General features: G+C 44.4%; 1 long non-coding RNA gene and 1 pseudogene across 2 annotated transcripts; one reads left to right on the forward strand and one right to left on the reverse strand.

The window, feature by feature from the left end:
* Nucleotides 1-8,685: 8,685 nt before the first annotated feature.
* LOC113914833 lies at nucleotides 8,686-24,400 on the reverse strand. 2 transcript variants are annotated; one of them, XR_003517541.2, is made up of 6 exons: nucleotides 24,199-24,400; nucleotides 22,334-22,472; nucleotides 21,888-22,111; nucleotides 15,572-15,693; nucleotides 11,542-11,788; nucleotides 8,686-8,992 (listed from the first exon to the last, which is right to left on the reverse strand). It is a non-coding gene; the product is annotated as an uncharacterized LOC113914833 (long non-coding RNA). The 2 variants fall into 2 exon arrangements; XR_003517542.2 differs by lacking the exon at nucleotides 21,888-22,111.
* A 14,423-nt stretch (nucleotides 24,401-38,823) lies between these two features.
* Nucleotides 38,824-39,565, forward strand: LOC113914658 (annotated as a pseudogene).
* The last annotated feature ends 32,524 nt before the right edge of the window (nucleotides 39,566-72,089 follow it).

Below are 72,089 nucleotides of genomic sequence, written 5' to 3' on the forward strand. Positions count from 1 at the left end.
CCAGGCTGGGCAGTAAAGACCTGCCTTGGAGGACAAGACCCTTCTCACCCATGTAAAGTAGGGCACGTCCTGACTTCCCACTGCCTGTTACTTTTTTAAAAATTTAACTTTTACTTTTAAAAAGGCTAACAAATATGTAGTTTAAATGCCCATCTTCTCCCTCCCCGCTTTAGCCCCTTCTCAGTCTTACAAGGACTCAGGAAATTTAGCCATATGCACCCTTTCTGAAAAAGATACTGGAGGATATAGTCCACCCAAACTAGAGAGTAAATCAAGAGAAGGGAAGATATTGAGTTCTAGAAGCAAAGACCCAATACGGGAGTGAGGAAAAGGGTGTTCTGTGAAGGTTCGCCTGGCCTCGAGGCCTACAGAACAACCAGCAAAAACCAGAGCAGGCGGACCAAGGATCTGCTTCTACAAATAAAGAGTACTGTAGGGTATAAAAAGCAATAGTTTTATGCCCCGCCCCTATGCCTGACTTCTTCTCCCCAGAGACATTTAACTCTAGCTATTTCCATTGGTATTTATCTCCAGATTTCTGAAAAACATGCTTACGAACCGCTGTTTCTTAAACTTTCGATTTGAGACTTTCCGTATTCACTTTCCATTGTGGAAGATAAAGATAAGTCTTTAGTTCTCTTATTCCTCTTTTGCCTTCTCCCTCAAACTTTTCTCCTTTATCATCCTCCCAGGATAGTTATATCAACATTCAATACTTACCTTCTCTGTGACCATTTAATTATATTACGGCTGGCCAAGAAGTAACCTATGAATACATTTCTTTCCTCATATGGCATTCTCTTATGCCTGGAGTTAATGATTATCTTATTTTCTCAGTTGCTAGGATTTTTTGGTGAACGTGTCCCCAGTTTTTCCCCCAATTCTTCCACACGGCTGTAAAACCCCTCTCGGTAAGGTCAAGCAAATAGGGATCTAGGCATTTCATTTCTTTCCCTGGACACGTCCCCTCCCACCGGCCTTGGTCCGCCTGCTCTGGTTTTTGCTGGTTGTTCTGCAGGCCTCGAGGCCAGCCGAACCTTCACAGAACACCCTTTTCTTCACTCCCGTATTGGGTCTTTGCTTCTAGAACTCAATATCTTCCCTTCTCTTGATTTACTCTCTAGTTTGGGTGGACTATATCCTCCAGTATCTTTTTCAGAAAGGGTGCATATGGCTAAATTTCTTGAGTCTTTGTAAGACTGAGAAGGGGCTAAAGCGGGGAGGGAGAAGATGGGCAGGGACCAAGGCACCAGGGGGCTGGGGAGCTGGAGGCCTGGTACCATCCCAAGGAAGCAGAGAGGCAGTAGGAGATAGGATAGAAAATCCCCCTGCTCAGTGCCCCATTGGAATTCACTTATAAAACACAAGCTGGAAGATCACATTGTTAAGAATTTCAAGATGGCGAGAGCAGAGCATTAAACCAGGCATGCAGGGCCCTTCTGAGTGTGAGGTCCTGGGCGACTGCACATGCAACACACCTAGGAAGCTAGTCCAGGTGTGAAAAAGAATGGCTCCGTGTATTATATCACGCTCGCTAACTGACCCTATCCATGCAGAAGGAAATGAAGAGAGCTTTAACTCCCTCTACATACCAAAATAAATTCCAGATGGATTAAAGATTTAAATGTAAGAAATGGACAAAATAGTATAAGAGCAAAATCTAGGAGAACATACAAATCTCCTAGTGGTATGGGAGATCTTTGAACTGAGACGGTAGACTTGTAGAAGCTATCATGGAAAAGATAGCCATATTTACTTGTCGAAACCTTAGAAAATTGTAAGGAAAAGTGGTCCATAAATGAAGCCAAAAGGCAAGTGATAAACTAAGAAGAAGTTGCAGTGTATAAAGAGATAAAAGATTAACATTTAAAATCTTTAAATACCTCTACAAACTGAAAGAAAGACATCCCAGTTGGAAAATAGGCGAAGGATATGAATAGACAATTCATCCAAAAGGGAGTCCAAACACCATGTGGAAGACGCTAGTGCAGTGCAAATCAAAGGGGTCATGAGATCCATCCAGCTTCTCGCACGTCATGCTGGGAAAAATTAAACAGAGGTGATACTTAGTAGAGGTTTTTGCTGGGGAAAGGGCACTTATAATACTGGTAGAAATGCGAATAGAGAGAGCAGTTACAGAAAGAAAAAAATGCTCACGATGGAACAATTATATTTTTGAGGATTTATCCTGTAGAAATTCAAGAATTAAAAAAAAATAAGGTTATGTCTACAAATGTGTTTACTGCAGCATTTTTGTTGTGTCAGCAAACAAAGACAATAAAACGAAGCTACACATAAGGATAACAAATGGTCACTTAAATATCCATCAGGACAGGGACCCTTGAACAGATTGCAATATATGGGTAATTTGAATCATTATGCAGCCTAGAAAAAGTGAGCTGTATCTATATCAACCTAGAGATAACCTAGAGGGACTGCCAGTTAGGTGCGCTAACTAAAAGCATGATATAGAGAAGTGGATTTAGTAGAGTCACATTTTCTTTGTGTGTGCAAAATAATGCCTAAATGCCCAAATTGTGCACGCCCACCTGCGTCATTCAATTGCACGAATGTGTGATAGAAAAAATGTTAATGGCAACCAGCAGTTTTCTAACCTTGGTTTTGCCTGGAATTGGGGAGGAGGAGGCTAAGTGGAAAGGTACAATGGAGGCTGCTTTGTGGGAAGAGCTGGGTCTGCTCTCGGCGTGGAATGTGGAGGGCTGGCCAGTGAAGAGAAGGGTTTGGTCTCTAAAACCTTTTATGGAAGCTTACCCTGTGAGCTGGGCTTTGGCTGTTGCCTTGCCTCCTGATGCTTGTGTTTTAGGATCAATAACAATTTTACGATGATTTACTTTTAAGGATGTAGGAGTCCTACAGGCAAATAAGCTGACAAACTAAGGATACTTTTGAGGAATCTGACTAGTATTAGGTTTCTTCTCTGAAACAATACATTCTAGAAGTTAGCAATAGGATATCTACAGAAATAGAAAACTTTTACCCAGTGCTATGGACTGAATGTTTGGGTGCTCACCCCTACCCCAGTCATGTATTGAAACGTAATCCCCAATGAGATGCTATTTGGAGGTGGGGCCTTTGGAAGGTGATTCGTTCACGAGAGTGGAGTTCTCATGAATGGGATTAGTGCCCTTAAAGAGAGACCGCAGAGAGTTCCCTCCCCTTTCCACCATGTGAGGTTATATGGGCCAGGAAGTGGGCCCTCACCAGACATGGAATCTATCAGCACCTTGCTCTTGGACTTCCCAGCGTCTAAAACTGTTGAGAAATAATTTTTTAAAAAGACTTATTTATTTGAGAGAGAGAGAGAGAGCATGAGCAGGAAGGGCAGAAGGAGAGGGAAAGAGAATCTCAAGCAGACTCTGCCCTGCTTGGAGCCCGAAGTGGGGCTCGATCTCACGACCCTGAGATCACCCAAATGAACTAAGACACCCAGCCACATTGTCACCAATGTAAGACAGCATTCTCTGATCTCCAGAAGCCAAGAAAAGGTACCATCCAAGTACCTTTTCTATAAGAATGACTCAAAAAATGTCTCCAAATTACATGAAAATGAATCACAGCAAGAAAGTAAAATAGGGAATTTGGGATTTGAAAGAAGCAAGCACTAAAACCAGTTAGAGATATAAAAAGTTAATAAAAACTTCTAACCACTAACGAGAGAAGGTTTGATACAGATAAGTGTAAATAATTACTACAACAGGGGCGCCTGGGTGGCTCAGTCGTTAATCGTCTGCCTTCGGCTCAGGTCATGATCCCAGGGTCCTGGGTTCAAGCCCCACATCGGGCTCCCTGCTCCACGGGAAGCCTGCTTCTCCCTCTCCCATTCCCCCTGCTTGTGTTCCCTCTCTGGCTGTCTCTCTCTCTGTGTCAAATAAATAAATAAATCTTTAAAAAAAAAAGTACTACCAGAGCAACAAAACGGAATGCAAAAACATACGACTTTATTTATTTGCCTATTTATTTGTAATAGCATTTTCAGTTGTAAAAGAACACAAGCTCATTGTAATTAATTTTAAAATGCAAAAAAAAGACCATAAAGAGAAAAATGAAACCCATAAGCCCATCACCCAGAGGCAACACTGTTAATGTTTTTATGTTTTTTTCTTTCTTTCTCTGTGTCTCTCTCTGTATTTTAAAAGATAGGTGTTTATTATATATACAGTTTAATATTCTATTTGTTTTACTTTATATTATATTATGACTATTTGCTCAGCTCATTAAATATTCTTTGAAGAGTTGACTTGTAGGGGCTTCAGGATATTCTATTGTAAGGAGTACCACAGTTATGTAACAATTTCTCATTTGGTGACAAGTTGTTTCCAGTTTTTAGGTATATTTAAGAAAGAAATTTTTTAAATGAGGTTTCTTTTTTTTTTAAATATTTTAATTATTTGAGAGAGAGAGGGAAAGAGAGAGAGCACAAGCAGGGAGAGCAGCAGGGAGAGGGAGAAGCAGGCTTCCCGCGGAGCAGGGATCCCAATGTGGGGCTCGATCCCAGGACCCCGGGATCATGACCTGAGCTGCAGGCAGACACTCAACTGACTGAGCCACCCAGGTGCCCCTAAGAAAGAAATTCTGCCACAGACTGCCCTCATGATTATTTTTTTACTGTATAGTTGGTAATTTTCTTTACATAGATTCTGAAAAGTGGAATTATTGGGTCAAGAGATAGAAACTCTCTCTCTCTTTTTAAAAGATTTTATTTTTAAGTAATCTGTACCCCCAATGTGGGGCTAGAACTCACAACCCCAAAATCAATCGTCACACGCTCCACTGGCTGAGCCAGGCAGGCACCCCAAGAGATATAAACTTTAAAAGCCTCTTGATGCCTGTTGCCAAATAATTTTCCAGAAAGTTAATTCCAATTTATTTTCCCACTAGCAGAGCATGAGAATGCTCATCTCACTGTACCCTTCAACATTAGAGTAAGAATCGACAGTTTTGCCAATTTCAGAAGTAAAAGGTACTGTTTCTTTAAAACAATTTTTCATATTTTTCATTTTTAAAGTTATGTATAGTCCTTTCTTTCTTTTAAAATCAGCATAGAAAATTCGGGAAATCCTGAAAAGCGCAGGGAGGAAAAGAAAAATCACATTATGACTTTTGAATACGCAGAACATTTTTACACATTTTTCACTGAGTCCTCCAAACAACTTCGTCAGTGTTATTTCCACCCTACAGTTATTCCCACCGTAGATCAGAGAGGGTAGGTGAGTTGCCTCCATCCCACAGGTAGTGAGAGGTGGTGCTGGTGACTAAATTCAGTCTTTTGACAGTTAATCTCAAGTTTTCCCCACCATGCTGGTTGCCCCCGGAGGGGCTGGAGTTGAGGGGAGACGTGCCCCACTATACCCCTGGGCACTCAGAGCAGGGCATTCATGGTCAGGTCCCAGGAGCCTCAGTGTGGAGTCTGGGAGCAATGGAAAGAGAACCTGAGACCAGGAGTCAGGAGCTTGCCCATGGATGTGGTGTGTGACATGGGTCAGACCCTCTCTGTGAATCTCAGTTTCACGATCTTATAAGTAGGAGTTTTCACTGGATGGTGGCATGGGCTGTGACTCTAGGGGACAAAACCTGGGTTCTAAAGAGGTGGGTGGGGATAGAGGAGCATGGGAAGCCTGGGTGTGCTTGGCTGCTGTTCTTTGACATTCAGCTCAGATGCACCTGCCTGGGCCGTGGGACTCCCCCAGCAGGAATAGGTGGCTTCCCAGATCAAGTTCAAGGGCACCAGGCACTGGGCAGGACAGAGCTAATTTCCCCTCTGTGGAATGACCCTTCACAGAGGTCAGGGAGGGTCACCCCCAGGTGGTACATGCCCCAGGCAGCACTGCTAATTAATATTGGGGTCCTCTCGACTTTGCTCCCAAAGTGAAAATTTGGAAGGACATGGGCTAGATCACAAGAAGTTGGCCTTGGTATGAGGCAGAAGCTCCCTCTGTATTCATAAAGCTCTTCTTATTTATAACAGAAGACCCAGGTTTGGGAGATAGAATCTGGGCCTTCCAAAGATGCCTATTCGGGAACATCCTTGTAATCTGTAGGGGTAGCCCTTCCCACTTTCCCGATCGCTTTGGCAATGAATGCATTGTTACCTCTACTTGTGGCTTTTTCCTCTGTTTGCTCCAAATACACAGCTTTGATTCTCTGGCCTCCTTTAAAATTCTGGTTTCTTGACCCCAGGTGCAGGCAGGCTCTGGCTCTGGCCCTGGATCTGCGCCCTCTTCACACCCCGGACAAGCTCTCTCCTTTTGGTTTGGACATTCCTTCCCCCTCTCCCCCTTAGAAGGATCCCTGCTTAGAACAGATCTACTGGGTTGGAGAGAGAAAAAAACCCCTAAGAATGGCACAGTGAGAGCACCTCCTTCCACTTCTGCCTCCTAGCTCACACCACGTCTTGAGGATTCGGATGTCATTTTAGTTTTCCTGTTGCGGCTGTAACTTCAATTGTAAAGAAATAAGTTCAGGAGATTTATCATAGGACAGTTTTGGCAATGAAATGACCACTTAGGATGGGCTTAGATGTCACACTTGAGATTTTGCTTAGACCTGGACTTCTACAAAGACAAGGCTTAGCAGCTGTTAGGGGTTGGTGAGCTATTAAGATGTGTAAGGCTAGGGACGCAGGAATTCCCATATCTCAGCACACAAAGTTCCTAAGGGAGGCGGTATGCACAAGACAACTCTGCAAACCTTCATTTATCAAACAAATGTTCATTGAACACCTGTTACAAGCCAAGCGCTGTTCTAGGTGCTGGGATACAGTAGTGAACGAAATGGATAAAAACTCTTGCCCCCATGGAGCTTACATGTGGTGGGAGTGGGGATAGGACCCAGGGTGGGAGGCAGCCAGGGGAACAGGGAGGGAGAGGAGGGGCACAGTTTGTAGAATTCCCGAGGTAGACTGCGCGTTTCAGTCACGTGACTCTGCCGTAGGGTCATTTGCCAAGTCGGCTGTTGTTTTCCCATCTGAGATTACTCATAATCATAGCAGCCAGCGCTGAACGTGTATTATATGCCAAGTACTGTGCATTATCTAGGGGGGTAATATCACCCCCATTTTACAGATGAAGAATCTGAGGCACAGCAGGGTTAAATACTATTCCCAGTGTCCCACAGCTAGAACATCCAGCCGACTCTAAAGATGTGCTCTGAAACACTGTGGTTTCTAAATCGAAGTGCGGAAGGAATACCACACTACCTACCCAGGAAAATGGAGGCAAAGCTGAGCAGCGGGGTGCATAAAACTGGTTTATATATCGTTCAGAGTCCTGTTTAACTTACTCTTTTCTGTACCAAGGCGACCAAAAAAAAGACTTTATAACACAGCCAGAAGAACTCTCTTACAGAAGCACCTGGTGACAGTGGCCAGTGGCTGGGTGTTGCTAGGGCAACTTAGTTGGGAGTCTAGGAGTGAAGTAATTAAGCAGGGCACATAAATTACCTCAGCTAGTTTTCCCCAGAAAAGGCAGTTCCCTGAACGAAAAGAGGGGACTAGGTTCCTTCTTTCCTCCTAAGACGAAACAGACAGGAAACCTTTTGAAGATGCATGGAGACGTGTCGTGGTAGGGGTGTCGAACTCCCATTCATGTACCAGAGGTCAGTTGGGGCTGGGCAGGGAGAGACAAGGGTGTTGGAGGGTAGGTGTGAGCAGATACCAGCAAGGGCACAGCACCCCTGGGGCCTAACAATGGGCTAGGAGTCAGGGCAGGAGCCAGAAGCCATGGCCAGAGCTGATGGAAAACAGGTAAGAACAGGTAAAAGAGCAGGGGAAAAACACCACCACCCCAAACCACCCACAGCGGGTATGAGGAATCCCCAGCATCTACAATGAGCTGGAATGAAGTAATTGCACAGGGGGGGAAGGGGATTCCAAGCTTGCGATATCAAGCCTTCTACTCCTGGTCTGAATGGCAACATTTACTGAGTAAGGCGCCAGGCCCTGTATGAAGATGTAACATAGATTTAACGTAATCCTATTTAAGGTAGGCAATGGCATGCTCCCATTTTAGAGAGGAGGAAGCCAAGTATTAGTTGCTTATCTTGTCCAAAGTCAATTAGCTAGTCAACAGTGGATTCTGGAATCAAACCTATTTCTGTCTAGGTCCAAAATGGAGACTTTAACCACTCTGCTCATTTGTAGTTACTCCACTTATGGGGGTTTCCATGTCCACCTCGCTTTGAAAGCACCAAGGGACCTCTGACACTATGTGTCCTGGCCCAAGATGGCACAGGACCTGGCATGGGCCAGGCTCTGCAGATGTGACCACCAGTATGCCAGCTATGGGTTTCTGGGGCGGGGGGGGAGACTGGTGTACGAGGAGTTACGCAGGGGGCCAAGAGCATGCACACAGCTGATGAGAGAGGCTGCAGAACACGGTGAGGTCTGCAAGAGGTGACACCACTTATGTGGAGGAAAGAGGGAGTGAGTGATGAGTGGCCTGAGGCATGTCCTAGACATTTTCCTTCAATTTCTCTGTGTCCTTTTCCAGCAAGTTGTGCAGTTCCCAGAGAACTGGCTGGCTTGTGGAAGGCCCGAGCAAGCTTCTGATCCCCTCACTTTGCAGTGACTTTGGAGTTTTGCTGTGGCAGCTATAGTCATCTTGGCCTTTGAATATTAGGAAGAAAAAAATTTTTTTCCCACAAATATGGTGATGAAAATCAAGAGAAATCATAGTGTGTATTAGTTATCTGTTGTTGCATAGTATCAGCCCCAAATTTGGCAGCTTCAAGCAATAAACATTACATCACAGTTTCTGAGAGTCAGGAATTCAGGAGCAACTTAGCTGCGTGGGTCTGGCTCAGGGTCTCTCAGGAGGTTGCAGTCATGTTGGCTAGGGCTGTGGTCTCATCTGAAGGCTTGTCTGGGGCTGGGGATCCACTTCCAGGATGGTTCATCCCCATGGCTGTTGGCAGGAGGCTTCAGTTACTCTCCGTGGAATTTTATGAGTGACCTCTTGCAATGGCAACTGGTTTTCTGCAGAGTGAGAAAGAGAGAGAGAGAGAGAGAGAGAAATGCATTTTTTGACCTAGTCTCAGAAGTTACATACCATCATTTCTGCCATATTCCGTTTGTTGGAACTGAATCACTAAGTACAAGGAGAGGAGAATTAATTTACACCTGTTGAGTGGAGGAGTATCAGAAAATTTGGGACAGATTTTTGGACACCATAACACAGTGTAAGCAAAGACCTGGGTGAAAAAATTTTTGTAGCCAAATACAGAGGCTGCGAGTGGGCCAAGATCCTCCAGAGATGGCTGCTGGTGCTGGGCAACACACTTGTGTTCGGCTCACAGGGGAGTGTGCTTGTGTTAGTCTCCGATGGCTGCTACCATCCAGATGACAATGATTCATTCCATTTTCTCTTTGTCTGGAGAAAAATCTCATTCTATGCAAGCCAAGCTGTTTATGGATCTTTCTATCTATTCCCCCATTCATGGGGACCCAGGGCATGATAACAGCTATTCAAACTGTGGAATGTTAATTAGATGGAAAAATGTACACATCAGCTATCTCCATTTCAACTGAGAAATCTGGCTGAGGTACATAATTTGCTTCAATGTCATCTGTGTCAGGATTTTGAAAGGGTGGCAATATATCACTGTGTTAGACAAAGCCACAGAATAAAAGAAGAAGGAACTATTCATGGCAACGTGGGTTGCAGGATATTAATAAGTGCAAATGTTTGCTTCTCTATGAGAGCATTAAACTTCTCTTCTTATTTCCTGGTTCTCATGCCCAAAGTTATTTGCTTTTTACTACTTACACTGAAGTAGAATATTAGCTCATCTTTTGGCTCTGAAATGTGGTTTATACAAGGCGCAAGTGCAACAAACAATCTCAGGGCGGAGTAGTACCCCCTCTGTCTGGGCTGTGATTCAGAAAATCTATAATGAAGAGGAGTGATGGAAAGCCAAGTGTGATATTAAATAGTCCGCAGAGGGAGAGTTCCTAATTGTCTCCACTTTGAACCTGTCTCTTTCCCTTTCTCCTTTCCTCCTTCCTCCATGGTGCAGTAGATGGCCCCACTGAGACAGGCACCTGATGACCCTTTCTTCTTAGCTTGGGGAGCCACTGGGGTCATGCCTTCATGCACCTTGATCCCAAGGCAATCTCAGTGGTGCTTTGGCATATAGCTTACCCCTTCTCACGTGAAAGATGACATTGCTAAGGAGGTCAGAATTGCTTCCCAAGTAGAGGAGATGACACAGGCTCTCTGTGACAGGAAAGGAGAGCTGCCCCCAAATTTCTGGTGACTTACAGTGAGCAGGACATGCTCAGGGAGGGCATATTTCATATGACCCAACTCTGCTATGTAGATTCCTTCCCCGCTCATTAGGGAGGGGTAGAACTTCAACTACATACTTTCCCCGGGTCACAAATATTCCACAAAAGAGAGAACAGACACTATTCCTCATCCCTCCCCATTCTCTCATGTACCCCATTAACAGGGGAAATACGAGTTTTATCTTGTGGGTGAGACTTAATTTGGAAAGAAACTAATCTTTAGGTGGTGAGGTGACTTATTTTAGACATACCAGAGGAGTATCCATTGCCACCCAGAGGGGAAGACCGGCCTCTGTTTCTTCTACCCCCAGCACAGGCCCAGACCCTACCTGCTCCCTCCCAGGTGAGTCAGTAGCCCCTGTGTGGACTTGATTAGAAAGGGAGCCATGAGCCCACATTACTTCCCTCTAATTTCTAAAAGCCAGATTATCAGAGATAATGGACGTGAAACTGCCTTCATATAGTGGGGCCTTGATTAATTTTTGTCAAACAAATGCGCGAATAAACTCTATGGTGGTACAGAACAGCAGCAGTATGATACTAGCCATCTATTTCACTGCCAAAGCATAAATGGGCCGGGTTTTTGCAGAGAACACCACCCTGTTCTTACAGTTCCCACTACAAAGCCAGGGAAAACTTTTTAAGTTTTAATTTCTGTCAAAATTATACATGTACAAAAATATACATTACATATATATGAAATTATAAACAACCATGTATTTTAAAGGACCAGACTCAGCTGGTTCTACAAGGTTTGCTAAGACAAAAAGCAGTCTTCAGTTACCTCCCCCATTTCCCCTCCACAGAGGTAACCATTTTCAGCTTTTCTAGATTTATTTTAGTCCTTATCACCTTATTTCCCACCATATGTTTGTATTGTTACTTTTTTGCGGGTATTTGTTTTATGCTTCATCTGTTTACTTCCCTCCCACTATGGGAAAGTCGGGCTTAGCTCCTTTTCTTTCTCTTGTCATGCCAAACACATGCACCCTGCCACCTTCCCATCCTCCCGGCACAACTACAGTTTTACTTAGATCAATAGTCAGTGCTTACAATATCATGACCATGTATGCTATTCAGGTCTGAGCCTTCAAAGCAAATTTTGATTGCTTTTCCTTTCCTGAACAGTCTTTTATTTTCCCTGGAGTTAAATTTGTCTTTTGTTTGTATGTGTGTTGGATATTCCATGTACTTATCACCAGTTCAACCCCAAGCTCTCCAAAGTTTGTCCATGTTACCTTTCATTCACATCAGATAGTCTATCAATTTATCTTCTTGAAGGAGTTTTTCCATGGCCTCTGGACTGCTGGGGGTGGATGGTTTCTTTCCCTGGTTGGTGCATTGGCTGTTGTCCTGAGATGTCCCTTCAGCATCAAAGTGGGAATTCCCTTCTCCTCTCTACTGCATTGGATCTCCTCTTTCCTGTGTTCCGTTCTTCCTCTTTTTCGGTTTATACTGAAGGAGCAGCGCATCATCAGTAGCTTCCTGAGAAACAGGGTGTGGGATATACATTTTTTGAGACCTTGCCCTTCTGTAATTATTATCCCTCAGAATTTTGAAGGCACGCTTCTGTTGCCTTCTAGCTTCTAGCTATTTTTAAGAAGTTATTTATTAGTTCTATTTCTTATTTGTTATTGAGAAGTTATTTATTAGATTATTACTCCTAACCATTAGAATTTAGTTATTTTTGAGAAGTTGACAACTGTTCTAACTCCTAATTCTGTGTATACTGGCCCTTTCCTTCTTTCTTCCCACCCACCCTCTGGAAACGTATAGCCTCTTCTGTTTGTCCCATGTTTTGAAATTTCACATTGATGTGCCTTGGTTTAGGTATTTTTATCCATTTTTCTGGGTACTCAGTGTCCCTTTTGATCTGGAGACTCATGGCCTATAGATCTGGACGATCTTGAATTGGTACTATAGGTTTTTCTGTTTCTGGAATTCCTATTACTCAGACGTTGGAACCACTGAACTGGTTTTTAAATTACCTTGTTTTCTTCTTTTCCATCATTCGAGGAGATTTCCTCAGCCCTTCAAACTTACTACTGAGTTTCTCAATTCTGCTTCCATGTTTTTAATTCCCTAAAGCTCTCCCTTGTTTTCAAATGTCCCACTCCCCTTTTATAACATCCTTTTCTTGTTTCTTGGATATAACGTATTCTTTCACATCTCTGAGGATGCTGAGGTTATTTTAAGGTTGTTCATCTTGGATAGTCTGTTTCCTTCAGGTTGCACCCCTGCCCCCTTGGTTCTTTTGGTCTCTGTCCTTCATGCTGGAAACTTCCCTGAGGAGCCTGGTGATCCCTGCATATCTGCTCATGCTCAGGAATGGGGCTCTAAAAAAACCTGTTGTTGGTGCTTGTCAACCAGGAACTTTTCTGCAGGGTAATCTAGCTTTGCCACCTGTTGTCTAACCACTTGTTGGGGAAGACTCCAATGTCACCACATTTAACTTCTCTGCATAGATTTCTCTCCATCACAGCAAGATTGCCCATAGAAGTGACCAAGAGCTATTCTGGGTACAAAAACCAGGTCTGAGATTAAACAGAGGAAGAAGAGATTGAGGGAGGCCATCCTGAAGGAGGTGGCATTTGAACCAGGTGCTGAGCAGCTCATTCACACTTCAGCTCAACTGAATTCAAATTCACATGTTCTGCATAGGAGCTGGCATTGGGTTAGGGTAGGAGGTTACTGCAGCAGAGAGGGTTCCAGACAGCATCTGGATGTGAATCCTGGATCCTCAATTACTGACTGTAATCTGCTTAGGTTCTATGATCTTCACCTTCTCACTTTATAAATTGGAGTTAATAACAGTATCTTTCTCAGGAGTTATTGGGTGAATTAATTAAAAGCAAATGTGCATAGAAAGTAATCAAGGAACCACAGTGTAGTATGTGTAGCTAGACGGTGGCTCGGTATCCAGATTGTGCCAGAAGGCCAGGATTTGAGCTCTGACTCTGCTACTTAGTAGCTGTGTGAACTTGGGTAAGTTACTCAACCTTTCTGGGCCTCAGTTTACTCATCTGTACACATCTGAGATATTATATTATGAGGATTAAATGACGTAATACATATAAAGAACTTACAGGACCCGGGACATAGCAGTAATACTTGCTATGAGGACCACAAAACATGAGGAGCTCAACACCTGAACCAGACTGCTGGGTGCAGATCCCATGTCTGTCCCTCATAGCCAGGTGTCCTTGGTTGAATTCCTTAATCTTCCTTTGCCTCAGTTTCCCTAACTATAAAATAGATATAATAATAGCACCCACTGTGTAGGGTTGTTGTGAGGATAAAAATGTATTAAAACATGTAAAATGCTTGGTACCTATAAATGCTGGCTCATCACCTTTGTATCGGATTCAGTTGTTTTCCATTTGTTTTCTCCTTCCCTAGTACATTCCACTCCATCCATGGAAGATTCTGTCCCCAGTGAGCCTCACAGGGCACACAGCTAGGATATCCTGGGGACACACATTGAACCCAGGCCTGCCTGGCTTCAAAGACTCAGCCCCTTCGCTTCTCACTGTCCACTCCATCCTCTGGTGGCAAAGCCAAGGAGGAAGAGTAACTCCTGTGGCCTTCCCGGAGGAGGTGGCAGTTCAGCCAGGTGTTGCTCATACGCTGTTCTTCCTGCACTTGCATCAGGAGGCGGCCTTGGAGGCACCTGCTTCCTGCCAGAGGCACAGACTGCTACCCGCCCCCCCCCACCCCCGCCACCACCCGAGAGAAGCCGGGCTCTTCCATGGCTGTCACCTGGCAGGCCCCTCCGGCTATGACAGGTGTGTAGCTCAGAGCCCAGACTGATGGCAGTAAGGGCGGGAAGCTGCCGTCCTCACTTGGTGGCTTGATAATTGGATATTTCTATAATGACAAATTACAGCTGTTTCTCTTGTCATCAGTGTAAAACATTTCCGAAGCAGTGATTTCCCAGGAGGGGCCGCGGTTGTTATCCAGTTAAGACTCTGGAAACGCCCAGCATAGGGGATGTGGAGCACGGCTGAGTGGAGCTGTGTTTCTGCGCGGCCAGCCTCTGGGTATTCAGCTCTGGCGGTGTGTGCAGAGGGATCAGTCTCCTGTCATAATATTATCACTGTTAATTCCGCGCAAGTGTCATGTTGAGATGGGCTTGGAGGCTTGCAATTTGTTACTTGGCTCCAACCTGTACTGTTTTTTAATTTCACCAAAGGACATTGTAAAACATAAACATCAATGTTAAAGTTCAGTGATTCTTAGCTTAAAAATGCTAAGGTGAAGAATAATCCTGGAAATTTCTCAGGCCACCCGGCCTGTTCCCTGAGCCCTGAGGTTCAGATAGGGTCAGAAACCTCCAAAATGTCTGCTTTGGCCTCCAGGCAGCCACATCTCTGCTATTTCCCTAAACTTAATTCTCTGACAGAAGTTCTGGAAGATAGGCTGAAACCATCCTTGCCTGGGCCGTCTAGGGGCTCCACAAATGGAAGGTAAGTCCGTGGGTAGAGAGAGTATCGTGGCATTTAACTTTTCTGAATCTTTAACTTTTTTTCCTCACGTAGAGAACAGAGTTATCATGGAGATTTATGAGGGAGTGCGCGCACAGCAGCTAGAACAGGGCTTGGCATATGGTGTGGGCCCCTTGTGTTAGCTACGAAGAGAGCTTTCAGAGTTGGGGCCCTTTCGGCCCTGAGAAGTATCATGAGGTAAAACTGCAAACCTCCCCAAAGGGCCAAATCATTCTCCTTGTGTTTGATTTTTCCCAAGGGAGATCTCTCTTCATGCTCTGTCCCGGCGGGCCCTGCCTCTTCCAGTTTAGCTCAGCTGTTTGCAAGGAGGGCCTTCAACCTGCAGTGTCAGACCCACCCATTCACGGAGCTGCTTCTGACTTGGGACATCCATTCAAGCAACAACAGTACTGAGTACTAAGCACTCATACCCGGTGCTGGGTGCGGAGAAGTGCAAGGAACGAGGCCTTTGCCCTCAGGGGCTTCCAGCCTGGTGGGGGAGGTGGGCCTGGAAACAGATGGTAGCCACCACACACTGTGGTAACTGAGGCGGTGTACGGACAGGGTGCCGGGGAGCGGTGGCAGGGGGGGGGGGGGGCGGGAAGCGGCCAAGAAGCCGCCCTGGGGCTTCGAGGGCCGGCTGTCCACTGGGCAGCACAGGGGCCGTACTTCATCCAGGAGTCACCTGGGACTAATTTTCACAAGGGAATGAGCAGACAGGAGGGGTAGCACTTCCGGCCAGGGGTTTTTAAGAAGTGGCCGGGCCTCTTCTGGTTCCTCTCACCCCTTCCACGAGCTGGATGCAGAAGCCTGAGATCCCACGGGTTAGGGAGCCAAAAGAGGCAGCCCTGGATTTCCACGTGAGGGAAGCCTGCTTGCGGACCGGGACACCGACATTGGACTATCCTGGAATGAGAAATAAACTTCGATTGGGTCGAGACATGGAAATTTAGGAATTTGTTATCTAGAATCATCCAAACGGATATAGATCGTCTAATCCAACTGCTGGCTTCAGGGAAGGAGCCTAGGAAACAGTGACATCCAGGTCTTAGGTGCTGGCTGGAGTTAGCTGCTAGCCAAGCAATGTGTGGGCAGGTGGGGGAATCTGGGAGGATATTTCAGGCAGAGAGAACAGAACAAATGAATCATGGAGTGTGTGCGTGCGTGTGGGCAAGGATGGTGTATGTGCACGTGTGCATGTGTGCATTGTGAGTGACAACAGGCGGCTTAGTGTTGCTGGGGTATAAAGAGTGGGGCCGAGGGCAGTAAATGAGGCTGCAGGAATCTGTAGAGGACCAAGTAGGGCCTTGTGTGCCAGGAAGTTTCAATGACTCCTGTAGATAAAGGGAGAAGCCCTGTGAAATGGCTTCCGATGGGCCATCTGACCAGCTTTGTGATGTACGAGGATCACTTTGCTGGAAGTATGATGAGTGGATTGGAGAATACGAGACTGGAGACGGAGAGCACAGAGCAGCTAGGAGGGGAGCTGGTGCAGTAGTCCAGGGGACGAGAAGCTGGGATGCCTGGGCCTGTGGTGGAAGGGGCACAGAGACTTGGTGATTGATGGGGGAGCACCAAGCACTAGAGGGGATGCCTGCGTTTGTAAAGCCATGAGGAATTTTTACTTGTGCTGCAGGTGGATAGGAAGGGGAAAGTGCAATGACATTTCTGTGATAGGTGAGCCCTCGCTTTCATTTCCTTCCTCCCTCCCTTCCTCCCTCCCTTCCCTCCTTCCTTCCTTCCTTCTTCTCTCCTTTCTTTCTTCTCCCCTTCCCCTCCCCCTCCCTCTCGTCCTCCTTCTTCTTCTTCTTTTTGTTAGCCCTCTATAGCACCTACCAGGTGCCAGGCACTTTTCTAAGCCCTTTACAGATATTAACTTACTAATCTGAACAATCACTCCATGAGGTACAATGATTAGTCCCATTTTACAGATGAGGAATCTGAGGCACAAAGCTTAAGAGACTTGGCTGAGCTTACACAGCTAGTGAGTGGCCACGTCAGGATTTGGACCTAGGAAGTGTGGCTCCCAGTCCCTGCTCTTAGCCACTGTGCTGTTGCTTGTTTGCATGCACTGCAGTGTCCCAGTTAGAGTCCTTCTCAGAACCCAAGGGCCCAGTAGAACTTCTTGGACCCTGATGGCAGCCTGGCCTGAACCTGAATATTCAGTGACCCAGACCGAACATTGAGATCTGGTTTCCTGTTTTCCCCATTCAGGGTTCTGTTCTCTAGTTAGGCGATGGCCCGGGCTCCAGACTTGTACCTCCTTAGCTTCCTTTATCACGCTCCTTAGCCCCTTCCCAGCATGATCTGCAGCTGGATGCTCTCTTGGGACACCCTGGGGACACCCTGGTAGCCCCCAAACACCAGGACACTTGCCAAAGGGCCACATAGCCCGTGACTAGTTAAGTTTGGATTCAAATTCAAGTCTGGCTCCAAAACCACATCCATTCACCATTCCCCATAGATTTCCGGTTACCTCCAGAGGTCTGCACTCAATCCTCAGGACTCCAAGATCAAGCCCAGAGCAGTTGCCCACTCTTCCTTGGCAATGCCAAGTAAGCCCAGGAACCCCAAGGCTGTGCTCCAGCCCAGACTCCCCTTGGGGGCACCCCCGTTCTCCTGGCATGAAGTGGAAGAGAAGCAGAGTGCAGACTGTCTGTCCAGGTAAGCCCAGCTATCTGAGCTGCAGCTTGTTAGACTTTGGCTAATCTGTTATTAATTCCTTAGGAGCACCGAACAATCCTAACCAGATGCAAAAATCAATGGCAGAAGAAAAGACAGAGCAACCTTCTAAGCAGAATGTGAGTGAGGAGAGTGGCTTTCAAAAGGCCTCAACAAACTATTTGAGGGGCAGCCTGTAAAGTGGAGAATAAATGACTTTTTTTTTTTTTTTTTTACATTGGTTCATATTTCTTTCCCAAGTTGGAAAGAGGAGAGAGGTAATAGGCTAGGAGGAGGGGCCTGGCTGGCCTCACAATGCCAAGATAATTATTGCTCAGTTCAAGCCTAAGTGAGTTTTTACTTTTCAGAGGCACAGAGAACACTTGGGGCTGCAATGGGTTTCCAAGTGATGGGAGTGAGCAATCAAGGTCAATTAGCAGTAATGGCATTGGCTGGAAAGAGCACCAACAACCCAGAGCACAGCCAGGGCCTTCCTGGATCTCCTTCGTGCCCAGCACGGAGGACATAGCTGAGCTAGAGGAAGACAGAAGCCCTGCTGAGGGCTGCACTGGGGAGGAGAGGCCCTGGGCACATGGCCTCTCTGTGTGAGGGCCACACTGCAAGCCTGACTCCAGGCGGCCAGGTTCAGTGCCAAGGCGCACGGGGCCATTCCTTAGCGCCACAGCCCCCCTCTGGCCGAACAGGCTGGGCTGGCATCGCTGCCCTCATGTTCTGCCAGGGGCCCAAGTACGTTAAAAGGGGCTGTCTGGGGGCCTTTGGGACCTTGGAGCAAGTTTATGGAGAATTTAGAGCAGCCTACCAGGCCTTTGTGACCTGCCTGGTCACCCCCTTCACCAATCTGGCCCAATTTCTGTTGTTATCCCCTTCCTCACTCTGATGCAAACACGCTGGCCTCCTTGCTGTTTCTCTAACATGGTGGGCATCCTTTGCTTGAGCCTCTGCTGTATTCCGTTTGTCCCAATTGCTCCTTACCCAGAGAGTTCTTTCTTTTTTTTGTTTTGAATTTTATTTATTTATTTATTTATTTATTTATTTATTTATTTATCTATCTATCTATCTATCTATCTGAGAGATAGCATGTGCAAGCACGCACTCGAGTTGGGGGAGGGGCAGAGGGAGAGAGAGAGAGAATCTCAAGCAGGCTCCATGCCCACCGTGGAGCCCCACCACAGCCTCGATCCCACAACCCCCAGATCATGACCTGGCCCGAAACCAAGAGTCAGATACTCAACCAGTTGAGCCACCCACGTGCCCTCACCCAGATATTTCTATGGCTTGAAATTTACCTCCCTAAAGTCTTCACCACTCACATGCACCTCAACGTAACCTATTCTAATCTCTCTATCTAAAAAGAAAAACCAGTCTCCTTGTTCTTTTCTTTCTTTCTTTTTTAAAGATTTTATTTATTTATTTGACAGAGAGAGAGAGACAGTGAGAGAGGGAACACAAGCAGGGGGAGTGGGAGAGGGGCAAGCAGGCTTCCCGCGGAGCAGGGAGCCCGATGTGGGGCTCGATCCCAGCACCCTGGGATCACGACCTGAGCCGAAGGCAGATGCTTAACGACTGAGCCACCCAGGCGCCTCGTTCTTTTCTTTCATAGCACTTAGCACTTTCTAAAAATATATATACTTTGCTTACTTATTCTGTATTTATGTTTATTGCCTGTCTTCCCTCCACTACAGTGTAAGCTTCAGAGGCTCTCTCTTTGGCTCAGTCGTGTATTCTTGCTTTCCAGAAAAGTGCTTGACACAAAAAAGACACTTGATAAATGTTGGCCGAACGAATGAATGAGGTGGACCCGTCTTTAGAGGTCAAACATCCCAACCTGCTTCTTCACAGGTGCAAGACTTGAGAGCCAGAGTGGGGGGAGTGACTCACTCAAGGCCAGTCGGCCCATGAGCAGCGGAGCTGGGACCAGACGCATGTCTTTGAACCCCCATTCCGTGTTCTTTGTTCTCTCTCTCATTTGGTGGAGGGCAGAGATAATCTCTAGCAGTGTCTCCAAGCATGCAGTGTATCTGGGCCTCATTCCATCTTTAGCCTATGTTTGCTCTACCATCCATTAAAATGGTGAAGTGAATCAATTACTTTTGTTGTTTTTTCTAAATTGTGGCAAATTACACATTTGCCTCTCTTCTTGGGTGTGCCTCTTACTAAGTGAAAACGGGCCTTAAAGGGTAAGGAGAGGATCAGACACTTCAGCAGGAAGAGGCTTTCCCTCTTTCCTCTGGCAGGGGAGGAACAGGGATCTGCTTCCTGGATCTGTCTCTGCTGAGCATCAAGGTGCCTACTGTACACCTCATAGTTTAGTCAGTGCCTTAAAGGTGTCAGCAAGCACCCTTTGTTCAGGAATTTGTAAAGATAACAAATAAATGAGCTAAGAAGCAAGCCCATTGTATTTTGTTTACTCAAACAGCTAACCTAATCATAACTGTACTTGCATCAGCCACACACAATATGAGGCTTCCCTTCAGAGACAGCTGTGTGCTCACTGCCAACCTTTGCTCCCAGGGGTGACATTGACCTCTTTAGACACAAGTGACTTAAGCACCATCCAGTTCCCCCGTGCCCTGCCTTGTCATGATTCTGCATATTCTGCTAAACTGTTTCTGCTTCCTTGGCCAGCTCAGGACCATGCAGCTCCATGCTGTTCATCTCCTTGTTCAGAGCAGAGGCACCCCCAGCCCAAAGCTCTTAGGCATCTCTGCTTTGGGGGATCAAAGGTTAGCTTTCACATTCCTGAGTTTTCATTAGTATGTTTTTGTGTTTCCAGCTGTTTCTGGTCCTATGTGCTATTGCAGATACTGATGCAATAGGGAGAGAGTAGAGGTTTGCTATCCTTCTCTGGGAAGGGATAATGGCTGCTAGAAAATGCAGTAGCAGCTCAGTGCTCACTTGGGCCCCCAGAGCCAAGCCCAGCAGAGCAGGTGCCAGCACTGTCTATGGGGTCAACACAGACCCCACTTCATCTTACTGTTTTGCCATGATGATCCCCATTGCCCCAGGGCCTAGGTGGGCCAAGTCAGCTGGGTAGGGCTGGACAGGCAGATACTCCAGTTTGTTTTCCTCCTTTTAAATATAGAGACCAAGAGTGGGTGTTGGGCAGACAGGGTCCTCTGACATTAATTTAGCTTGGTCATTTTATGATTTTATTGCATATTGTGTTATTTTATTTTATGCCACCCCATTTTATTTTACAGGCTGTGTTGTTTTTGCAAACGACCTCCCACCTGACTCTCTGTATTTATTCCCGATCACAGCTGCAGTCCCGGGGAGGTCCTCTCTCCAGGGGGGTCTGGCAGAAAGGGGAGCATATGTCAGGGGGCTGGGGAAGCTGGCAGAAACCTCCCTTGTTCACTATTTTATTAAAGTCCACGTAGCAACGTATACAAACTGAGTCCCATGGTGGGAAAATTCAGAATAAATTACTGCCTGCAATTTCCTGTTCGGCACTGATTTTGTAAATTGGAGCCTTGACTGGGAATGGCCTGGTATTATTATGCCAACATCAGTATTGACATTCCCACGGTTTCCTTGCAAATCCCACATTGTCAGAGCCACATGGAGCCGAAGAGACCAGCCGGTGGAACCCCACATAATATGGATGAAGTTCAAAGACCCAAGGCCTGAGGCCACATGGTAAAGAGGGACAGAATCTGAACAATGACACTAGTTCAGCTTCTGCATCCCAAGGCACAGATTTAATAGGTGTGAAAGATGGTTTAAAGGCAGCCAGCGTCTGTTATTGCTGACTGAGGGTCCCCATCAGAGCAGTTGGCCTGCATTTCCTCTTCATGTTGTTCCTTAATGTGTCTTTCTGGCCTGGTCTTGAGACTCTTTGGGTGATTTGATTCCTCTGGCAGGCAAAGGCAGCTCTGATCTGCTGAGAGCTGTTACAGGAACAGAAAGTGCCCAGGGCCTGGACAAACCAATTACCCAGTGCGACCCTCAATTTTGTCCTCTGTGCGAGGACCTGCCTTTGTCACATTGTGACAGATGGATGCAAAATAGCTCTGCAAATGGCAAGGCCTCCTTTGCAACAATAAAGCCAGGACCCAGGAGGGTTTAGTCCCATCTAAGGTGGCCAGCTCACCTCTTGAAATTGTCTCCCAAAGTCTCACCGTCCCCAGGCACCTCACCTTCTGATCCTCAATGCCAACACTACGCTAAGAGAGAGAAGCTGCCCTTTGTCACGCTTGCCAAGGGAACCTCATGCTGCCTGAGTGTGTGTGTGTGTTCTCCTGGGTCTGCCCACTTTCTTTTTACTCCTCTGCCAGTGATTGCATTGGGTTCCCTTTTTCATACCCTATAGAGTTGTGTTTGTTATCTACTGGTGTGTAACAAGTTGCCTTAAAACTGAGTGGCTTAAAACAGCAATGATCATTTTTTTTCTCCCTCACAATTCCTTTGGGGCTCACGTTCTGGAGCAGTGTGGCTGGCTGGTTCCAGCTCAGGATCTCTCAGGAGGCTGCGGTCAGATGCAGCAAGGGCTGCCCCCATCTGAAGGCTCGACTGGAGCTGGAGGTTTGACTCCCCAGGCGGTCTGCACACAGGGCTGCAGCTGGTGCTGCCAAATGGCAGGGGCCTCCGCTCTTCTCCACAGGGCAGTATGAGCCTTTTCACATCATGGCAGCTGGCTTCCCTTAGAGCAGAAGATCAGAGTCCAAGAAGAAGCGGCAAGGCTTTAAGACCTACCTTATTTTCTCTGTAACATATTGGGTCACCCAGGGCCAACCTGAGGTAGTGCAAGAAGGAATCCCTTCTCGGGGGCAAGAATGGCCATGGGGTCGTGGGAGGTTGGCTACTTCAGTCTGCCTTCTGGCTCCTGAGGGTTCATATATTTCCCACATGAAAATACACTCACCCCTTTCCATGGCCCTCAAGTCTCATTACATTGCAGCATCAACTTGAAGTCCTGCGCCTTGTCATCTAATCGCTCCTTGGGTGAATTTCTCACCTACAGCTCTTCCTGTACAGTTCCTCCGGATCAATGGGCCTGTGGACTAAAGAAACACGTTATCTCCCTCTACTTAATATGTAGCAGTAAGACAGGCATAGGATAACCATTACAGGTCCTCTTGTAAAAAAAAAAAATGAGGGTAAAGAATGGGAGATTCACAGGGATCCTTAGCAATTCAGAAATTCCTCTGGGCACATGGGTCTTTTCTGGGTTAGAACTCAGCACTGCTGCTTGGGAATGGCTCTCCATGGCTCCTGGCTCCACCCTCTGGGCTCAGGTGCAGATATCCTCTGCACCTGCCTCTCTTTTCCGTAAGAAACAGTCATTGTAGCTAAGTCTCTTCCTCAGCCTGCTTTCTGACAGCAGGTTGGAGGGCCAAAGACCTAGCTTCCTTTTGCACTGCCTCTGTACCTTTTAGCGCACACAGGCAGTGTTTCAGACATTGCAGTCACCTTAGAATCACTGGGCATTTTCTGTGCCTCTGACTGGCGCTCGCTCCATGAGATCAAAGTCACGACCACAAATGTGAATGAGAGCAGCCCATTTCTACCTCGGGTTTCCTGTAAACCTGCTGTGGGGCACCGCACTTAAGATTGCCAGAAACCTTACGGGTTACCGGTAAGGATCTATGAGGCACTTTTTTTTTTTTTTTTTCCCTGTTTGGATCACTGCCTTAAATATTTCCAAGATCTTAATAAAGGGTTTTATGTTGGTTCCCTCAGGTTTATCTTTAGACCACATTTTCCCGATATTTTCCTAGATTTGATCTTTGCCTGGAGGCCATTTAACATTTTAGTATTACTCCTGTCTGGAATACTTAGGAATAAGACATTTTTATTTTCAAACTCAGCGAGTCCTGGCTCCTTTGTTCTCAATCGTTCTTTCTTTAACCCGCCTTCTCTCCTTTCACATTTTATTATAAGCAACCAGAAGACAGGAGGTATGTCTGACGTGTTGCCTGGACGTTTTCTTTAGTACATCATCCAGTTCATTCAGCACGCTTCCTACTTTCCGCTTTGTCACAAAAGACAGGGTTGCTGTGGTTTCCCTCACTATGTGTCATGCGCAGGATGGCTATGTCCCTCAGAGCTCATATATCGAAGCTCTCACCCCTAATGGAACCGCATTTGGAGACAGTTTGTGAGGCGGAGATGGAGGTAAAGTGAGGTCATAAGGGTGGGGCCCTAATTTGCAGGGCTGGCGTCACTATGAGGAAGAGACACCAGAGCTCGGTCTCTCCACCACGGGAGGACACAGGGAGAAGGTGGCCACCTGCGAGCCAGGAGGAGAGCTCCCACCAGTGAGCGGGTTGGCTGGCCCCTTGATCTTGGACTTCCAGCCTCCATTCCCATTTTTTGTGAGAAATAAACTTCCATTCTGTAAGCCACCCAGTCTGTGGTATTTTGTAATGGCAGCCTGAGCCGAGTAACGCACTACCTCGCAAAGGTCCCTTTTCCTCCGTCTTCCAATATTATCTTCCCTACTCTCCCCTAAGCCCTCATGGGCAGCCTCCTCAAAGAACATCAGATTCCACATTTCTTCCCTACACTTCCAACCTCTGCCCTCAGAGTGACTGCTCCATTTTTAGTTTTTTTTTGTTATAGTAGCACCCTCTCCTCACTTCCAGGTACCAAAATCTGTATTAGTTATCTGTTGATGCTGACATAAATCAAACACCACAACGCTTATTGGCTAAAGCCATGATAGCTACTTATCGTCTCTCAGTTTCAGGAGCAGTTTGGTTGAGTGATTCTGGCTCAGGGTCTCACGTGAGGTCGCAGTCAGATGATGTCCGGGCATCTTAAAGGCTTCTGGGCTCCTGTGTCTAAGGCCTGGGAAAAGAAGACTTGAGCAGCTAGGGCCTGGGACAGCCAGGTCTCCTCAGGCATCTTTCTTGGTGTGGTCCTTCCATGCGATTTCTCCAGCACGGCCCCCTTCCCGGCAGCCAGACTTTCACATATTGGCAAGAAGGGTTCCCAAGGCATGTGTTCCAAGAGAGTCAGGCGGAAGCTGATTGCTTTTATGACCTAATCTCAGAAGTCACAGGGCATCACGTCCTCTGTACTCCACTGGTGAAAGTAGCCATGAATCCAGACCAGATTCAACAGGAGGGACATAGACCCCACCTCTTGGTGGGAGGCACGAAACTCACCTTGTAGCAAGAGCTCATGGCAGGGAGATATATATATATATATATATATATATAGTCATTTTTGGAAAATACAATACATAAGTCTTTGGTGAATATTTGTTGTTCATTTAGTTGGTTTATTGACCTTGTGGCTAAATCCTCCTCCTTCTCATAATGGTAATAGTAAAAGTAGTCATGGTAATAACAACTAAAACAGCCATTTATTCAGTACTTATTTCTCTGTGAAGCGACCTCTTTTAAAATGTCCTTTTTGATTGAAGTGAAATTTTTATTCAGTAGAGTTCACAAAGCTCAAGCGTATAGCTCGGTGAATATTTATACATGTTTACGCACAGGTACCCAGACCTGGAACCAGCTATAGAAAATTTCCAGCCCACCACAAGGCTCCCTTACATCCTCCATGGTCAGTGCCCCTGCTGCTCCCAGGGAAACACTATTCCAATTCCTGTCACCACAGATTAGTTTAGCCTGTTCTTGAACTTCCTATAAATGAATCATAGCACATGGACTCTTTTTTTGTCTAGCTTCTCTACGATGTGAAGCATTTCCTCCACATCAGCCCACTTACTTCTCAGGACAATCTTACGAGGTTGTCAGGGATTCACATCCTGGTTATATGCTGGCTAAGTGTGTTTTGTTTGGCATGCACAATCTTTTTAATATATTTTGAGTTTGATTACTTTTAGCATTAGACGTTGTTCTTTTATACCCAGGACAAGTCATTTATTGTCCTTGCCTGGCACCTGTAGGCATGGAGTTTGCAGACTCAAAGGGGAGCGTTGTTGCCTCCAGCTGCTGAGAAGATAGTGATTCCCCAAGGGGTTAAAAAAAAACACACGTGTAAAATCTCACACTAAGTTGATGGCAGCAGTGGATTTGAACTCAGGCCCATCTTCCTCCAGCCCTCTCATGTCAGGATCAGAGAGGAGAAGTTTGTTCCCAAATGCTATTGTTTCAGACTCTGAAACGCCTGTGTCTGCAGTCTCACTGCCTCTGCCTTAGCCTGTGGGTAGTGCTGGGCTATTGCGACCAGCCCCGGCCCAACCCCTGCCCACTCGGACGCTCACCGAAAGCATCTCCAAACTCATCTAGTCCTTGCAGCCCCAAGCACATCTGTGTTCCTTTCTTCCACACCTTTGTCACGCTGGTTCCTTCTGCCAGGAATGCCCACCCCTGCTTGGTCATTCAGCCGTCAGAGCTCAGCCAAAGATGCTATTTTCTCCTGGTCGCTCGCACCTCCCCTGGCCAATCAAATGCGTCTCTTCTCAGTCCACTGAGAAGCGGTGTTTAAAATTGCAATGCAATTACCAAATGATGGGTCAGAATGACCTGGAGCAATTCTTAGAAATGTGACCAAAGTATTGGTCCCATAAAGGTTAAAAAAGGAACCGAATTTCATGCATTTGATCTCTGCTAAATGCATCACTAACTTTTATTGATTCTTAAGAAAGAGAGATGAGAGGAGTGTGTGCTTACCCCCACTGGGTGCCAAATGAACAAGCAGTTGGAAGTTTATTACTTCCAGATACCCCACTTGCTTTCCAGATACCCCACTGGGTTTCAATTCCATTGCAGCAACACTTGCTGAGTGGACCTGGGCTTGACCATACAGGCGGGGTGTCCGGGAGAAAAAAAACCGGAGGCTGCATACCTGGGCTGGTGTGAGTCAGGTCCCGGCTGAGGGCTGTGCGGGGAGATAATGGTGGGATGCAGCGGACCCGGGTACATCACTAGAGTTCAGGGTTCTTGATCCAGCCCTGTCTTCTCTTTGTGGGATATCATGCCAGTTATTAACTTCTCGGGGCTTCCGTTTCCTTATCTGAAAAATGCGTATTTCATGTAACTGTAGTAGTTTTTGGACCTGGCGCAAATATTATTGCCCTCAGTGGGACTTCGCTTTTCCTCCATGTTTTGAAGTTGGAGATGCAGCATTATATTTTCTTACGGCAGTACCCAGACAATAAAATAACGGAAGCTATCTTTTACTGGACAGTTACTATGTGCCAGCCTCGTGCTAGGTAGGCCTATCCCCACACAACCACAGCCATCTCCGGACAGATGAGCACAGCAAAACTCAGACAGGGGAAGTGACTTGCTTGGTGTCACAGGGTTGGTGCCTTACTGAAATCTGACTGAGCAAATACTTGGTAAAATAAAAGGTTCGTGTCTCGTGTCTTCTCCTGCTTGGTATCTTCCCATCACTCCTTCGCCTTTTGATGGCAAATCTGGCCTATTTGGCCAAGGGCAAGGTGAGTCATGGTACCCCATGCCACTGGGCTCAGAATTGGTCTAGGAGGTTGTACACAGTGTGGGCTTCCCAGGGTTTTCCAAATTGTAGCCTGAGGGACGACAGCTCTTTTCCTTCTTGGGTCATGGCTTTGGAAGAATGAGGACCTACAGGCAGTCAGGTTCTATCTCACAACTGGGGAAAAAGAGCAGAGGTGGAGAGAGAGAGAGAGAGAGAGAAAGACAGACAGACAGATAGCAGAGATGAAAGCTGGGTCCCTGGTTCAGCTCCTGCGCTGGACCTGGTTGTGTGCGGCCCACATTCTCCTTCAGGAATTGTGTTAGCTTGGTCTGCTTTAACCAGATACCACAGACTGGGTGGCTTAAACAACAGAAATTAATTTTCTCAGTGATCTGGAGACTGAAGAGCCCCAGATCAAAAAGCCAGCCCGGCCAGATTCTGGTGAGAGCTCTCTCCTTGGCCTGCAGATGGCTGCTTTCTTACCGAGTCCTCTCAGGGCAGACGGAGAACTCTGGTGTCTCCTCCTCTCTGTATTAGGGCACCGGTCCTACTGGATTAGGGCCCACTCTTACGACCTCATTTCATCTTAACTACCTCCTCACAGGTCCTATCTCCAAATATAGTCACGTTGGGGTTAGGGTTTTGACATATGAATTTTGGCGGGGGCACACACTTCCGGTCTGTAATAGGAACAAAGGACTGTTTACCTCAAGCTGCAGGCCGAAGGCTCGGAGCCTTCTGTCTCCTGCGGGGATTGCCTCAGCTGACAAGAGTCGCCTTGCCTAAGGTCATGCCCCCGTTTCCGGCGGGTTACAAAGGCCTGGCCTTTGCCTCCATTCAGGACAACTGGCAAATGTGAGGGGGTAAACTCTCGGCACTCTTGTCCCAGCACTGAAGGATCATCCCAGCTTCAGAATACCCCCAGTGGTGGTCCAGGGCTTCTGTCAAGAATGATAGGTACTTGAGTTCTCCCCACATCCCTTCCAGTCCTGTGCTCTCCCTACCAAACTCCCTCCATGCTAATATTCATCTCAGAGTCCACTTCTCAGGGAACCCAATCCACCTTGGCTCCTGAAGCTGTAATTCTGTGAGCTACTCCAGTGATGTGTCCTTATTTTTTGCTTAAGTCTCAAATTTGATTTTTGTTACTTCTAACCTCATAAACACTTCTAAAAGATTCCCGACGAGTCCAGTGAGGAAACTGCCTCCTCCCTCAAACTAGAAGACCCTCCGCAGAGGGCTAGTGGGACCTGGGCCCAGGAGTGGAGGGGCAGGGAGGTCCAGGGCCATGAGTGGATGGCATAGTGGCATTTGAGCACTGCTGGCTAGTCCATGGGGTCCTGATGGAGTTTCCAGAAGTAGCACGTTGCATGTACCTCTGTGCAAGCCTGGAGTCCAATCTACCTCATGTTCTAGTTCTCCATCCTCATGCCTCATCTCACCCTCTCTTGGCTCTGGGACACTGAATTCTCTATGTTTCTTATTCCTCGGTTTCTTCACAATCTTCTCTTCCTTCACCCTGGATTTACATGTCGGTGTGCCCCAGGATTCTGCGTTCAGACCTCTTCTCTTACCCTTTTTATTCTTTCTGATTGAACTTGCCAGCCACTTTTGGCTGAGCCTTCCAACTCTATCTCTAGCCTAAATCATCTCTGAATTCCTGAGTGATCCATCCAACTGACTGCTGCAGGGCATTTACCTGGAATTGGATAGTGCTGTGGGTTGAATTGTGTCCCCCTCAAAATGATATGTTGCAATCCAACCTCCTGTGCCTTAGAATGTGACTTTATTCAGCAATTGGATCTTTACAGAGGTAATAAGTTAAAATGAGGTCATTAGGGTACCCTATCCAGTATGTCTGGCGTCCATACAAACAGGGGAAATTTGGACACAGAGACACACATGAAGATGAAGACAGAGATCTGAGTAATTCAGCAGGAGCCAAAGTACCCCAAAGAGGGCCCGCGCACCACCAGAAGCTGGGAGGGGGATATGGGACGGATTCTCCCTCACGGCTCTCGGAAGGACCCAACCCTGCCCACACCTTCATCTCAGACTTCTGGTCACAAGAACTGTAAGACAACACATTTCTGTTGTTGAACCTGCCAGTTTGTGACATTTTGTTATGACAGCCCTAGGAAATGGATACAGAGAGCATAAGCAAATAGACAAATCTGATGGCACTACATAAAAGCATTCCTTTTAATTCACTGTTCATGAAGATGTGTTTAACCTGACAGGGGAAAAATGATGTTTACGCGTGTGTGGTATGCACATTTGTATCCATCCGGAAGACTACGTAAGGTATTCCGTGCAGACAGGAACTGATACATGGAACTTGATGTTTAAAAAATATTTGAAGGGCTTGGAAGAGCAAAGGTTGAGAAAACTGCTGATAGTCTCAGAAAATCAGGCAGTTATAAAAATTACAAGAATTCCCACCACCAATGATCTCTGCCACCTGAAACCCTGACGTGGGTAACTCACAGGGGGATGGATAACAGAACCACGGCAAAACCCCCTGCCTGCACCTGCCAACGCCTACCTGCCTGCTAAATGTCTTCCACCTTCCGAATCTCATGGGAATGTCTCCTATTAGTGGAATAGAAACCAGAACTCTGTTGGCATGGGAATCTGGGAAGTGTAGTCTTTCGGTTTCCAGCTTCTGGGGCTAGAGAAAGAGCTAAGAAGGGCTGGGATAGTGCTGAGCACTACAGCCAGCACCCAGCACAAAAGGCATGTGGAAATGACAAAGAAACACGCCAACAGAAAAGCCCTGTGAGGTGTCAAGGAGATAACATTTGTGTATTTCCGTTGCTGAGTGAAACGGGCCACGCCCATACAAGATGTTTTATAGCTGGAGAGTGTTCAGCACATTCAATGAAACAATGCACTTTTATTTTATTTATTTAAAAAAAATCTAGATAATTAGCATGAAATTGTTTTTTGCTTTAATTTTCTGAATAATTATTTCAAAACTGTTTTAAGTGAATGAATGTATTTCAGAGAGTGCCTGTTTGTTGTGTGATGTTCGTGTGTGCAAGTTTATGTTTTCTGTGTATTTGTATGTGATTCTGTGAGCGAGAAAGCCTCCGTATGTGTGTATGTGTGCATGTGTGCATGTCTTGCAGGTCGGAGTGTCTCTGTATATATTACATGTATTTGTGAATGTGGGTTCATGTCTGTGTGCGTCTACTCCGAATTCTGGTAAGGATGTGGGCATTGGCCTTTTTAGCACACTGGATCAGCACCACGACTGAGCTTCTTTTCCCTCCTTTCTGTTGGCCACACTATCTGCTTTCTTGCCCCCGGAGAGGCTTTTTTGCACCACGGAGCAAAGGGTCACAATTTGTTATTACAGGGAGAAACTGAAGAAGCTGGGGCTACAGAATGGGGCTTTGATTTAGCTCTGTTGAGCTTTCCGAAAGGCGGTCTCTTATAGCACAGTCATGCCAATAAAGGGAAGTGGGGCTGGGCTCAGCGTCAGCGTGTGTGCCTGTATGTGCGTGTGTGCATGGGGGTGTGTACGTGTGTGCATGTACACCCTCTGGGCTCAGGCTGCGGAGTGTACTAATCAAGTCTGTCTATTGGAAAGTCTGTTCTAGCTTTTCCTGTAGCACTTTCAGAATCCAGACTAGACCCCTTCATCTCCCTCCTGATCCCTCTCGCTCTCTCTTCCCACATCAAGGTCTATATTCCAAACATCTCTATATGTCTGTCTGGGGTGACTTCCGCATCCCCACCGCCTTGCTCCAGAGCATTTTCCCTCTGGATGATGGCAAGCACCTCTTTATATCACTCCCCTTCTACCTTCAAACCTATTTTTTTCCTTTGAAGAGACTCATGTTTTCTGCATGTAAACTGAACTCCTATTTTATTCCTTCATTGCTCACTGGGTGTAGAAATCAGTTCAGAAGTCAAATGGCTTCCATAAGGAACCCCATTATTGCATTACTGAAGTGAGCGGAAACTTGCAATTCATGCCTTATAATTAGATCAGCGGCTAATTGAGGAGGGGCATGCCAACCTGATTGGAGTCCTGACACAGTGATTAGAGCCTTAATTATAAGGAGGAGAGGCATCAAGTCTCCTCATCTGGGCTTATCCCTGTTCAGACTCCTGGCTGCAGCTGCCATGGGCGTGGCACTGAACGTTCTGGACGGCAAGATGGCCCTTCAATGGCTGGGGCTGAACCACGCCCGGTGGGAGGACACATCCCTCCTGCCATGGAAGATTTTTTTTTTTCCTGCTTGGGACTGGTCTTCGTTTTTTTCACCTTCACAAACGAATCTGGAGAGGACAGGAATTTGTCCTCCCAGAGCTAGAGGAAGTCACCCTGCTTTTAAGGCAGCTTCTAAATCATTCAGAAAAGCATTTGCCTCTCCCCACTTTGGCAAAGGCCTTGCTTCTCCCCTCCCCCCTTCCCTCCTTTTGGAGTGTTCACTTAATTATGAATTAGCTCCATGAGGCTGGCCTACCTGACATGACCTTCACTGCACCTCCAGTGCCAAGAACCCGACAGAGAACTGACGCTTGGTATTCTGCCATTGTATGAATGTGACGCTGTGACACAGAGACGGATCAGACATCCCTCCTGCCTGTGCAGGGGGGCAGAGACAATGCGAGGAACAGTGAGAACACAGTGAGGCAAGAACAACGTGAGAGGCGAGCACAATGTGACAAGGGAGCCCGAGGAGACGGCCAAGCTGGCTCTTAAAGGTTGTAGGAGTTTTCTAGGTGGGAGACAGGGGAAAGGCATTCCAGGTAGAGGGAAGGGCTTGGGCAAAGGCGAGAAGGAAGCACGAAGGACCGTGATGTGTTCGGGGAATTGGAAAATGTTCGGAGTGGCTGGAGCGTAGGGGTGAGGAGGCTGGAGGGTCTGGTCTTGCGGGCAGGGCTGCCGGGTATGATTGTGCAGGCTGTTGGCTTTATAAGCACACCCTACCGAGGGGGCGAGGGGCTGAAATACAGCTCTGACTCCCCTCGGCAAGCGCATGCTTGTAGCTACGTCCTCCCAGAGGAGGCTGTACTTCTAATTTACGCAACGGCTCCTTGGGGCCGCCCGTGTCTCCGTGGAGGGCCTTGCAGATCTTGCTAAGGGGGTGCCCCCATCTAGGGCAGTGATTCTCAAACTGTGTGCATCAGAATCACTGGGAGGGCTTGTTAAAACAGAGATTGCTGGGCCCTACCCTTAGGGTTTCTGATTCAGTAGGCCTGGGGTAAGGCCTGCTAATGTGCATTTCTTGTATGTTCCAAGTGATGCCGATACTGCTGGCCCAGGAACCACACTCGAAGAATTACTGATCTGGGAAGCAGGAAGCTGTTGGAAAGGGTTAGGCTGGAGAAGCAGGGCCAGGGACTCAGGTGCGAAGGATCTGTTTTCTGGGATTAGGATTTCTGATATCCCCTGTGAACCAGTGAGGGCAGCTGAATATATAAAGGACAAATGGATACACAATATTTCCCCTCTTGTCCTGCCTGGTGCAGTTTCATGGCTCTATTCACTCAAGTAGATTTCTACCCAAGAGCCCTCCTGTTTAAGGAGGTTTTACCCACAGATGATTTAAGGAATGGCCACATCATTACAAGAAGCTCACCCCTAGAGCTTTTATATAGTGAGCTCCCAAATGATTTAAATATTTGTTTACACTTTTTAAATTATTCCCTGGAGAAGCTAGGAACTGGAGAAACCTACAGCCATGAACTGAAAGATGAGTCATACCTGGTAAAAAAGGTGCTTTGGAAATTATCTTATATAAACTTTAAAACTGTGTGCGGGGGGAGGGGGAAGAAGGACATGGAACTAGAGTGTCAAGACCTCACACACATTAGTGAACACTTGCTGAGTGAAGACGTGACCAGAGGACTGAGCATGGTGATGGAGAATCCAGGGCCAGTCTGAGTGAGGGAGTTTGGGCTGACAGGAAGCTGTCAGGTGGCATCGGGCTCTGGGCTGGGTCTGGACTCTTGCCTCGGGAAGCCAGCCTTTCCTGGAGCCCAGTTCTCTTTTGTGTTCCCTGAGCATACTAAAAAGATGTCCTTGTGCACAGAGAGAGAAAGAATGGCGGCCCTTCCTCCCCTGGGAGGCTAGGACCCAGCCTGCCCTCTGGTTGGGGACTGAAGCCAACAGGTGGTGGGAAGGGCGGGAGTCCACCTCTAGTCTCTGGTTGGAATATAATCTCCAGGACAAACTGGCATTAGGATGCGAGTGGAGAGAGTGGGTGCCGGGATCAAGCCATCAACCTGATTATCTTATCTTCTACCTATTTCCAACCTCAGCCGCAGCCTTTCCTGACAACTAGGCAGCACGGGGCCGCAAGATCTTTATTATTCACTCATTTGGGTTTCCCATTAGGGAGCTCATACTGGCCGAAAGGCCACCATCCCCAACCAGCTCAACTGTTTCCAAACTGAGCCTGTCAGCAGAAATGTTGGGAGAAGGAAAGCCCTGTCAAAGGCAGCTGGACTCCGCCCCTAGGTGTCACGGAGCGAAGACGAGGAGAGGATAGCGGGGAGAGTCCACTCAGAGGCTGCAATCTTAATTAAGACAGCTCCAGGGAGCACATTTCCACAATTCCCCATTAAAGAGGTCCTGATGTATGAGCCGTTGTGGGAGCTGCGATTCCCCGAGTCAGCACTGTTCGGTGTTGGAGGCCTCTCAAATCAAAAAGCCAATCCATTTCAATCACCCCGGGTTTGTGAGCACCTGAGATCAGCCCTGCCCTGTGGCAGACACTATGCCTAGAGAGGGACACAGCAGTGGATATGGACGTATCCCAGGGCAAAAGCCTCACTAGACCCTGACCTGGGGAGAGGACCGGGGATTCAGGAGCGCTTGGGGGGTCGGGCCGGTCCAGGTGGGCTCTAGTCCTTTCTGTGATGACAAGGAGGAAGTGTGGGACTGAGGGAAGCTTGCTGGATTTGGAGACGGGAGGTCTGAGTTTCATTCAGTTAGCAAAATTTTGTTGTCTCATGGCAACCTGTCACGAAATAGGGAGTGTTCTGTGAGGCAGAGGAAGTGCATGGTAAAGAGGCTTGCGACAGCTCCCCACATGGCCGCCTATCTCCCCATGTCCTCAGGAGGATGACGGGGGTTCTGTAAAGATGCAGTCAGACCGGGCGCCTGGGTGGCTCAGTTGGTTAAGCGACTGCCTTCAGCTCAGGTCATGATCCTGGAGTCCCGGGATCGAGTCCCGCATCGGCTCCCTGCTCAGCAGGAGTCTGCTTCTCCCTCTGACCCTCTTCCCTCTCGTGCTCTCTATCTCTCATTCTCTCTCTCTCGAATAAAAAAAAAAAAAATCTTTAAAAAAAAAAAAAAGATGCAGTCAGACCATGGAGAAGCCTCGCCTCTGTGGCCCGTGAGGAACGGTGCAAGGTCATCTGGCCGTCATAGAGGAGCTGCTCCTCCACATCATGTGCTGGCAAATGTGGATGAAACAGACAGCAGCTTAGAAAAATGTATTGGACTAAAAATGACTCCGCAAGATTCAGAAAACTTGACTAGACCTGTAACGATTAAATGAACTAGAATGATAATTGATAATGTAATTCAAAGGCTACGAGGCATAGGTTTTTTTATGGGAGGGTTCTAGGAATTCTTCAAAATTTAGAGAATTCTTTCAAAACTAAGTCAGATAATACAAAACGAGAGAAAGCTATCACTTATGAGCTATTTCACAAAAAATTGGACAAGGATAACACAAGAAATAGATCATACGGTTATTCCTCTTATTAACATAGACGTGAAAATCCTAGGTAAACCAGCTGTATTAAGAAAAATAATTCAACCAAATAAGGCTTATCTCTAGAATTCAAAGACAGTTCAACTTTAGAAAATATGTTGGTGTATTACACCTTGTTAATGAATGAAAAGACAAGTCATATGATTTTCTTAACGCAAAAAATTATAAATTATTTATACACCATTTATTATATATATTTTAACATATTATTTTCATTTATCATTAAACTTACTAGAAAATCAGAGCCAGAAGAAAATTGTCATGATCTGGTTTACCCCAAATGCACAAAGACCTGAGAAAGTCCTTGAAGAAGCAGGTTTGGGGGAGGTGGTGGGATACTTCGCCAGACAGCCAGATGTTTTATAAAAACTGTGTGGTCCTGGGTGAGGGACAAATAGACCAATGGAACAAAACAGGGGAAACAGCCCCATGTGCCATTGGGTGTCTTGAAATGCTGCCAATGTGGCGTTATAAATTGGTGAAGGTAAGAAGGGCTATCCAATACACTAGTTATTTATATGGAAAAATAAAATTATATTCCCACCTTTCACCAAATACAAAAATATATCCCAGACAGGCTAAACATCTAAACAGAAAAGCAAAACTAGAAAACTTTGGGAAGAAGATATAAGAGAATATGTTTATGGCAGTGGGTTAGGAAAGAATTTAAGAAATTATGAAAAGCAAAGCCAGAAAAAGATTGACGATGCTGATCATCTGAAAACTGAAAGCCACACACACTGTAAGTCAAATGCAACAACAAAACCTAGATTGGAGAAGATTTTTTTTCTCAGTCCAACGAGAAATAGCACTCAGTATATATAAAGGACTCATTTCAATCAGTAAGAAAAAGAAAAAGCCAAAAAAAATCGAAAAGAACAGGAGCAGGCATGTGACAGGTGAAAAAAAACCCAAAAAACCCAATCAACATAGAGAAAGATGCTCGTGCTCAGTCTCACTGGCAAAAGTCATTAAGCAAATCCCATCAAGTTTTGGAGAGAATGTGGGGAAATAGGGACTCATACACGAATCTGTGGAAGTGCAGATTATTACAGCCACTTCGGGGACCAATTTACAGACTCTGTACAGTTGAAGATGCATATTGTACCAGACAGTGTGCTGGTAGGAGACAGGTGACACACTCAGATTTGATAATTTGAGGCACATTTAATAATGGGACTATTTAGAAACGTATGGACAAGGTACAGGAAAGGCACAAGGAATAGTGCAGTCCCCAGGAGCTAGGGTTAGTGGACCGTACCACCCTCAGGCCTGCAGGAGAAAGCTGAGGGAGCAGTCACTGGAACCTGGGACAGATGGCTGTGAGAAGGCACCTGTGACCTTTACCGGAGGGACCCAGCCAGGCTGCTGCAATCCCACGGAGAGGGGTCTGGGGGAATAAATACCCTGGTCCCACTTTCCTCCCCCTCTCCACCTTTGCAGATGGTTCCCTTCACTGGCCAAACACAGTGGGGAGCAGAAGGCAAGGGAGCCTGCTGATCGGTCCACATAATTCAGCTCCCTGGCATCCAGAGCAGGAATGGAAAGGGTGAAGAGTGGTTATCTGGAAGGGCGAACAGAAGATAAGTAATCACACTCATGCCCTCTGACCAGCTATTGGGCTCCTAGGAACATGCCCTAGAGAAATTCATATGCTTGTGTGCAAGAAGATGTATACAAAGTTGTTTATTACAGCCCTGTTAAAAGAAAAATTGGAAACAACCAAATTGTCTCTCATTAGATTGTTACACAACTGGGTTATATAAACTGTGGTTAATTCATAAAATGAAATGCCATAATACAATTAAAATGGATGACCTAGATAAACATGTATCTGTATCTACAAATCTCAGAAAGATAATGCTGAGCAGAAATATGTTACCAAAAGATACATACAATATGATGATAGTACTTATGTAAAAATTATTCAACCTGTAGCCAATTGTATAAGTTTGTAGTAACTACAAAAATATGAATAGGAAGGAAGCACACCAATTTCAAGATGATGACAGCCTCTGGGGATGGGGAGAGGGGGAAGGGAAGGGGTTCTTTGGCTGTATTTGTATTTTTTTTTCATTTTTAAAGTCAAGATGAAACAAATCTGGCTAAATGTTAACATCTGCTTAGTCTCAGTGGTAGGTATGTGAGTGGGTTATTTACTATTTAGTCTAATTTTATGTATGTTTGAAATATCTCATGATTAACAATTTAAAAACAATAATGAAGGAAAGTGTGAATGATTTGAGAGACATTTAGAAGATAAAAAAGAGCTAATTGGGGCACCCGGGTGGTTCAGTTGGTTAAGTAACTGCCTTCGGCTCAGGTCATGATCTCCAGGCCCTGGGATCGAGTCCTGCATCAGGCTCTCTGCTCAGCGGGGAGCCTGCTTCTCCCTCTCCCTCTGCCCCTCCACCCCGTTCATGCTCGCTCGCTCTCTCTCTCAAAGAAATAAACAAAATCTTTAAAAAAAATAAATAAAAAAGAGCTAAATGTCACTTATTGAGAGCAGAATTAGGTAAACGTTTCTGTAAAGGGCAAGGTAGTAGATATTTTTTGGCTTTGTGGTCAGTACAGTCTCTCACAACTCCTCAATCCTGCTGTTTTAGCTTGAAAGCAGCCACAGGCAATACACAAATGCATAGGTTGGCTATGTTCTACTAAAGCTTTCTTTTATAAAAACAGGTGGCCAGTGGGATTTGACTCATAGGCTCTAGTTTGCTGACCGCTGATCTAGAGAATCTACTTCTCAGGCATGCTTCTTTTCCAGGCATGTGTTTTAGAGAAGGCCCTGTGGTGTAACTATCTTCCCAACCTGCAATACTACAGATCGACTGATAGCACTTTTGTTTTTCAGACTCTCCTCACCACCAATCAAAGTATAGTGGCTGAAGAATGGATCCTCATCTGTCTTCACCTTTGTTTAGCTGTGGACATTAGAGGTCTTTCAAGGTTTCACTTAGCCCGTTTGTTATGTGTACTTTGAAAAAGCTGGAAGTGCTGCAACCTAGAGCTACCTCTTGCTCAAGCTAAAGCAGAATGAGCGAAACAATGAATTATTAGCAGACATTTTGAAACATGCAGGCATCATTAGTAGGCTGTTGTGACTTGGAAATCTGGCATATCCTCAGTCTGATTTTATTAGTTTCATTTTATGGATTAAATGGAGAGGCAGCTTGTGCAGTTGTTAGGGACATGTACTCGGGTTAATTACAGCACCTATCTCACTGGGAACCCAAACCTGTTTCAGTTATCTATTGCAGCATGGCAAACCACTCCGAACAGTGGCTTCAAGACGGTAACAATCAGGAGTGACATCAGCAGGATGTCAGCAGGTGGAATATGCAGTCTCAGCCCTTGCCCTCCCAGAGAAAACACCAATTTAGCAACCATCCATTGATGCTACCCTTATGAGAGCTTCAGAATCCAGGTGAGACATTACAGCACCCCAGCGGAGCATGAAATGAAAAAAGACACACTGAAAAGGGTAAGAAGAAAAGTTTCACTTTAAACCCCCAACCTGGCACAGTGCAGTTCTGAGAGAGATCCCCTTGAGTCATGGGTTTTCCTATGGGAGAAAGAAAGAACAAGCCCACCCACAGAACCCAGCAGCCTGTGGACATATATAAAAAGCCCACAGCTAACATCATACCCAATGGTGGAAAACTGAAAGCATTTCTTCTAAGATCTGGAACAAGGCAAGAATGTCTGCTCTCATCACTTCTATCAACATAGTACTGGAAGTCCTAACCAGAGCAATTAGGCAAGAAAAAGAAATAAAAGGCATTAAAATCAGAAAGAAAGAAGTAAAATTACCTCTTCAGATGACATGCTCTTATATGTAGAAAACTCTAAAGACTACATGTATGCACACAGATACACACACACACACACAACACACACACACACACACACACACCTGTTAGTACTAATAAAGAATTCAATAAGTTGCAGGATATAAAATTAACACACAAAAACATTTGCATTTGTATACCAACAGGAATTATCTGAAAAGGAAATTAAGAAAACAATCCCATTTACAAGAGCATCAAAAAGAATAACATACTTTGAATGAACTTAACCAAGGAGTTGAAAGACTTGTGTACTAAAAACTGTAAAACAATGATGAAAGAAATTAGAGAAAATTAGGCCGGGGCATGGCTGGTGCAGCTTTCGCCTGAGCTTAGCGGAGCCCAGCGCCCGCCGCTGCCCACTGCCTGCGGCGTGCACCTCCGCGCCTCCGCGCCTCCATGCCATGGCTGGCCTCAACTCCCTGGAGGCGGTGAAACAAGATCCAGGCCTTGCAGCAACAGGCAGATGAGGCAGAGGCCCGCGCGCAGGGCCTGCAGCAGGAGCTGGACAGCTAGCGTGAGGGGCCTGAGAAAGCCGAATGGGATGTGGCAGCTCTCAATCTATGCATCCAGCTTGTTAAGAAGGCGCTGGACGGGGCTCAGGAGCGACTGGTCACAGCCCTGCAGAAGCTGCAGGAGGCAGAAGAGGCTGCCGATGAGAGCGAGAGAGGAATGAAGGTGATAGAAAACCGGGCCATGAAAGATGAGAAGATGGAGATTCAGGAGATGCAGCTCAAAGAGGCCAAGCTCATTGCTGAGGAGGCCGACCACAAATACAAGGAGGTGGCTCGTAAATTGGTCATCCTGGAGGGTGAGCTGGAGAGGGAGGAGGAGTGTGCCGAGGGGTCTGAACTAAAATGTGGTGACCAGGAAGAAGAGCTCAAGAATGTCACTAACTATCTGAAGTCACTCGAGGCTGCGTCTAAAAAGTATTCTGAAAAGGAGGATAAATATGAAGAAGAAATCAAACTTTTGTCTGACAAACTGAAAGAGGCTGAGACCCGTGCTGAATTTGCAGAGAGAATGGTTGCAAAACTGGAAAAGACAATTGATGACCTGGAAGAAAAACTTGCCCAGGCCAAAGAAGAGAATGTGGGCTTACATCAGACACTGGATCAGACACTAAACGAACTTAAAGGTATATAAACAAACAGAAGGGTCCTGTTCCAACAGAAACTCCAGAGCTCCGTATCTTTCTCTTCTCTTTTAAGAAGTTTCTTTTGCTATTGAATCTTCACTGCGCTGGAAATGTCAAGTAAATTATGAATATATGACCAAATATTTTGTATCTGAAAAAAAAAAGAAAGAAATTAGAGAAAATTAAATGGAAAGAGATCCCATGTTCATGGATTGGAAATATTAATACTGTTACAATGCCCGTAATACCCAAAGTGATCTACAAATTCAATGCAATCCTTATCAAAATCCCAATGACATTTTTTTTAACAGAAATAGAAAAAACAACCCTAAAATTTGGATGGAACCACAGAAGACCCTGAACAGCCAAAACAATTTTGAGCAAGAAGAACGAAGTTGGAGACATCATACTTCCTGATTTCAAAATACATCACAAAACTATAGTAATCAAAACAGTATGGTACTGTCATAAAAACACACATATAGATTAATGGAAGAGAATAGAGAGCCGAGAAGTAAACCCATGTATATATGGTCAACTGACCCTTGATAAAAGTGCCAAGCTACACAATGGGAAAAGGATAGTCTTCAATAAATGGTATTAGAAAAACTGGATATCCATACGCAAAAGAATGAAATTGGTGCCTTATCTTACACCATACACAAAAATTAACTCAAAATGATTAAAGATTTAAACATAAGGACTTTAACTATAAAATTTCTAGAAAAATACTAGGGGAGAAGCTTCTTTATATTGGACTTGGCAAGGATTTTTTTGGATATGACCCCAAAAGCACAGGCAACAAAAGCCAAAACAGATAAGTGAGCCTACATCAAACAAAAAAGTTTATGCACAGCAAAGGAAACAATCAACAAAATGAAAAGGTAACCTATGGAATGGGAGAAAATATTTGCAAACTACATGCCCGATAAAAGGTTAATATCCAAAATATATAGGAACTCTTACAACTCGGTAGCACAAAACCAAATAACCCAATTAAAAAATGGACTAACAGAACATAATAAAATAAAAAAAGTCACTTTATCAAATTTAAAAAAAAAAAAAAAAAGGCAAAGGAACTGAATAGACATTTCTCCAAGGAAGACATACAAATGGCTAGTGTGAAAAGGTGCTCAATATCACTCATCATCAGGAAAATGAAAATCAATAATATATCACCTCACACTAGTTAGGATGACTATTACAAAAAAAGAGTAAGCACTGGCAAGGCTGTGGAGAAAAGAAAACCCTTGCACACTTTTGGTGGGACTTGGTATAGCTACCATGGAAAACATACAGAAGTTCCTCAAAAAATTAAAAATAGAACTACCCTATGATCCAGCAATCTCACCTTTGGGTATATATCCAAAGGGTTTGAAATCAGGATGTTGAAGAGATCCCATGTTCATTGCAGCATTATTCTCAATAACTAAGACATGAAAGACCTAAACATCTATTCACAGATGAATGAAAAATATGTGAGATATAATATATATATATATAAAACAGAATGTTAGTCTGCCTTAAAAAAGAAGGAAATCCTGCCATATGTGACAACATGGATGAACCTTGAGGACATTATGCTAAGAGAATTAAGGCAGACACAGAAGGAGAAATACTGCAGGAAACCACTTACACGAGGATTCTAAAATAGTCAAACTCAGAAGCAGAGTAGAATGGTGGTTGCCAGGGCCCGGGGGTAGGGGAATCAGGGAGGTGTTAGGCCAAGGGTTCAAAGTTTCAGTAATGTAAGATGGATAAGTATTACAGCCTTACCATGCAGCAACAGAACCTATAGCTAATAACAGTGTATTGTATGCTTAAAAATTTAAGGAGGTAGATCTTATATTTAGGATTCTTATCACACACATAATAATAATATTTTTATTATTATAAATTATAATAAAAAATTATTATTATTATTATAATGGCAGGAGGAAACTTTTGGAGGTGATGGATAGGTTTATGGCATAGATCGTAGTGATGGTTTCACAGATGTATACTTATTTCCAAACTCACCAAGTTGTATAGACGAAATATATACAGCTTATTGTATGTCAATTATATCTCAGTAAAGTGGTTTAAAAATACAATATCAATCATTTATTTTGCTATAGAATCTGGGAGTAGAGAGGGTTCAGTTAGAAAGCCGTTTCTGTGGTCAATAAAACCAAAAGACAACCGACAGAATGGGAGAAGATATTTGCAAATGACATATCAGATAAAGGGCTACTATCGAAAATCTAGAAAGAACTTATCAAACTCAACACCCAAAGAACAAATAATCCAATCAAGAAATGGGCAGAAGACATGAACAGACATTTCTGCAAAGAAGACATCCAAATGGCCAACAGACACATGAAAAATTGCTCAACATCGCTCGGTGTCAGGGAAATCCAAATCAAAACCTCAATGAGATACCACCTCACACCAGTCAGAACGGCTAAAATTAACAAGTCAGGAAACGACAGATGTTGGCAGGGATGCGGAGAAAGGGGAACCCTCCTACACTGTTGGTGGGAATGCAAGCTGGTGCAGCCACTCTGGAAAACAGTATGGAGGTTTCTCAAAAAGTTGAAAATAGAGCTAGCCTACGACCGAGCAATTGTACTACTGGGTATTTACCCCAAAGATAAAAATGTAGTGATCCAAAGGGGCACGTGCACCCCAATGTTTATAGCAGCGATGTCCACAATAGCCAAACTATGGGAAGAGCCTAGATGTCCATCAACAGATGAATGGATAAATAAGATGTGATGTGTTTACACACACACACACACACACACACACTGGAATATTATGCAGTCATCAAAAAATGAAATCTTGCATTTGCAATGACGTGGATGGAACTAGAGGTTATTATGCTAAGCGAATAAGTCAATCAGAGAAAGACAATTATCATATGATCTCACTGATATGAGGATTTTGAGAAACAAGACAGAGGATCATAGGGGAAGGGAGGGAAAAATGAAACAAGACAAAACTGGAGAGGGAGACAAACCATAAGAGACTCTTAATCTCAGGCAAAAAACTGACGGTTGCTGGAGTAGTGGGGGTGGGAGGGATGGGGCGGCTGGGTGATAGACTTTGGGGAGGGTATGTGCTATGGTGAGTGCTGTGAACTGTGTAAGACCGATGGATCACAGACCTGTACCCCCGAAACAAATAATACATTATACGTTAATAAAAAAATTAAAAAAAAAAAAAGAAAGCTGTTTCTGGGGCTCTCTCATGGTGGTGATGGGGGGCTAGGGACACTCAAGCAGCTGGATCTGAAACCATAGGCACTCTTCAGGCATCACCCTCTCTGGTCTTTCCACACGGTGGCCTCAGGGTAGTTGAACTTCTTACTGGCTAAAGGCTTCCAAAGTGTCCCAAGAGGAACTGGCCAAGCTGCATGACCTTTGGTCATGGAGTGCCGCTCCTGGACAGAGTTAAGTGCTACGTGTGTCTGTAAAAAAGAATATACAGGAATTTTCTAGCTGGGGACTTCAGTATTTACAAACAGATGCGTGACCGCTAAGTGGTCCATGGGTAGGAAGCTTCCTGTCTCCACTGAATCTACCTACTGCTGTTGCTTCCGTCCTTCCTGTCACCACTCCTCCTTCTTCAGGTTCACACAGAGACGCCAATCATCTGCATCTCCACAGCTACCTGCCATCAAAGATGTGGGCCTTGAACCTTCCTCTGAACTCATTCGTTCTGTTACTCAGCAGTCATTGCTGAGCAGGTTACCGTTAACGGTGCTGGAGACAGAGAGCGAAGATGGAATCTGTGTCTTCCTCTGTCATCTGTGGAACTGTGGCAGGTCAACATATGAGCTTGCAGGTAGGTGAGATCTCAGACCTGTCAATTCTTGACACCATGCAGTGGGATATGGACTATTCTGTAGGGAACCACAAGGTGAGTGTGTGTGTGCAGGTGTGGGTGTGGGTGCCAGTGTGGGTGGGGTGTGTGTGGGTGTGGCAGGACTCAGAGGAAGGGCAATAGATAGGGCATAAAGACATGTGTATATATTTAATGAGGAGGCCATCAGAAGAGTTACCATAGAAGAAATGACATTTGAGCTGGGTCTCGAACAGTGAGGAGGAGTTTTCCTGGCAGACTCTGTAGGGAAGAGCATTTCTGGCAGAGGAACAGAATGTGCAAAGGCTCAGAGGATATTTGGGGGAACATGGATAGTTCTATAAGAGCAGATAAAGTGGCAGCTCCAGGAATCCTTCCCAGAATTCCCAAGTTACCCCCACTTGGGTAGCTTTTGGCAACCTCATATGGTACCCCAGAGCTTTAAAGTCAGATGGAACTGGGTTTGAATCTCAGCCCTGGCACTTGGGTCCTCTGTGACATAAGATAAGACATTTAGGTTCTCTGATGCTATAATTTCTTTATCTGTAAAAGGGGGATAATATCTTCCTCACAGAAGGGGACAGAGATGAAATGAAATGATGTATGAGAAAGCAGTTGCCATTGGGCGTGGCCTGCTTGTGGGTACTTGAGAACAGTAATTATTGCCCTCCTTAGAGAGTGGTTCTGAGGTGTGTGTGTGCAGGCACACCTAGCAGGCACAGCACATGAACTTACATCTGGCACTTTGCTCCATAAGCCTCCTTACTGCCTCATATCCTTTTCTTGACACCAAAATGGCTTATGTCCTGGGGAATAATCAGAAGCAAATACATAACTGGAGACAAACCTGGGTCCCAACTCTCGCTCTGGCCACTTACCATCTGTGATTCTGGCAAATGACATCCATTCTCTGAACTTCCATTTCATTATCTGTAAAATGCGGGTATGAAGACCTAACTCCCAGGGTTGGCATGAGAGTTAAAGGGGGATAATAAATCTAAAGTGATTGCCATAGTTTGTAGGAGCTCAAAAACTGTTATTGTGATGTGAAATTGCTTTACAGCATAAAGCACTGTACATGTAAGGGGTATTATTTTATTAAGGCAAAATTCACGGAGCCAAAGGTTAATGGCTATCCTCAAGCCAAGGTTTCATTTTTCCACTGACTCTTGTTGTTGTGGATGGAGTGGTGGAAGAATGCCTTTGTTTCTAGTCCTATCTGGGGACTGACATTGTTCCTCACACTCCGCGGCAATCAAGACAAGCCACAAAACTGCCCACCGAATGTCAAAACAAAATGCCCTAGGGTTGTGTCTTGATGTCCCATGGGAAAGAACATGTTTCTAATTGTGTGAAATGTGGTGGAACGTGAAGCATGGGCAGCATGGCAAATAAGCTGAATTTACTGTGAAACACACATAGTGATGTTTAAGACAGCTTAAAATTTGAAAATTTTCTATAGAAACCATAAATTAAGAAAATTATGAGCGCCATCTTGTGGCGAGATCTCTACTAAAACATCATATTGGAGAACACTCTTTCCCCTACATAGAGCCTCTAAAAAGGCAGACTACATCCACCCATCCATCCATCTAACCATCCATCCATCTATCCATCTACTCTCCCATACATCTATCCACTCATTCATACAGTAATCCACTTAATAATTTGTTCATTTGTTTGAATGCTTTCTATGGTTTGGTCTGGGAGATGCCAGGACCCTGCTTGGAAGGAACCTACAGAGGGTGATGACCGATATCCGCAAACCAACCATTCTGTGGAAACCTGATGGAGGGCATTTAATTCAGTTCTTGTAGTTGAGGTGGAGGAGAAGAGCAGGGAAGTCTTCCTGTTGGAAATGGCATCTAAGCTGAGATCTGAAGGATGAGATTCTAGGTATGAGGAGAGCCCGATAGCCCTGATTGGGGCTACTTTTTCTGTGCTGTGACATGCACTGTTGGCCTTCAGTCCCCATCTTATAGCTTGACAAATAGAGGGTATCCAGCACACAGTGGTCAGTGTGGTGAAGGACTCTTGAAGTAATTGGGGAAGAGCTATCAAATGAAGTGCCTGCTAAGTGGACAGAGTCTATTACATAGATAAATGCAACCTATTAATATTAGAAGGTATTAATAGCTGCCATTATGTTGGGTTTTTCATTTATAGAATTTGTTATACCCACATCAGCAGAGTTGTGTTAGCATGGGCTGTTTGGCCAAGACGTGGGAATGACCTCATTATGTATGGCTGGACACATAATGGTGTTCTGTACCCGGAATCTACCTCTATTACCTGTTACAGGTCGTTAATTGGTAAATGCATTACAGAAAAAAGGGCCCAGCAGCAAACTAGTTAAATTGGCCAGTGCTTGGCCCACATCTGAAGGATGGATGGCCCTTTAGCAATCATCCTCTGTTCCCTTTGCAGACCCCAAGAATTAATGCTGCTCGGAACCAACACTGGCCCAGTGAAGCATACAGCAGCTCCAGCGGGCCTGAGCAGGGGCTGCTGTCTTCAGGCCGAGGGAGGGCTCTCCAGGTCAGCACAGTGTCCACCACGCCCCATCGTCTCCCGACTTTAAACTGTGTGTCCGTTTATCTTTTACATCGCTTTTGTGATTTTGTTCTCTTTACGATAGAGAAGCATGTCTCTGTACTCATGTCTTTAGCAACACTAATGAAATACAGACCAAAAATGAAAAATGGTGGAAAGTATATTTCTTTGTGGGATTAAAAAATATTCACGTGCGTTTAATATACAAACCAAGTGCATCTGTGTCTTAGACTTTGTCTATCTCCTTCATTCACATTATTTGCTTGGACTTTGTGAGTATTTGCTTCGGGATGACCAGGAACAGGCCTGGCAATTCCCGGAGCATGTGTTGTTGACCTTGATTGCCACCCTCTTTATACTGGTGCCTCCTCCCCAGAACTGGGCACTGTCTTCAAACAAGCTGGGCCACATTTAAAGGGCTCTGGATGGGACCTAAGGGCAAAACCTCCACATTTTAACATTTCTTCCAATGGATCCTTCTCTAGTGTAACTCAAATCAGAAGTAATATGATGTTCTATTGGAACAGCTTTGGTGTTTCATTGTCTGCAATTATGTCTAAAGTAATTTGTTTTCTCTGTGGCCGCAATCGATCTGTGAATTCACTAGTCTGGCTCTTGCTTCCCAACCCTCACCAGTTCACAGCTGGGGTAAATGGATTTTCAGCTTCAGGCTCTACCCTCCCTGGCCTCCTTTCTCCAGCCTCTGGAGCTCGGCCTGTCTCCAGTCATGGGGCGGGAGCAGATGAAGAAACCATGGGGATAGCATTAAGGCTGTCCCGCTCCTGGATAAATCCAGCTCTTCCCCAGGTCTGGTTCTAAATGTCATGCCACCTTTGTTTCTACAAGGAGGTAGTGAGGTTGCTCTTCACTTGACAAGGATCATATCATTGTGTTGAAGTTCCTCCTGGTTCATTTTTCATCAGACAGTTAAAACAGTTCTATTTAGCCCCCGTGCTGTCATAAACTCAAACCTAACACGTGGACACAGAAATTCTGTGGCTTGAGCTGGTCAGCCAGTTGATCCACAAGATACTTATATTGATTATATTTTTAGATTTTCATCAAAACAAAAACATGGAACTGAAAAACAGTATCAAAATGTTATGAACCCAGAGAAAAAAAATCCAAAGGTGCTAGTTCGAGAAACACCAGTGTGAACAGCCTGCTGGCCTGGCTGTCTCCATGCTGTGGGACAGGAAATGGAGGCAAGGAGCAGGGCTTAAGCTGTCAGGGCACCCAAATCAGCTTCTATCTCCTTTAGTCTACATCTCCTCAAAACTGGTCTGTTCTCAGGGCGCCTTGGTGGCTCAGTCGGTTAAGCATCTGCCTTCGGCTCAGGTCATGATCCCAGGGTCCTGGGATCTAGCCCCACGTCAGGCTCCCTGCTCAGCGGGAAGCCTGCTTCTCCCTCTGCCTCTGCTCTTCCCCCTGCTTGTGCTTGCTCTCTCTGTCAAATAAATAAATTAAATCTTAAAAAAAAAAAAAAAGGTCTGTTCTCAGGTTTACTGGGGAGACTGGGGCAGCTCAGCTTCTCATTTGAGTCCCAGTGCTCGCCTATCATTCTGCCACTGGCTTTGTGCTGCCAACCCCCCTCTCTGACAGTGAGAGCTTGCCATCCTGCCTAGCACTGGGCATAGGAACTGGGGATTTATGGAGTGGAGTCTGGTCACTCATTGTCCAGAAACAGATTGGAAGCTCTCACTGGAAAAAAATTTCCTACTATTTCTATGTTTGAATATATATGTTTATCATCAGGAGAATTTTAGAGAACAGCCATTGGGAGGGTCCAGGGGAACTGCATTGATTCCAGCTGTAAAGGATCGTTCTGAGTAAGGAAGAAACTCTGATGGAGGAAATGGTCAAACAATGACGAGGAGACCACGAGCTCGGTTGCCTTTTTCAGGATGGGCAGACAAAAAGAATACGGGTTACTCTGTGACTGCCTGTGGTAAACCCCAAACCCAATAGAGAATTCTGAGTTGTTACTAAAACATGTTCTTTTCAGCCTCCAAATACTGATCCACTTGAGGGAAACTGAGGCATTGTAATGCTTGATCCATGGGGCCTGTCCCCAAGGTCTTATGGACAGGCTTGGTTCACCTGCAACTCGCCCTCCATGGTCTTTGGCCAGTCTATCAGTACTCATCAAAGCCCAGGACAGACTTTCCCTTGCTTCTTTCTGTGAAGCCAGTTATCCACAGCCCGGGCTGCCCCAGGAGTCCAAATACCAAACCTCGAGGAGTGGTTCAAGTTCCCCCTAGGTGCTTCTACCAATCTTATCTGAACTGACAGTGTGCCTTTCAATTTGACCTTTCCACCCTACTTTCCCTAAAACTCAATGGTCTGAGTTGAGTTGTATTGGTTCTGTATTTGTGAACTCATCTCAAATATATTTTAGAAGGAAGTGGGATGTGAATGGATGAATCATGTACACACATGTAGCAGGGTGTATGTGGTGGTTAGAGATGGGTTCTGGAATCAGACAGGCCTGAGTTTTAACGGTCTTACCACTCAAGACTGTACTACCTTAGACAAATTGCTTGCTCCTTCTAGGACTTGGTTTCCTTCTTTGTAAAATAGGAATCAAAATGATATTTATTTCATAATGTTGTTGAGAGGACTAAATGAGGTAGCAGTGTCTGACACCCAATAGACACTCAATAAATGGTCATTTATTATTGCTATTGTTAGTATTGATTTTATATATTTATATATATACATGCATGCCTTTGGGTTAGGCACCAGGACTACCAAATTCTCCATCCTCAAATAGCTTCTAACAGATCTGAGGCCTTCTCAGGAGCCACTCAGAGTAGAATCAACAGTCAAACTGATTTGATGCCAAACCAACTGAATTTGGGGCTAGAATAAACAGAATTCACCCCCATCACCCAGTCCTGACAAGGGTAGGATTAGTTCCAGAGCCCTGTTCCAGATTAGATTACACATTGAGCCTGAGAGTGTCTGGGGGAGAGATGGGAGGATGGCAAGCCCAGTTTTCACAATTTCATAGCTCAGGCTTCACTTAATTTACAAAGTCTCCCTCTGCCTTCGTTGGGAGATGACCCTGAAGACAGAGTGAAGAAACTGTGTCCCACCAATGGCTACTGCACAATAAAGTTGGGCAGAACCTCAGGCAATCTTTCCTTCCTAATGGCTGGAGACATATGTCTCAAGCAGAATTTATCAAGATATCATTTCATTCTTTGTCTCATTTCTGAGTCAGTACACAAACAGCTTGTTTTCTGGAGCTTCAGGGAAGCCCAGATTGACATGTTAGCCAGGAAGTAATGTGCCTTCTTTCTTCTTCTGTCCATAATGCATTCAAATTCAGATAAAAATATGTCGAAATTTGTTCAAAATCTATGAGTTGGGCCATTTTTTTCAATGACAAGCAGATGGCTCCTTTGAGTTATTCAGAGGGAAACCATTTTTCCCTTTTGTTCATCTCAGTTTTTATGGCTTAAAAGAATTAGTGTTTAATCCCAATTCCAAAATTGTTAATTAGTTTGTATTTGCTTTACTAAATCTGTTAAATAGATTTTTATCACTTCAGCTATATCTCCCTGGCAGCATCTGGTGTCAAGTTTGCAGAAATAATGTTGGTTTTACAGCCAAAAATCAGAGGTTAAACCCCCAGGACTACAGATGTGACAGCATTAAAGGGAAATTCATCACCCCAAAGGCTTTCATTCCCATATATTTTAGAATCAGCCCAAAGACGAACCAATGCTCTTTTTCCCCTTTCATTCTCTGGGAGCACTGTGGCTCAGTTGCTTTTTGATTTATTTGTGTGGTTGTAGCTGATGAGAGCTCCCGGGGAGACCTCAGCCCACCCCTGCCGTAGCCTTGGAAAATTAGCCAAGGCTCTTCTTGCTCAACCCCTTCCTGTTGCTTTTAGAGGCCTCCATCCTGGACTAGGGCTACACAAGACCAACACAATTCATCAGTTCAGCTGATAAAAAGGTTGTGTTGGAAGGCTGTGCAGACACAAGCTCTGTGACTTCACCTATCAGTAGGGGCATAATAGAGCATAGCGGCAAAAGTAAGGCAATGTCTGTCTCAAAAGAGCTGCTTTGAACTTGAATCAGTGCACTCTAGGGGAACAATTAAGTGAAGTAAAGCAACGAATATGGGGGTATTTGGGTAATAGGGGAAGGCTGCTGGACAATAATCCAGCTGGGTACCTTGTAGTAGGCTGAATAACGGTCCCCAAAGATGTCCACATCCTAATCCTTAGAACCTGTGAAAGTTACCGTACACGGAAAAAAGGACGTTGCAGATGTGATTACGTTAAGGTGTTTGGGATGGGGAAGGTATTCTGGATTCTTTGTGTGAGCCCTCAATGTGATCACAAGTGTCCTTATAGGAGAGAGGCAGAGGGAGATGAGACAAAAGAGGAGAAGGGGAGGTGATGATGGAAACACAGATTGCAGTGATCCCCTTGAAAATGGAGCAAGGAATTCAGGCAGATACCAGCTGCTGAAGAAGACAAGAAAATGGATTCTCTTTTCAGGGCCTCCGAAAGGAACCAGCATGGCCAATACCTTGACTTTAGTCCAGTGAAACTGATTCTGGACTCCAGACTACCAGAACTGTAAAAGAAGAAATCTTTCTTTTTTTTTTCTTTTTTTAAGTTACTCCTTTTGTGGTCATTTGTAATAGCAGCCATATGAAACTAATACTGGGGCGCCTGGGTGGCTCAGTCCTTAAGCATCTGCCTTTGGCTCAGGTCATGATCCCAGGGTCCTGGGATCCAGCCCTGCATCAGGCTCCCTGCTCAGCCAGGAGCCTGCTTCTCCCTCTCCCACTCCCCCTGCTGTGTCTCTCTCTGTCAAATAAATAAATAAAATCTTAAAAAAAAAAAAAAAAGAAACTAATACAGGTAACCCTTTCCTTGCCTAATGCCAGAGAGTTCCACTCCAGCAGACAGAGGTAATTTACAGGGGCAAGGAGAGCTGGAGGGGACCAGCGCAGCGCCTTCACGCCCTCAGGGAGTTCGTTCCTCCTCGGTACAGCTATGGGCAGCTGCAGCTGGATGTAGAAATGGAAATAACAGTTACGGAGCTATGTGAGTTTGGGGAAGAACATTTCTGAGAATCATGCATACAGAGAGACTAAGAGTTCTCAGCAATTGGCATATTTACATAAATATTAGGAAAAGGCCAGTAAGCCTGGGCAATATAGGTCAGGGAAGATGTAGAGCAGAGGTGATTAAGGAAGAGGACCTGGACCGGGAAGAGGCCAGAGGTCTCACCTGTGCCGCAGGAGAGCTCTAGCGGACGGGGCTGGCAGTGAACAGCCAAGCCTCTCTGGTCACACCCTTCACGTGTTGCTGTGGAGGGTGGAAGGGGGTCTGAATGTGTGGATCTCTGGATCCATCATCCCCATTTCATTCAGAGTAACTCTGAGTTTATATGTGGGACACATTGAGCTTCCAGGTGGGATTTCGTTTAAGAAAATATTCTGTTGGTGGAAAAAGATTTTTTGATAACTTATAATTTTGACATAATTTTAAATGTACAGAAAAATTGCAGTAATACAAAAGACTCCCATATACCCTTCAACCAGATTCACCAAGACTCAGTATTTAGCCCCATTTGCATGATCATTTGTTCTCTCTTTTTTTAAAGATTTTATTTATTTGAGAGAGAGTGAGAATGAGAGAGAGAGAGAGAGAGAGCACACAGAGGGAGAAGCATACTACCTGCCAAGCAGAGCCCAATGTGGGGCTTGATCCCAGGACCCTGAGATCATGACCTGAGCCGAAGGCAGACACTTAACCGACTGAGCCACCCAGGTGCCCCTTTCCTTGAATATAAACATATCTGCACCATTTGAAGGTAAGTAGGCATGATATCCCTTCATCCCTAAATATGGCAGTGTTTATAAGAAGAAGTACATTTTGTAATTTGTAATTTGTTCTACAGTACAATTATCAAAATTGGGAAATTTAACATCAACAAAATGCTGTCATCCAATCTAGAGTCCAAATTCAAATTTTGCCAAATGTCTTTATAGCTATTTTTTCCTGGTCCAGGATCTGATCCAAGTTCACACATTGCATTTAGTTGTCATGTCTCTCCAGTCTTCTTTAATTTAGAATCTTTCGTCAGCTTTTGTCTTTCAGGGCCTTGACATTTTTGGAGTACAGTTCAGTTATTTGGTGAATTACTTCTCAGTTGGGGTACAGTATTTCCTCATAGTGGGATTCAGATCATGCATTTTAGCTTAAATGCCACAGAAGTGATGCTGTATTCTTTTCAGAACATTGTATGAGAAGGGACGTGTTGTTGCATTGTCCCATTGTTGGTGGCGGTGACCTTGATCCCTTGATCAAGAGGATGGTGGCATCCTCCAGGTCTCTCTGCTGTAAGTTCTCATTTTCCCCTTTGTAATTAAGTAATTTGCAGAAAGATACTTTAATACGAGGTAAATCTCCTGTTCCTTATCAAACTGCCACCCACTCGCTTTAGCATCCATTGATAATTCTGACTTCAATCTATTATTAGTATGATGAGTGCCAAGTGGTGATTTTCCTAACTTCATCATTCCTTCTACATTAGTTAGTTGGCATAATTCTATAAGAAAGTCTTTTCTTCACTTCTCATTTATTTATTCATATATTTAATTATGTCAGATCCACTCATAGATCTTATTTTATTCATGGATTATAAGTCATTGCTGTCACTGTTCATTATGATGCTCACATTAACCCAGATTTGGCCAATGGGAGTCCCATCAAGGTGGCTCTGATGTTTTTTGATATGTTCCTATAATTTTTTAAGCACTTCTTTACTTTCAGTGACAAGACATTCTTCTTGCTTCAGCCTTGGAATCAGCCATTTCTCCAAGGAACCCTGGTTCCTTATACTATTATAAGGGATAATATTAAGAAGATCTGGGTGGTAGGTGTGTTCATTGCTACCAGCATAACATTGCTTCTAGGCCTTTTCAGCTTACAGATCTAGAAAACACACACACACACACACACATACCCCTATCATCTATCTATCTATCTATCTATCTATCTATCTATCTATCTATCTATCTATCCTATAACTCTAATTCCAATCCCATACCACAAAGTTCATCCCTAGCTTCTCCCATTCCATATTTGTAACGGCTGTCTCTCACAGTGAGAAACTTGGCTCCCACCATTTCAATCTATTTATCTATTTGCTCAATCCTAGTTTTCACAGAAAGTTGTTTCAGAATTGCTAACCCATACCATTGCAAGAACCAAGCCTATAAGTAGAATTATTTACTTATAGTTCTTTTGTCTTTAGATTGAAGGTACATAGTCAAAACACTGTGCTCAAAAGTGACTAGGGTTTGTTCTCTTGTTTTTTTCCCCTTCACCATGATTATGTTATTCTTTTAAATTATAGTTAGGTTCATTTTTTTCTGTTTACATTCCATTTTAGAGTTTTAAAACTGACATCCATATCCATTTGACTACATTTAAGAAAGTATTTAAGACATTAATATGATCCCAAACTCCCAACAGTCGCTCTCACTGAAGTGTGACTCCCTTATCCACCTGGTTCCCATCCACCCCTGTGGGTAACCATTCTCATCAGTTTCTGGTTTATTTTTTCTCGATTTCCTTTTGCAATTAAGAAAGCAAGTGCATGTAATTTTCTTATTTCCTCTTTCCACACAAAAGGTAGAATTATCTATCTATCTATAATATATATATATATATATATATATATATATATATATATATATATATATATACCCTTTTGCAGTCTGCTTTTTCATACACAAAATATGCCCTGGAAGTCATTCCATATCACTTTGTAGAGACCATCCCTATTCTCTTTTACCACTGCATAGTACTACGTTGTGTGGATATCATTTAGTTTATTTAACACATCTCCTTATGTATGAACATTTAGGTTGTTTTCAATATTTTGCAATTACAAATAATGCTTCAACAAATAAAGGTGCATATATCACTTCGTATTGTTGCAGGTGTGTTTTCAGAACAAATTCCTAAAAGTGGCTTTCTGGAACAAAAGGTAAATGCATGTATAGTATTGTTGAATACTGCCAAATTCTGTTCCATAAGGCTGTACCATTTTGCATTCCTATCAGCAATGTATGAGAGTGCCTATTTCTCCCCAGCCTTGCCAACAAGGTGTGGTGCCAAGTTTTAAAATTTTTGCTTATTTGCTAGGTGATAAAATGGTATTTCAGGGTAGTTTTAATTTGCATTTCTCTTTTTATGAGTTGAACAACTTCTCATAAGTTTAAGGAAAATTTTATGTCTTTTTTGGGTAAATTGTTCAGAAATTTTGCTCATTTTTCTATCAGGTGTTTGGCCCTGTTCCCTCAATATTTTTAAGAGTTCCTTATATAGTATGGATATTAGACCTCCAACTATAATATATGTCGCAAATATTTTTTGTTTTGAAAAAAGATTTAATGCCACTCTTTCAGATGGTCAGAAACTAGCTAAATATGTATGCTTGTGTTGACTATTAACAAACTCTATGTTGTTTACCCTTGTGTGTGTGTGTGTGTGTGAAATGATTATAAAACCTTAAATATACTTGATTCAGTCTAGATTAAAATTAAAGTTAAATAGCCTTTGTGACGGAAGACTTCAACTACCTCCATTTTGACCCCAGTCTGTGCTTTCTAATTGATTAAGTTCTTCTTTCCAGCTTATCTCTGAACTCAGACAAAAGATCCTGTAGGCAAAGCATCCACTGATAGGAAGCCAAAACTACCTAGGGGACTACCCCGAGCCAGCAAGACCCCTTCCGTGATTGAATCCAAGACAATGATCCACCAGACCTTTACCGCCCACCTGCCTGTACCCACCGACCTTTGTCCCACGTTTTCCTTATATAAACCTGGAAGGGTTTTCAGCACTTTGGAGACAACTCTTTGAGACGCTAGTCCAATGTCTTCCTGGTGTTAGCCTCACTGAATAAATTCTTCTCTTGTTTCACCACCACTTGTTTCTCTGCCTTTGGACTTCCTCAGCAATTAAAGGCTGAACCTGGTCTGTTTGGGACCCCTGGAGCCAGGGTGCTCTTGCACACCTGTGCCACAGTTACATTTTCAACAAATGGTATTGGAGCAACTGGATATCCAGAGGCAAAACCGAAATGAACATTGACCTAAGTCTTGCACTTTATACAAAAATTAACTCAAAGTGGGTCACAGACTTAAATGTAAAACCTAACACTTTAAACCTATGGAAAAACACATGAGAAAAATCTTTGGGATCTAAGGCTAGGCAGAGTTGACTTGACAACAAAAGCACAATTCAAAAATGGATAAATTAGACCTTACCAAAATTAGAAAGTTTTTCTCTGTGAAAAGCCCATGTGAGGAGGATGAAAAAAACAAATGATAGACTGGGGGAAAAGTCGCAAACAACATATCTGACAAAGGAGTACTATCTATAGTAAATAAAGAACTCTCAAAACCCAGCAGTAAAAAACCCCAAACAATCCAATTAGAAAATGGGCAGAAGGTGGGCATTATGGAGGGCACATGATGTGATGAGGACTGGGTGTTATATGCAACTAATGAATTGTTGAACGTTACATCAAAAGCTAATGATGTTGGCTAATTGAATTTAAATTAAAAAAAAGAAAATAGGCCAAAGATATATAATGCCAAAATAATGGTACAACCACCCTTGGAAACAGTTTGACAATTTTTAAAAAAGAAAATGCAACTACCAAACAACCCAGCAACCGCACTCTTAAAAAACGGAGACTTATGTTCACAAAAGTCAGTGCACAAATATTTATGGCAGTTTTATTTGTAACAGCCCCAAACTGGAATCGGCCCAGATGTCCTTCAACAGACGAATGGTTAAACAAACTGTGGTTCATACATACCACGGATACTAGTCAGCAGTAAAAGGAACAGACTACTGATACATGCAACAACTTGAATGAATCTGCAAGGAATTTTGCTGAGCAAAAAAGGCCAATCCCCAAAGGTTGTATATTATATGGTTCCATTTATACAACATTCCTGAAATGAGGACATTTTAGGACTGGGGGGGGATAGAGTAGTGGTGTCCAGGGGTTAAGGAGTGGGGGAAGGGTGGAGATATGGGAGGCAGGTAAGTGTGGTTATAAAAGAGCTAAGGGGGAATCCTTGTGTTGCTGGAACTGTTCAATGTCTTGCCTGTGGTGACAGATACCAGATCCTATACGGGTGATAAAATTGTACACAACTTCATGCACAGGCACACACACAGACACAAATGAGTATAAGTAAAACTGGTGAAATCAGGATAAATGGGCGGATTGTATCAATGTCAATACACTGGTTGCAATATTAGGCTGTAGTTTTGAAAAACAGACCAAAAAGCTTTGTCATCCCTGAAGGAAACTGGGCAAAGTGTACAAAGGATCTCTCTGTATTTTCTGTAGTTATATGAGATTCTACAGTTATCTCAATGAAAATTTCAATTAAAAAAGTAAAGTTAAAGCCAAAGAGATAGGTTTTTAGCAAAAACCTTGAGAGAAACTTCAAGGAGCCATCAATTCTCCTGCATTGAGAATAAAGAGTCCTGGGTGATCATTAGCCTTTGTTTATACCAGTGATTTTCAATGGGAGCGATATCAATTCCAAGGGAGTGAAAGTTGGTTTTGGGGAGGGTGTGACAAAAACTCGAGATACAACAATGGTGGCTCTCCAAAGGATATAGTATATAAACATATATAAACATATGTATATATATATATATATGTGTGTGTGTGTGTGTGTGTGTGTGTGTGTGGTTTACCTATGGTATTAAAATTTCATAAAGTTGGATTAGGGAAAAAAATGATCTAAAAGGGCTCCTTAGGGGGATAATGAAAAAAAAAAAAGGTTTGGAATCATTGGTTTAGACACAGCCTGTGAGAGTGTACCACCTGTTTGGGTGTCTTTGAAAATGTGTGGGAGTGTTTTTGGTGTCACACTGACTGTGGGGTATCCTTGACATTTAATGGACAGGCCCAAGAATGCCAACCTGCTACAATGCATGGGACATCTCCACAATGAGAATGTTCTTACCCCAAATGCAATGGCATCCTGATGAGAAATCTTAGCTTAGCAACTATTTATATATTCTGCACTCTAAAATTGAAATTAGATTGGGGCACCTGGGTGGCTCAGTTGTTAAGCGTCTGCCTTTGGCTCGGGTCATGATCCCAGGGTCCTGGGATGGAGCCCCGCATCGGGCTCCCTGCTCGGGGGGGAAGCCTGCTTCTCCCTCTCCCACTCCCCCTGCTCGCGTTCCCTCTCTCACTGTGTCTCTCTCTGTCAAATAAATAAATAAAAATCTTTAATTAAAAAAATAAAATTGAAATTAGATCTATTCTTACTCTATACCTTGTCATCATAAAATTGAATTTCTAAACCTGCTTATTAAAATGGACAAAGAGCTTTCCCTCAATATTAAACATTTTTATTGTTAACTTCCAAGATTTTTAAGCTCGGGAGTCTGAAATTTTGTTATAGGAAAGAAACACTTATTAGAATGTCCTTATTCTAATAAAGAATATTTGTTATGGGTTTTTTTTTTTTATAGAAAACTTTCTGGTTTTTTTCCCTGCTTACAGTTGTAAACTATATTTGCCATAGAAGATTGATCTTATTCACTTTGCCTAACATCAACCTTTGTGCAATATTATAATTTCACTGATATAGTGCTAATGAGTAAAAAGGACAGTATAGATTATTTAGTAAAAGAAACATAGCTATAAATACGCCTTATTTTAAAATTTATTTTACAAGTAAAATATAGTGACTCTGATTACCTTGAAAATAGAGAATCTCTTTCTTATGCTATTTTTCAGTAAGGTTTCAGTCTTTCCTTCCCGCCCACCCTCCCTCCCCTTCTCCCTCCCTCCCTCCCTTCCTTCCATATTTACAAAGTCTTGAGATAAAGGAATCATTTCTGGAGGGCACAATTCAGGCGGCTTTGCAATCACCATCTTGGCATCTGAATCTGAGTAGGAAGGTGTTCCTTTTACAGTGGGTCACAAACAAAGCTTCACCCGTTTGGTTACACATTCTTTACCCAGACATGGTGTGTGCAGAAACTCTTGTGACAGCACAGCCTGCTGTGTAGACAGCGGCTGCCCAGGATGGGATCACGGACAGGGAAGGCGGGCAGACATGGGACGTACAGACCATGGTAGAGACAAAAGTTGAGGAGACAAGGACTGCCCAGAAACTGGATTGTAGAGACATGGAGTTTACTGACAGGAGTCACAGAAGCATAGTATGCAGTCTGGATTATTTAGATGCAGGTTGTAGTGTAGACACTGGTCTTGCAGTCCCCCATTATGTAGACACAGCCTGTGACAAACTCTCAGTCCTGGCCTTCGGGCAGGTTGTGCGGCATTAGCCCCGTGACAGCTACCCCACTCATGTGCCAGGGAGGGACTTTGATGTCTGCAAGGCAGGAAGTTGGCTCTGAGTTACTCTCCTCTGAGTACTGGCTTGGAACTTTCCTTCCAACTCCACTCCCACCCCTAAGGGACTCAGGAAATCACTTCTTTCTGTTTTTGTTTTTGTTTTTTTTCACTGATGCTCAGAAGAAAACTCACCTAGGCACCACGGCCAATAGGATCCACTCGCTACCTCATTCACCAAGCATTTACTAATGTGTGCATGCCCTGCCAGGCATGACCCAGAGATAGCCCATGCCCTAGGGAGCACAGAGGCTGCGGAACAGGTGTGCACACACATTCTCTGACACCAGGTGGGAAGAGCCGAAAGTGATGGTAAAAGCCCACGTGGGAGCCCAGAGGAAGGTACAATTCATCTCTGGGGGGCCAGAGACCTTTGGGGTTGGCACTGAAGGAAACCAGAATTAGGAAAAGCAAGATAGGGAAAGGTGTTCTATGAACAAAGGGCAGGATAAACCAAGGTAGAGAGGCTGGAAATCCTCTAGCCTACTGGGGAACAGAGGTAAGCCCTCAGCAGCGATACAACATAGAGAGTACAGGTGTGTAATGGAAATGAAACTGGACAGGTTGGTGAGGACAGCCTCATTTTGAACCTAACATGCTCTCAAGGTTATGGAGTAAGTTCTGGGGATTCTAGTCTTAGTAAATTTGCATATTTGGGGAGGTTTATTTTACACTCATTTTGGTATCTCCCTATTTGCTCTCTCACATAGTGGTACTTCAGTTGAAAATAAGGCAAGAAGAGTCTCATTCTAAAATCCTATTACCCCCATATTTCTAAGGGATTGGGGGTTTCATGGGGAAGAAGACAGGGAGACAGAGAGGAAGACACATATACACAGAGATACATGGAAAGGGAGAAAGACCCAAATGGAGGTGGGGGGCAGGGAGGGAGAGAGAGAGAGAGAGAGAGAGAGAGAGAGAGAAAAGGAAGGAAGGAGGGAGGAGAGACAGACAGACAGACAGACAGAGATAGAAAGACCCGGAGAGACAGGGAGCCAGATTCAGCCAGGGAAGACTCTAGAGGGTGGGTACTGGCAAGGTTGGCCTTTAGCTGGTCTTGGAGACCACCAGAGGTCAGTCTTGGGTCCTTCAAGAGAAAACCAAGAGGCATTTGCTAAGTACCACTTCTCACCTGAGGACCATTCAGAGGAATTTATTCCACTTTAATATACTGTGGAGTTAGCAGCTTTGAAATTCTTTACCACCAAGGGGCCCTTAAAACCAATGAAGCAGGAGTCTCAGGAATGACCCATACGTCAGGTCTGCTTGTTTATAACCCTCAGGGCCACAATAAAAGGTGAGTTTAAGGACCTAGTGATTCCAGCTTGTGGGGCCCAGATGTACGAACCCACTCCTCAGACCCAGGAGTCTGCCTGAGCTCGGGAGGCAGTGAGTTTGGTGCTGGGCCTAGTTGAGAAGAACCTCAGCCCTGGGCTTGGTCTGGGACTGGACTGGTCCGGGGCTGGGCTTGTACTCTGGTGCTGGGCTATTGGCTTTCCTGTTACAGAAATCTACTTCACAGACTCTGTCAAGAAAACATGTCAGGGAAACATGCCAGTCCAGCTGTTTCTCCAGGAAGCTCCCCGTTGCCCCCATCCCTCAAGCTCAGTGAGAAGACTGGTTTTAAACTAACCCCGCACGGGACCCTAGGGCTTCTCAGCAGGGAGCAGGTTTTGGGACTTGACTATTATTGTACCATTTACAGAAAAGGTACTTGAGGTCCTTAGACAGAAGTTAAGTGACTTATACAAAGTTGCACAGCTAGTAAATGGCAGAGCCCCACAGGCCACACCCTGAGCCACCACAGATGAAGACGACATTTCCAGTCCTTGCAGACCTTACACTTCAGTGAGGCACAAGCCACTAACTGGACCAGAGTCGCGAAGGCAGGCCCAGCAGCTGAGTGTGGAGGGCTGGGGAGGAATTGGCGAAGTAGGCAGGTGGGTGTGGAGGGGAAGACTTATTCTCCACTCTTGACGTTTCCTCCCACGTGGAGGACCAGTTAGTACAACCCTCCTGGCTTCTTCCTTGGCTGGTGTGTTTGGGACAAGGAAAGGGGCAGGTGCAGCTCGGCCCCTTTTCTCCGAGGGGTGAATGAGCTAGTGCATTTTCTGGGGCAGGCCTCCGTGGCTATGAGTGGGGCGGGTCAGTCCATTCAGTTCTGAGCCTCAGAATACGGAAGGCGTTTGTGGGCTACCTAAGCCACACACTCTGGTACCAGCCCTTCCTGTAATAAGGTTCCAGGTTGGGTCCTGGCACTCAGAAAGTCCAGATCTCAGTGTGGGGGAGGTGGGGGCACAGCACTTGCAGGCAAGCGCTGGCCTCAGGCTATTTTAGGCACAAGGAAATTAGCAACAGCAAGGAACTCTGCCCTTCAGTCATCCAAGCCTTGTCCTGGAACTGCCCCGATGGGCAGTGCTAAACCTCAGAAAAGGCCATCAGAAATTCTAGTTTCTTTCCTTAGTATTAAAAATCCAGTTGGCTGGAAGCCTGGCAGCTCTTCACCAGCTCCCACCAGGGACCCGGTGGGCCTTTCCCAGGGAAAAGAGGCCTTTCAAAGAGATAGCTCACCTTCCTGCAGAGAGCCTGGTGGGGCAGGAAGCAAGGACAGGCCGCACATCCAGAAGCTGTCCCTCTGGCACAGACTGGGGACCCCAGAAGAAACCTCTGTAAAACCTCAGAGCCTCCTGGCCTCTTTCCTCACCCCTGCTTGATCAATAAGAGGAGCCTGAGGGTGGAGAGCCACCAGGAAGAGAGCTCTCCTGGGCCCTGCCTAGGGGAGAGTCTCAGGTAACCAAACAAACTCCTGGGACCAAAAAGCCCCACTCTGAACTGAGGTCCCCTGTCTCTTCTGGGGCTTCTTGGAGACCAGGGATTCTCCCCCATTCTTGCTCTGAGGGACCTCAAACTGCGGATAACCTCCATCACAGGGAACATTCAGAGGCACAAGCCTCTGTACCATTGACTGTCTCAAAAGCAGCTTATTTTAATCTTGATAGTGATGACTAGGCTCAGGTTGGTCATTAGCAATAAAAACAACAAGACCAATACCACCAACTACTGGGAATTTACTGTGTGCCGGCACTGTTCCTAAGCACCTATATGCTCATTTAAATCTTTATAAGAATCCTATGAGGTAAGTACTAGTATTATTCCCATTTTACAGAAGAGGAAACTGAGGTGAAAAGAACTCAAGGAACTTGTCTAAGGTTATACAGCTAGTGAATGGCAGAGCTGGGGTAGGAACCTGGGCACCCTGGCTCCATGGCTGTGCTCACAATCCACAATAGTATATAATATCACAATTTGAGGCACCACTGGAGAGCCTGTATGCTAACCCTCTTCCCGTGGCAGATGACAAAACTGAAGCCCAGAGAGTGTAAACACTTGCCTAAGGTCACACAGTGGGTTAGTGGCAGAGTTTGAACCCAGACCCAGGTCTTTGCTCCCAGCTTAGAGCTCCCGTCCCATTACCACGTGGCCACCATTTATACTAAACCCAGTCTCAAGTCATGTTAGCTAAAACTCAAGCGTTGTGTTGATGAATTGGAACAGATTAGAATTAAATTCCTGGCCTAATAGGGTTCAATATATCGTAACTCAGCTCAGGCACTGTCAGCTTGCTGGAGGATACGGGTAACATGGAACAGCACCTCAAACTGTAGAGATAACCTCTGACTGGAGCAGGGTCGAGGCCTGGGCTCAGCTAATGCCCCCTATACGTTCATGTCCATTTCTAGGCCAGGGAACGCATCCTGGGTGGGTGAGAAAACATGGCTTTTATTTCCTGTGTGGAAAAAATATATGCAGTTTTTTTTTTCCTTCAGGCAAACAGGCTCCCCTCAGATCACAAATTGTGACAGGTTTTTCATGGGAGGCACAGGCTCTGATGGGAACAGAGAGCTCTGGTGTAAACAACCCTCAGAGAAGGAGTAAATCATCTCTTGAAATGTTCTTGGCAGCTGTGCACTCACTAACAAAAATACCCTGCTTGGCATAGCTCTGGTCGAGTCGAACACCACTCAGGAGGCCCGGCAGTTTGTGAGGTGTGCTCTGCTTTTGAGGAAGGCCTCAGGGGCTGACAGAAGACTGCGGCAGGTACCGGCCGTCCGGAGGGCCCACGTGGCTGCAGGAGCTCGGGGCTAAGCTGGGGCTGGAAAACAGCAACGTGGAGATCAACGGTACCTTGTTAACGCGGCCCCCCAGCAACCAGTGCTTGTGCCCACTCTGTGGGTGTGGGCTGAATGAAATTGCAATCAATAAGGGGAAAATCCTGAATGGAGGTTCCAAACAACAAACTGCTCAAGGGTAGGAAGAGGAGAGCTGGCTCAGCAGAGGCCGCCAGGGTACAGAGGCCTGGGGAACTTTCGCTGAGGGAGTACTCATTACAAGTCAGCTATGAGCCATGGCGGCCAGCAGGGCTAATGAATCCATCTTAAGCCGTGCTACCATCAGCCTTGATTGCACATCAGAGGGAGAGATAATCCCTGCAGGCTTTGCTCTGGTCAGCCCATCTGTCCAGATCTGAAGATCGGTGTCCATTTCCAGGACTCACGTGCTTCAGGGGATTAGGGCAAACTGGAGCATAATTCAGGGAGAAAAGATGCAAAGATTTGAAACCCTGTCGTGGGTGTCTGAAGAGACTGGGGCTGTCAGGCTGCAGAGAGAGCATCGGTCTGGAGCAAGGAAGAAAGAGGGACGGGGAATCAAAGTTGTTTTTGAAAATGCGAAGGGCTCTCATGGTAAGAGAAAATGAAATATGCTGACTTGGACTGGAGGCAGCAAAGAGTGAAAAAAAGAGCATGAGCTTTGGAGCCAGACAGACTTGGGTTCACAGGCTTGTTTCCTTCACATTTTGCTGCGTGGCAAGAGGCAACCCGTGGGACCTCCTCGAGATTCAGGACTTGATCAGTAAAATGGGGCCAGAAATGCTTCTTCAGCATTCTCAGGATTATATCCCATGGAGAAGACAGAAGTCTTGCAAGGAGTATAATTGCAGAGGGAGAGTGTGAACCCAGGGCAAGGGCGAACTTTCGAACAACCACAGCTGGTTTTGAAAGCTGACTTGCTTTTTTCGGTTGCTTTGGTTTATGTGTATGTTTTTTCTCCCAGAAGAATGCTTTCACTTTTATTCCTTTTCCTTGTGGCCCTCCTGCTCACATTTCCTCATATAAATTATTCAGCTACTTCTCATCTTTTACTCTGTAGAAGTGAGAAAGAGAACACACATGTAGAAGGCATAGAGTCCCAACAACTGCTTATTTTCAGGGGCTGGTTGTCCTTTTGCTTAGCTCTAAAGAGGCCTTATCAAGTCTTAAAACGGACTTCCCATTCTGGGGCTGAATGGTCCACTTGATCTTAGTGCCCCAAAGTGGGCTTTGCCACCCCTTCCTCAAAGCCGCCATCCTGAGTCCTGCAAGGGGTGAGAGGGTCAATATCACTTGCTCGGACCTCCACCAAGAGAGTTAACCCAGACTGAAAGATAACTCGGGAGTTGTTGGAGCTGCGTAGCCCTCTGAAACTGTGTGAGTGGCAAGCCACTGTCCATCCCATTCCATGGGCTTCTGATGGGCCAGGCCTCTGTGAGTCTACCCCGGTGGGCAGGGTATGGAGCCTTTATTTAGACTCCTTGGAATCTATGCCTAATCTATACTTGGAGGCCCATGACTGATACCCATCGCAAAAGCAGGACAGCATGGATGCCAAGAACAGTGGGAGAAGATTGGGAGGGTGCGGTGGGGGAAAGGGACGGTGCATTAAAGGCAGGGAACATGAATGCTGGCCATGGCCCTCATTTCAGGAAGTCCCTCCAGTCTCCATTGATCCGCCAAGACAGGAGAGGTTTGATCTCAGTTGGAGCATCATGGAGCATGGCCAAAGCAGAGTCCCATCTTTGATGTGTATGCCAACCCTAACTGGGATCCAAATAAAGTCCATGCATTGCAATTGCTTGACACATCTCTAAGTCTCCTTGAATCTATAAGGTTCCTTATTTTTTCTTCTTTATGGTTTACTTGTTGAAGAAGCTGAGAATTTTGTCCTGTAGAGTTTCTCAGTTTGAATTTTAGTGGTGGTTTCCCTTGGTGTCCATTTAACCACACTTCCATGTCTTATCTTACTGTAAATTGGTAGCTGGATCTAGGGATCTGGTTAGATTCAGGTTTGAATTTGGCAGACTATTCATAGGCAGACCATCAGGAGGTATGTCATATCTAGTTGTCTCTTACTTTGTGATGTTACAACTATTGAAAATCATTGACTAGATCCATTCATTCAGTAATGGTTGCAAAATGGTGATGTTCTACTTCTATTATTTCTTCTTTGTTAAATTAGAATACTTTCAGGGCACCTGGCTGGCCAGTCGGTGGAGCATGTGACTCTTGATCTCCGGGTGGTGAGTTCGAGCCCCACATTGGGTGTAGAGATTGCTTAAAAAATAAAATCTTTTTTTAAATTTTTTATTGTTATGTTAATCACCACACATTACATCATTAGTTCTTGATGTAGTGTTCCATGATTCATTGTTTGTGCATAACACCCAGTGCTCCACGCAGAACGTGCCCTCCTTAATACCCATCACCATGGCTAACCCATCCCCCCACCCCCCTCCCTCTAGAACCCTCAGTTTGTTTTTCAGAGTCCATCGTCTCTCATGGTTCGTCTCCCCCTCCGACTTACTCCCCTTTATTCTTCCCCTCCTGCTATCTTCTTCTTTTTCTTTTTCCTAACATATCTTGCATTATTTGTTTCAGAGGTACAGGTCTGTGATTCAACAGTCTTGCACAATTCACAGCGCTCACCATAGCACATACCCTCCCCAATGTCTATCACCCAGCCACCCCATCCCTCCCACCCCCCACCACTCAGCAACACTCAGTTTGTTTCCTGAGATTAAGAATTCCTCATATCAGTGAGGTCATATGATACATGTCTTTCTCTGATTGACTTATTTCGCTCAGCATAACACCCTCCAGTTCCATCCACGTCCTTGCAAATGGCAAGATCCCATTCCTTTTGATGGCTGCATAATATTCCATTGTGTATATATACCACTTCTTCTTTATCCATTCATCTGTCGATGGACATCTTGGCTCTTTCCACAGTTTGGCTATTGTGGACATTGCTGCTACAAACATTGGGGTGCACGTACCCCTTCGGATCCCTACATTTGTATCTTTGGGGTAAATACCCAGTAGTGCAATTGCTGGATCGTATGGTAGCTCTATTTTCAACTGTTTGAGGAACCTCCATACTGTTTCCAGAGTGGCTGCACCAGCCTGCATTCCACCAACAGTGTAGGAGGGTTCCCCTTTCTCCACATCCCCGCCAACATCTGTCGTTTTCTGACTTGTTAATTTTAGCCATTCTGACTGGTGTGGAGGTGGTATCTCATGGAGGTTTTGATTTGGATTCCCTGACGCCGAGCGATGTTGAGCACTTTTTCATGTGTCTGTTGGCCATTTGGATGTCTTCTTTGGAAAAATGTCTGTTCACGTCTTCTGTCCATTTCTTGATTGGATTATTTGTTCTTTGGGTATTGAGTGTGATAAGTTCTTTATAGATTTTGGTACTAGCCCTTTATCTGATATGTCATTTGCAAATATTTTCTCCCATTCTGTCGGTTGTCTTTTGGTTTTGTGGACTGTTTCTTTTGCTGTGCAAAAGCTTTTTATCTTGATGAAATCCCAATAGTTCATTTTTGCCCTCGCTTCCCTTGCTTTTGGCGATGTTTCTAGGAAGAAGTTGCTGCGGCTGAGGTCGAGAGAGGTTGCTGCCTGTGTTCTCCTTTAGGATTTTGATGGACTCCTGTCTCACGTTTAGGTCTTTCATCCATTTTGAGTCTATTTTTGTGTGTGGTGTAAGGAAATGTCCAGTTTCATTCTTCTGCATGCGGCTGTCCAATTTTCCCAACACCATTTGTTGAAGAGACTGTCTTTTTTCCATTGGACATTCTTTCCTGCTTTGTCAAAGATGAGTTGACCATAGAGTTGAGGGTCCATTTCTGGGCTCTCGATTCTGTTCCTTTGATCTATGTGTCTGTTTTTGTGCCAGTACCATACTGTCTTGATGATGACAGCTTTGTAATAGAGCTGGAAGTCTGGAATTGTGAGGCCGCCAGCTTTGCTTTTCTTTTTCAATATTCCTCTGGCTATTCAGGGTCTCTTCTGGTTCCATACAAATTTTAGGATTATTTGTTCCATTTCTTTGAAAAAAGTGGATGGTATTTTGATGGGGATTGCATTGAATGTGTAGATTGCTCTAGGTAGCATTGACATCTTCACAATGTTTGTTCTTCCAATCCATGAGCATGGAACGGTTTTCCATTTCTTTGTGTCTTCTTCAATTTCTTTCATGAGTATTTTATAGTTTTCTGAGTACAGATCCTTTGCCTCTTTGGTTAAATTTATTCCTAGGTATCTTATGGTTTTGGGTGCAATTGTAAATGGGATCGACTCCTTGATTTGTCTCTCTTCTGTCTTGTTGTTGGTGTATAGGAATGCCACTGATTTCTGTGCATTGATTTTATATCCTGCTACTTTACTGAATTCCTGTATGAGTTCTAGCAGTTTTGGGGTAGAGTCTTTTGGGTTTTCCACATACAGTATCATGTCATCTGCAAAGAGTGAGAGTTTGACTTCCTCTTTGCCGATTTGGATGCCTTTGATTTATTTTTGTTGTCTGATTGCTGTGGCTAGGACTTCTAATACCATGTTGAGTAGCAGTGGTGGGAGTGGACATCCCTGCCGCGTTCCTGACCTTAGGGGAAAAGCTCTCAGCTTTTCCCCATTGAGAATGATATTCGCTGTAGGTTTTTCATAGATGGCTTTTATGATATTGAGGTATGTACCCTCTATCCCTATACTCTGAAGAGTTTTGATCAAGAAAGGATGCTGTACTTTGTCAAATGCTTTTTCTGCATCTATTGAGAGGATCCTATGATTCTTGTTCTTTCTTTTGTTAATGTATTGTATCACGTTGATTGATTTGTGGATGTTGAACCAGCCTTGCAGCCCAGGGATACATCCCACTTGGGCATGGTGAATAATCCTTTTAATGTACTGTGGGATCCTATTGGCTAGTATTTTGGTGAGAATTTTTTCATCCATGTTCATCAAGGATATTGGTCTGTAGTTCTCCTTTTTGATGGGGTCTTTGTCTGGTTTTGGGATCAAGGTAATGGTGGCCTCATAAAACGAGTTTGGAAGTTTTTCTTCTATTTCTATTTTTTGGAACAGTTTCAGGAGAATAGGTATTAATTCTTCTTTAAATGTCTGATAGAATTCCCCTGGGAAGCCATCTGGCCCTGGGCTTTTGTTTGTTGGGAGATTTTTGATGACTGCTTCAATTTCCTTAGTGGTTATAGGTCTGTTCAGGTTTTCTATTTTTTCCTGGTTCAATTTTGGTAGTTGATATATCTCTAGGAATGCACCCATTTCTTCCAGGTTATCTAATTTGCTGGCATAGAGTTGCTCATAATATGTTCTTATAATTGTTTTGTATTTCCTTGTGTTGGTTGTGATCTCTCCTCTTTCATTCATGATTTTGTTGATTTGGGTCATTTCTCTTTTCTTTTTGATAAGTCTGGCCAGGGTTTATCAATCTTGTTAATTCTTTCAAAGAACCAGCTCCTAGTTTTGTTGATCTTTCTACTGTTCTTTTGGTTTCTATTTCATTGATTTCTGCTCTGATCTTTATATTTCTCTTCTCCTACTGGGTTTAGGCTTTCTTTGCTGTTCTTTCTCCAGCTCCTTTAGGTGTAGGGTTAGGTTGTGTCTTTGAGACCTTTCTTGTTTCTTGAGAAAGGCTTGTGTTGCTATATACTTTCCTCTCAGGACTGCCTTTGCTGTATCCCAAAGATTTTGAACAGTTGTGCTTTCATTTTCATTGGTTTCCATGAATTTTTTAATTCTTCTTTAATTTCCTGGTTGACCCATTCATTCCTTAGTAGGATGCTCTTTAGCCTCCATGCATTGAGTTCTTTCCAACTTTCCTCTTGTGATTGAGTTCTAGTTTCAAAGCATTGTGGTCTGAAAATATGCAGGGAATAATCCCAATCTTTTGGTACTGGTTGAGACCTGATTTGTGACCTAGGATGTGATCAATTCTGTAGAATGTTCCATGGGCACTAGAGAAGAATGTGTATTCCATTGCTTTGGGATGGAATGTTCTGAATATGTCTGTGAAGTCCATTTGGTCCAGTGTGTCATTTAAAGTCTTTATTTCCTTGTTGATCTTTTGCTTAGGTGATCTGTCCATTTCAGTCAGTGGGGTGTTAAAGTCCCCCACGATTATTGTATTGCTGTCAATGTGTTTCTTTGCTTTTGTTATTAATTGCCTTATATAATTGGCTGCTCCCATGGTAGGGGCATAGATATTTACAATTGTTAGATCTTCTTGTTGGGTAGAACCTTTAAGTAGGATATAGTGTCCTTCCTCATCTCTTATTACAGTCTTTGGTTTAAAATCTAATTTGTCTGATATAAGGATTGCCACCCCAGCTTTCTTTTGGTGTCCATTAGCATGGTAAATGGTTTTCCACCCCCTCACTTTCAATCTGGGGGTGTCTTTGGGTCTAAAATGAGTCTCTTGCAGACAGCATATGGATGGGTCTTGTTCTTTAATCCAATCTGATAGCCTGTGTCTTTTGATTGGGGCAGTTAGCCCATTTACATTCAGGGTAACTATTGAAAGGTATGAATTTAGTGCCATTGCATTACCTGTAAGGTGACTGTTACTGTATATTGTCTCTGTTCCTTTCTGATCTGTGCTGCTTTTAGTCTCTCTCTTTGCTTAGAGGAACCCTTTCAATATTTCTTGGGGGCTGGTTTCGTGTTTGCAAATTCCTTTAGTTTTTGTTTGTCCTGGAAGCTTTTTATCTCTCCTTCAATTTTCAATGAGAGCCTAGCTGGATATAGTATTCTTGACTGCATATTTCTCTCGTTTAGTGCTCTGAAGATATCATGCCAGTCCTTTCTGGCCTGCCAGGTCTCTGTGGATAGGTCTGTTGCCAATCTAATGTTTCTACCATTGTAGGGTACATATCTCTTCTCCCGAGCTGCTTTCGAGATTTTCTCTTTGTCTCTGAGACTCGTAAGTTTTACTATTAGATGTCGGGGTGTTGACCTATTTTTATTGATTTTGAGAGGCGTTCTCTGTGCCTCCTGGATTTTGATGCCTGTTTCCTTCCTCACATTAGGGAAGTTCTCTGCTATTATTTGCTCCAATATACCTTCTGCCCCTCTCTCTTTCTTCTTCTTCTGGGATCCCAATTATTCTAATGTTGTTTCGTCTTATCGTATCACTTATCTCTCGAATTCTGCCCTCGTGATCCTGTAGTTGTTTCTCTCTCTTTTTCTCAGCCTCTTTATTTTCCATCATTTGGTCTTCTATATCGCTGATTCTCTCTTCTGCCTCATTTATCCTAGCAGTTAGTGCCCCCATTTTTGATTGCACCTCATTAATAGCCTTTTTGATTTCGACTTGGTTAGATTTTAGTTCTTTTATTTCTCCAGAAAGGGTTTCTCTAATAACTTCCACTCTTTTTTCAAGCCCAGCTAGTATCTTTAAAGTCATGATTCTGAACTCTAGGTCCGACATCGTACTAATGTCCGTATTGAGTAGGTCCCTGGCTGATGGTACTATCTGTTGTTCTTTTTGCTGAGGTGATTTTTTTCGTCTTGTCATTTTGTCCAGAGGAGAATAGATGAATGAGAGAACAAAATGCCAACAGGTTAAGAATGTCCCCAGCAAATATACTCTATACAAATCAGAAAAGACCTGAAACCAGGGGAAAAGAAAGGGAAAGAAAGAAAAAAGAAAGAGAAAAGAAAGAAAGAAAGAAAAAAAAAAACAAAAAGAAGAAGATTAAAAACAAAAACAGAACAACACAAAAAAACCCGAATATGATCAAATATGATCAGGTTAGTGCATAGATCAGTGCCACAGACTAGATTTTGGGCGTATTTTGGTTTGTTAGAAAAAAGTGCCTCCTAAAATTTTAAAGGAAGAAAGACTTATATATGTACAAAATAAGGGTTGATACAATGAAGGGATGGAAGATGACTGTAAAGATGAAAATTATAAAAGATTTTATAAAAGGAATTGATACGATAAGAAGTTTGGAAAAAGAAAGAAGAAAAAAATAAAATCTTAAAGAAAAAATTAGAATACTTCCATGGAGAGAATTTTCTGCTCATTAACTGTTTAATTATCCCGATGTACAGTGATATACGAAAGGCAGAAAAATACTAGATTCTTGCCCTTTATTTACCAATTTGCAATCTGCAAACATATTTGCTATATTTTGCTGGGCAGTGCTTGTCCTCATTAGTATTCCCATCATTGGCCGACTGGGAGGAGCTTATTCAGGTGGCCTCTCAAGACCTTTTGATACAAGCTTAGCAATCTTTGATACTTTCCTTCCTCCCTGGTGGGACAAAATGCTCCAGGCTCAGCTTGTGTATTTCTTGTCCCAATCTGGAATCAGCCCTTTCTCCAAGAAGCTTTGCTTTTTTTTTTTTCCAAAGTGGGAAATGGTTTTAATTGGCCATAGTTTGAGTCCTACAGTTTTCACTAACACTGTTTCTAGGCCTTATAGTGGGATGGAGCTGGAAAATATGTATTTATTTTTAAACATTAAATATACAATGAGGTTTTGTTTTTTTTAAACAGATACTTCTAACTCAAATAAAACATTATGGCTTAAAAAAATCTCATCAATCTTATATCTGTCTCTCCTTTCATTCATGTCAAACATACAGGCTCTCGATGACGACGTAATTCTTGTTGCTGTATCCCATACCACATATATAACAGTCTCAGAATAGCAATAGCCACTACCACTAACAATTTAAGATTGTTAACAACAATCAGTTTAAGATAATTTTCCTACTCCTTTTGTTTTTAGGGTTGATTGTCCTAGGCAAGTGCAGTTACATTATGTGTTTATGTGCTTTAAAGTCACTTGGAATAGTCCTCTGTGTGGTTATGCCTCCAAAGTTATACACATTTACATTTGTTTGTTTTGTTTAGTTTTCAGTTTTAAGGATGACTTTTTTTTTTAAGATTTTATTTATTTATTTGAGAGAGAGCGAGAATGAGCAAGAGAGAGCAGGAGTGAGGGGAGGGACAGAGGGAGAGGGAGAAGCAGACTCCCTGCTGAGCAGGGAGCCCAATGCGGGGCTCGATCCCAGGACATGGGGATCATGACCTGAGCCAAAGGCAGATGCTTAACCGACTGAGCCACCCAGGTGCCCCTTAAGGATGACTTTTTGAAGCTTAATTTTGTTTTATAATTAGGGAAAATATTTAAATATATCAAAAGTCAAGTCTAAATTGTAAGGTATATTCATAAAATCTAGTTTCTGCTATTCTCTCCCACTTACTCTCTCCTGTTCCTATAAGCAGTAATTTTCAAAAAAATTTATGGTTTATTATTTGCCTTAGTTGCCCCCATGCTCCCCCCCCCATCAAAGCAGCTCTGAGGCAATGAGTGTGTGCAGGATATTAATTTTTGGAGGTGACCCCAAGGGGCAGTAATGAGAGAGAGAAGGAGAGGAAAACAGAGGGAAGCAGGTCAATCTAAGACTGTGTTACTGAGCTGAGAACTACAGTGGGCAATGGGGGCTCAAGCCACAGAGGACTTTCTGAGGAACCAGGTAGAATGTGTCTCAGAATTGCCTGCTTA

Source organism: Zalophus californianus, chromosome 11 (assembly GCF_009762305.2).
Source record: "Zalophus californianus isolate mZalCal1 chromosome 11, mZalCal1.pri.v2, whole genome shotgun sequence".
Taxonomy (NCBI): domain Eukaryota; kingdom Metazoa; phylum Chordata; class Mammalia; order Carnivora; family Otariidae; genus Zalophus; species Zalophus californianus.